The 72089-nt window shown below is 42.2% G+C and overlaps 1 protein-coding gene across 1 annotated transcript; it reads left to right on the top strand.

Moving 5' to 3' along the window:
* Nucleotides 1-6278: 6278 nt before the first annotated feature.
* On the top strand, nt 6279-36758 carry LOC124717338. The gene is made up of 3 exons (XM_047244168.1): nt 6279-6518; nt 24752-25053; nt 36003-36758. Exons 1-3 carry the CDS (start codon nt 6300-6302, stop codon nt 36115-36117), a joined length of 636 nt encoding a protein of 211 aa, XP_047100124.1. The 5' UTR covers nt 6279-6299; the 3' UTR covers nt 36118-36758.
* The last annotated feature ends 35331 nt before the right edge of the window (nt 36759-72089 follow it).

Genomic DNA, 72089 nt, shown 5'->3' on the forward strand with positions numbered 1-72089 from the left:
TCGTGCAGCCACAGGAGGTCTTGTTACGACTCAAACTGTGCCCAGTAGGTTGCATGATGTGCAACTTCACTTCCGACGTCCATTGTGAGATCCATCTTTGCAACCACGACATCATGCAGCGCGGTACAGATGGGCCCAACAACATGCCGAGCGGACCGCTCAGGATTGGCATCACGTTCTCTTCACCGATGAGTGTCGCATTTGCCTTCAACCAAACAATCGTTGGAGACGTGTTTGGAGGCTACCCGGTCAGGCAGAACGCCTTAGACACACTGTCCATCGAGTGCAGCAAGGTGGAGGTTCCCTGCTGTGTTGTGGTGGCATTATGTGGGGCCGACCTACGCCGCTGGTGGTCACAGAAGGCGCCGTAACGGCTGTACGATACGTGAATGCCATACTCCGACCGATAGTGCAACCATATTGGCAGCATATCGGCGAGGCATTCATCTTCAAAGGACGACAATTCGCGCCCCCATCGTGCACATCTTGTGAATGACTTCCTTCAGGATAACGACATCGCTCGACTAGAGTGGCCAGCATCTTCTCCAGATATGAACCCTATCCAACACGCCTGGGACAGACTGAAAAGGGCTGTTTATGGACGACGTGACCCGCGAACCGCTCTGAGAGATCTACTCTGAATCGCCATTGAGGAGTGGGACAATCTGAACCAACAGTGCCTCGATGAACTTGTGGATAGTATGCCACCACGAATACAGGCATGCATCAATGCAAGAGAACGTGCTACTGGGTATTAGAGGAACCGGTGTGTACGGCAGTCTGGACCACCACATCTGACGGTCTCGCTGTATGGTGGTACAACATGCAACAGGTTCTGGAATTCTCGGAACCGAGGTGATGCAAAACATTTTTTATGTGTGTAGAAGGTGGAGAGTAGTGGACCAGTGACGGTACAATGGTTTGCTCTGGAGAGTCCATTGACTTCGAACGTGGACTGGTCATTGGATCTCACCTGAGTAACAGATCCTTCAGGGACATTTCAATCCTTCTACAGCTGCCTAATTCGGCCATTAGTGACGTGATTGACAAATGGAAGTGTGAGGCAACAACTGTCGCTAAACTGAGACCAGGCACACCACAGATACTGACGGAGAGGGACCATCGATTGTTGGGGACGGTGGCTGTTAAAATTCGCGTGAAATCAGGGGAAGGAATCACTTGTGAGTTCCAGAGTGCTGTCAGGAGGTCAACTAGCACAGCAACTGTGCGTAATGAGTTGGAAGGTATGCGGCTGAGTGGTCGAGCTTATCTTCGTAACCCGTGCTTTTCTGCAGTCAGTGCTGAGTGACGCTTGAAGCGGTGTAGAGGGTGATGCCATGGGCGGTGGACGACTGAACAAGAGTGATTTTTGGTTATGAGTCGCGGTATGCTCCGTGGCTATTCGATGGAAAGGTGAGGGTTTGGCCACTGGCAACAGAACTCTACCAGCCACTATGTGCAATGCCAGCAGTGGAGGACAGAGGATATGCTGTTACAGTTGTTGTTGTTGTAGTGGTCTTCAGTCCAGAGACTGGTTTGATGCAGCTCTCGGTGCTACTCTATCCTGTGCAAGCTTCTTCATCTCCAAGTACCTACTGCAGCCTACATCCTTCTGTTTAGTGTATTCATCTCTTGGTCTCCCTCTACGATTTTTACCCTCCACGCTTGCCCTCCAATACTAAATTGGTGATCCCTTGATGCCTCAGAACATGTCCTACCAACCGATCCCTTCTTCTAGTCAAGTTGTGCCACAAACTTCTCTTCACCCCAATTCTATTCAATACCTCCTCAGTAGTTATGTGTTCTACCACACCTAATCTTCAGCATTCTTCTGTAGCACCACATTTCAAAAGCTTCTATTCTCTTCTTGACCAAACTAGTTATTGTCCATGTTTCACTTCCATACATGGCTACACTCCATACAAATACTTTCAGAAATGACTTCCTGACACTTAAATCTATACTCGATGTTAAGAAATTTCTCTTCAGAAACGCTTTCCTTGCCATTGCCAGTATACATTTTATATCTCCTCTACTCCGACCATCATCAGTTATTTTGCTCCCCAAATACCAAATTTCATTTACTACTTTAAGCGTCAGGTTTCCTAATCTAATACCCTCAGCATCACCCGACTTAATTCGACTACATTCAATTATCCTCGTTTTGCTTTTCTTGGTGTTCATCTTATAACCTCCTTTCAAGACATTATCCATTCCGTTCAACTGCTCTTCCAAGTCCTTTGCTGTCTCTGACAGAATTACAATGTCATCGGCGAACCTCAAAGTTTTTATTTCTTCTCCATGGATTTTAATACCTACTCCGAATTTTTCTTTTGTTTCCTTTACTGCTTGCTCAATATACAGATTGAATAGCATCGGGGAGAGGCTACAACCCTGTCTTACTCCCTTCACAACCACTGCTTCCCTTTCGTGCCCCTCGACTCTTATAACTGCCATCTGCTTCCTGTACAAATTGTAAATAGCCTTTCGCTCCCTGTATTTTACCCCTGCCACCTTTAGAATTTGAAAGAGAGTATTCCAGTCAACATTGTCAAAAGCTTTCTCTAAGTCTACAAATGCTAGAAACGTGGGTTTGCCTTTCCCTAATCTAGCTTATAAGCCGTAGGGTCAGTATTGCCTCATGTGTTCCAATATTTCTACGGACTCCAAACTGATCTTCCCCGAGGTCGGCTTCTACCAGTTTTTCCATTCGTCTGTAAATAATTCGCGTTAGTATTTTGCAGCCGTGACTTAATAAACTGATAGGTCGGTAATTTTCACATCTGTCAACACGTGCTTTCTTTGGGATTGGAATTATTATATTCTTCTTGAGGTCTGAGGGTATTTCGCCTGTTTCATACATCTTGTTCACGAGATGGTAGAGTTTTGTCAGGACTGGTTCTCCCAAGGTTGTCAGTTGCTCTAATGGAATGTTATCTACTCCTGGGGCCTTGATTCGACTCAGGTCTCTCAGTGAACTCTTCACGCAGAACATATCTCCCATTTCATCTACATCCTCCTCCATTTCCATAATATTGTCCTCAAGTACATCGCCATTGTATAGACCCTCTATGTACTCCTTCCACCTTTTTGCTTTCTCTTCTGTTACAGCACGGGAGTATTTTTCATAACTTCGGTGTGGTCCCCTTATCGCGCTCAACAAAACACAGGACATGAACAAATTTGACAGAATTATGTACTGTGTACAGTAGAGGACGAGTTTGGAGACGATGACTGTTTATATGAGCATGACAACGCACACTGTCTTGAAGTAGCTCTGTGAGGCAATGGTTTGGTCCAATAGCATTCCTGAAGTTGATTGGCTTGCCCGGAGTCCCAACCTGAACCCTGGTTAGTCTGCTTAGTTACATGAACTGACATTGTACACTCTGCTTGATGATGGTCTGTGACCAAACTGGTTTTACAATAAAGAATTTTTTGGTCAGCACCTCTTGCCAGTGTATTTAGATGCAGTCGTAATTTCAGAGAGTTTTGTGATTGTGTCACCCAGTGAACCTGAATACAATGGTAGCTGACAGAGTTTCACATCCAGTAAAGGGCGTGGTCGGTATTCTATCAACCTCTCCTTCTGTAGGATGTCACCACAGTTGAGGCCTTCGTTTGGTGCCACCACTTCGAGCCAGGGCACCAGAAAAAGAGTATGCCGAAAGAAAGAAATGGAAGGAAGTTTACAGTTTAACGTCCTACCGACAGCACTGTCATTAGAGGTGGAACACAAGTTTGCATTTACGGAAGGATGGGGAAGGAAATCAGCTGTGCCCTTTTCAAAGAAACCATCCCGGAATTTGCCGCGAGTGATCTCAGGAAACCACGGAAAACGTTAAATCTGGATGGTCAGACGCGGATTTGAAACGTCGTCCTCCATAATGTGAGTCAATTACGCTAGCCACGGTGCCTCCTCTCTCAGTATCTTTGTATAGCACTTTCATCTTTCGCCTTACATTCTTTGCTTGGCAGTAGCTTGCCATCTGAGATCTTAATATTCGTATATTCATACTGGTTTTATCTGAAAAAACACTGCCGGCCAGGGTGGCTGAGTGGTTCTATGCGCTACATTCTGGAACTGCGCGACCGCTATGGTCGCAGGTTCGAATCCAGCCTCGGGCATGGATGTGTGTGATATCCTTAGGTTGGTTAAGTATAAGTAATTCTAAGTTCTAGGGGACTGATGACCTCAGAAGTTGTCCCATAGTGCACAGAGCCATTTGAACCATTTTTTTAAAAAAAACACTAAATCTCCTTCTTGAATATTATGTGAAAAGTCAATTGAAAACACTGGAAATAATATTGGACCTAAGACTAAACCTTGTGGAAAACCACAAATGATACTTGTCTGAGAATAAACTTTCCCAGGCTTACATTTTGAGTGTTCAGTGCATAAGGGAATCAAATCGCAATTTTAGGAAAACCACAAATGATACTTGTCTGAGAATAAACTTTCCCAGGCTTACATTTTGAGTGTTCAGTGCATAAGGGAATCAAATCACAATAAAGGCCATTCCCTTTTCAGAAGACCCATCACAGCACTAGCCTGGAGGAATTTAGGAAAATCATGGTAAACGTATTTCTGGATGGTTGGACAGGGGCTTGAAACATCATCATCCCGAATGTGAGTCCAGTGTATTAAGGGGCTGTGGCTCCATTCTCGGAATCTTAGTCTGGTACTTCTAGCTTCCAACTTTGCATCCTTCCCATCTGAACTCTTATTGATCATACATTCAAATTTGTGTTATCTGAAAAAATTAATTCTTTTTGTTGAATATTAGATGAAAAGCCAGTTGAAAACACTGGATTTAATATTGGACCTAAGACTAACCTTGTGGAAGACCACAAATTATACACTACTGGCCATTAAAATTGCTACACCACGAAGATGACGTGCTACAGACGCGAAATTTAACCAACAGGAAGAAGATGCCGTGATATGCAAATGATTAGATTTTCAGAGCAGTCGCACAAGGCTGGCGCCGGTGGCGACAACTACAACGTGCTGACATGAGGAAAGTTTCCAACCGATTTCTCATACACAAACAGCAGTTGACAGGCGTTGCCTGGTGAAACGTTGCTGTGATGCCTGGTGTAAGGAGGAGAAATGCGTCCCATCACATTTCCGACTTTGATAAAGGTCGGATTGTAGCCTATCCCGATTGCGGTTTATCGTATCGCGACATTGCTGCTCGCGTTGGTCGACATCCAATGACTGTTAGCAGAATATGGAATCGGTGGGTTCAGGAGGGTAATACGGAACGCCGTGCTCGATCCCAACGGTCTCGTATCACTAGCAGTTGAGAGGCCTCTTATCCGCATGGCTGTAACGGATCATGCAGCCACGCCTCGATCCCTGAGTCAACACATGGGGACGTTTGCAAGACAACAACCAACTGCACGAACAGTTCGACGACGTTTGCAGCAGCATGGAATATCAGCTCGGAGACCGTGGCTGCGGTTACCCTTGATGCTGCATCACAGGCAGGAGCGCCTGCGATGGTGTATTCAACGACGAACCTGGGTGCACGAATGGCAAAACGTCATTTTTTCGGATAAATCCAGGTTCTGTTTACAGCATCGTGATGGTCGCATCCGTGTTTGGCGACATCGTGGTGAACGCACATTGGAAGCGTGTATTCGTCATCGCCATACTGGCGTATCACCCGGCGTGATGGTATGCACGACCACATGCAGGTACTGTACGGGCCTTTGTGGACACAGGAAATGTTGGACTGCTGCCCTGGCCAGCACATTCCCCAGATGTCTCAGCAATTGAAAACGTCTGGTCAATGGTGGCCGAGCAACTGGCTCGTCACTATACGCCAGTCACTACTCTTGATGAACTGTGGTATCGTGTTGAAGCTGCGTGGGCAGCTGTACCTGTACACCCCATCAAAGCTCTGTTTGACTGAATGCCCAGGCGCATCAAGGCCGTTATTAGGGGCAGAGGTGGTTGTTCTGGGTACTGATTTCTCAGGATCTATGCACCCAAAGTGCGTGAAAATGTAATCACATGTCAGTTCTAGTATGATATATTTGTCCAATGAATACCCGTTTATCATCTCCATTTCTTCTTGGTGTAGCAATTTTAATGGCCAGTAGTGTATCTAGCTCAGAGTAAATTTTTCCATGTTTACAATTTTTTTGAAATCCGTGGCACTCCTTTCATTAATTATGACCTGAGCAACATGCTGGATTCAGCTGTTTACCAAGCAGATATGAGGGTGGTGTGTGACAGTTTGTCAACGTGTGCAGTTCGAGTGACCCGGCGCACGGCCCTCGTGCCGGCTATGTTCCCGCTGCTGCTGCTGCTGCTGGCGGCGTCGACGTCTGCGTCCGAGAGGCAGGCGCGGCGCTTGCCAAACGAAGACGCGTGGGCGGCAGGCGGGCACGTGGACAACCACGTGTCTGCTGAGGAGGAGGCGCGCCCCAAGGAGGAGGCGAGGGAGGCGGCGGCGCTGGCAGACGTGGCCAGGAGCATCGTGGCCCGAACCGCCTCCACCAGCCAGGTCAGTCTGGGACGAGGCCAGTGTCTTAGGTTTTATCAATCTGCTACTGCTGCTTCGGTGCTAGAAGTCAGCTTTCAATCTAAAATCAATCATTGAACTCACAGAAACACTTACACTTACAAGGGAACCTCCCCATCGCACCCCCCTCAGATTTAGTTATAAGTTGGCACAGTGGATAGGCCTTGAAAAACTGAACGCAGATCAATCGAGAAAACAGGAAGAAGTTGTGTGGAACTATGAAAAAAATAAGCAAAATATACAAACTGTGTAGTCCATGGACAAGATAAGCAACATCTAGGGTAATGTGAGCTCAGGAGCGGCGTGGTCCCGTAGTTAGCGTGAGCAGCTGCGGAACGAGAGGTCCTTGGTTTGAGTCTTCCCTCGACGGAAAATTTGATTTTTTATTTTCAGTTTATGTGACAACTCCTATGTTTTCATCACTTTTTTGGGAGTGATTATCACATCCACAAGAAAACCTAAATCGGGCAAGGTAGAAGAATCTTTTTACAGATTCGCCAAGTGTACAAGTTAGGTGGGTCGACAACATATTGCTGTCATGTGACGCACATGCCGTCACCAGTGTCGTATAGAATACATCAGACGTGTTTTCCTGTGGAGGTATCGGTTGACCTATGACCTTGCGATCAAATGTTTTCGGTTCCCATTGGAGAGGCACGTCCTTTCGTCTACTAATCGCACGGTTTTGCGGTGCGGTCGCAAAATACAGACACTAAACTCATTTCAGTGAACAGAGACGTCAATGAACGAACGGACAGATCATAACTTTGCGAAAATAAAGAAAGTAAAATTTTCACTCAAGGGAAGACGTGAACCAAGGACATCTCGTTCCGCAGCTGTTCACGCTAACCACAAGACCACGGCGCTCCTGAACTCCCAATGTCCTTGACGTTGCCTGTCTTCCGCATGGACTTCTCAGTTTATATATTTTCCTAATTTTTTTCATTGTTCCACACAACTTCTTCCTGTTTTCTCGATTGATCTGTGTTCAGTTTTTCAAGGCCTATCCACTGTGCCAACTTATAACTAAATCAGGCATTTCGTAGAGACGTTTGCCATGGGTGGACAAGCATTGTGCTGTTGTAAAATGGCACCAGTATTATCTCTCATGACAGGTCACCTTTGAGGATGCAGAATGTTCATGACATACCATTATGCTGTCAGAGTTCCCTCAGTTAACACTGGTCATCACCTGTAATCATTCCTCATTATTAGTCTCCATTTGCCCGAATGGTCAAATGGTTCAGTATCAGGTTTGAGTGGTGTTACAGTTGCCTGATGTAGGACTGCACCAGAATGGGAGGGCAAGCATACTTTTCATCAAGGCTCCAGTCGACCACATTTAATGGCCGAAATGGACCGCCGCCATGTTGTGCACCAAACACATTGTTGTTACCCCTTCAGATTCGCACCTGCTGTACTAGAACTGGCAGTGGAGCCCCGCAACATTCTGTATGCTGCATCTCCATGTGTTTCACAGCGATCAGCCAGAAACTGACTCTGTTTATGCCCTTTATGTACCCTACTTGGCTTAGTAACAATATCAAACACAAGCAAACTAATGCTCTCTGGTTGCTATTCTGTCTGTGGCAGAGAGCTGCAACTCTAAATCATTTGTGTTTCGTACCTCTGATGGTGTATACACGTAAAAAGGTACATTGGTATCTGACCGCGTCCCTCCTGAGTGTCGTCTGACGGATTTCCTCTGATGTTCAGACCGATGTTGGGACGGTGAGTGTTGCAGTGTGCAGCTGCGCTGGGCCCAAACACTGCGCATCACATCTTTCATGTGATTCCCAGTGTCGACAGAAAGCATTGGTTTGTTTCCCGTTACAAACGAAATTATTTTTAAAGGGGAATATTTTATGTGCCCATTCGATAGAGCGGTCCCAAATTAGCCTAGTGCGATATTCGCGTGACGTATTAACAGTGACAGTGAAACAAGAAGAATGACCAGTACTCCACCAGCGAGTCAGCAGCGCTGTCGCATCACAACAGCAGACAGATGGACGTGGGCGGTGCTGGCTCTCTTGAGCGCTGCTTATTCTTCGACTTCTACTGTCCCTGTTAATACGTGGCGTGTTTTTTTTTAAGTAAGTACCGTTTTGAAATTAAAAAAAGACGTGCTAAGATATCTCAATAATTTTATTTTTACATGAAAGCCTGTACCTTAATCTACTTTTCTACATAATTTCCGTCAATATTGAGGCACTTGTCATAAAGTTGTACCAGTTTTTGAATACCCTCCTCATAGAAGTCTACTGCCTGACTTGTCAACCACTGCGTCATCACTGTTTTGACTTCGTCATCGTCTTGAAGACGCTGACCGCTCAGGTGTTTCTTCAAGAGCAGGAACAGATGGTAGTCACTGGGCGCAAGATCGGGGCTGTACGGAGGATGATCTAGAGTTTCCCATCGAAAAGATGTGATGAGATCTTTGGTCTGATTCGCCACATGCGGACGTGCATCGTCTTGCAGCAAAACGATGCCCTTGCTTAACTTCCATGGACTGTTGCTTTGATTCTGGTGTGACGTAGGCCACCCATGTTTCATCGCCCGTAAGAATTTGGCTTAAGAAATCATCACCGTCGTTGTGGTTCCGCTCGAGAAAAGTCAATGCACTGTCTAAACGTTTGGTTTTGTGCACATCCGTCAACATTTTCGATACCCAACGTACGCACAATTTTCGTTAATTCAAGCGCTCGCTCACAATGCCATACAAAACACTACGAGAAACGTTAGGAAAGTCATCCCGCAAGGAGGAAATGGTAAAGCGTCTGTTTTCTGTCACCTTATTATCCACTTCCTGCACCAAACTTTCATTAACGACTGAAGGACGCCCACTCCGTTGTTCTTCATGCACATTTGTGCGGCCATCTTTAAATGCTCTCACACACTTTCTTACTATTCCATCACTCGTAATGTTTCCTCCGTAAACTGCACAGATCTCACGATGAATATCGATCGCTTTTAGGCCTTTAGCACTAAGAAATCTTATTACAGCCCGTACTTCACAGTCGGCGGGACTCACGATTATCGGAGGCATCTTAAACACTCGGCACACAACGTAAACAAGGAAGAATCACACTGTAATGGCGTCAGTGCGTAGATTAAGGTACAGGCTTTCATGTAAAAATAAAATTATTGAGATATCTTAGCACGTCTTTTTTTAATTTCAAAACGGTACTTACTTAATAAACACGCCTCGTACATAACGATAACGCGAATATCGCACTAGACTGCTCTGTCGAATGCGCACGCAAAATATTCACCTTTAAAAATCAATTTGTTCGTAACAAGAAATAAATAGATGCTTTCCACCGACAATGGGCGTCAGGCCGCCACATTAAGGGCGTCCGTACCAGTACTTGTTTGGGCTGACTCCAGCTACATATTACAAAACCTAAACTGTAAAATATCTGCCAAAACGCCAGAGAAAATGAGCCTAACGACTCTTAGGAGGGACACCCTGTATATGGCTCAACCACACTATGCTCACTAATATTGCAACACCAGGACCGACAGTAAATAAGGAAGTTTCCAGAATGAGATTTTCACTCTGCTGCGTATTGCGCGCTGATATGAAACTTCCTGCAGATTAAAACTGTGTGCCGGACCGAGACTCGAACTCGCGACCTTTGCCTTTCGCGGGCAAGTGCTCTACCAACTGAGCTACCCAAGCACGACTCACGCCCGGTCCTCACAGCTTTACTTCCGCCAGTACATCGCCTCCTACATTCCAAACTTTACAGAAGCTCTCCTGCGAACGGAACAGAAGTGCTAGTCCTGCAAGGTTCGCAGGAGAACTTCTGTAAAGTTTGGGAGGTAGGAGACGATGTACTGGCGGAAGTAAAGCTGTGAGGACGGGGCGTGAGTCGTGCTTGGGTAGCTCAGTTTGTAGAGCACTAGCCCGCGAAAGGCAAAGGTCGCGAGTTCGAGTGTCGGTCCGGAACACAGTTTTAATCTGCCAGGGAGTTTCAGTAAATAAGGAAAACTTAATTTTGTGCATATAGAACAGAGCAGGAAGGACCTGTTCTTAAATTGGCAGTTAATTTTGGGGTACACAGGGTGCGAGTTTAGTCCATGGATATGCCACCTCCGGCAGCAACAACGATTGTTATACAGTTGGGAATCGGGTCGAGCCGAGCTTGGGTGAAAGACAAGGGTAACTCAGTGCGTGACATTTCAGTTCTGTGCCAGTGTTCAGCAGTCGTTGTGGCTGGTGAGTGGTGGAATGCCAGTCTCTCGGCAAACCACCAACAGTTGTTTTCAGTGTGTAAGAGGCCTCGAAAACACGCTCGCCAGGGCAGCAGTTGAACACCTTCTGATTAGAGGTAAGTCAAGGGGAAAATGCGCTCTCGTTCATACAAAACGTCAGGTAACTCTCGAATACTGGGCATAGCCACCGGCCGTGACATCTCAGAAACGTAACGGTTGCTTTCCACATTAGAAGCTATGACAGTAATAGACAGTGGTGCTGCGTACCCCTTTACTATTATAACCTGACGGAACTACAGTGGTGTGGCCACAACTGTGGGTTCTTTGATTGCTCTGGGAGATGTCTCATTGGAACTACAACATCTAGTTCACTTTCTTATGTGAATGATAAAAACATTTACTTAACTTGATATAATCCTTTGCCACAAAAGTGCTTCATAATTTACATCTGTCACTGATTATTGAACCATCATTTCATGCACTAATTAACAAACTGTTCTCTTTGTAATGGGTACTTTGGAGTTCTAGGCGCTACGGTCTGGAGCGCAGCGACCGCTACGGTCGCAGGTTCGAATCCTGCCTCGGGCATGGATGTGTGTGATGTCCTTAGGTTAGTCAGGTTTAATTAGTTCTAAGTTCTAGGCGACTGATGACCTCAGAACTTAAGTCACATAGTGCTCAGAGCCATTTTGAACTTTGGAGTTCTATTTAATGTTGTTTTGGTGTGTAAGTGTTGTTGTAAAACATATGAAAATGTAGCAGCAAGAATAACAGTATTATTTGAAAGAAAGAAATAAACTCTGATAATTCTTATTTATGTGCTGCTGAGCCCGACTACGAGTTTCAATAATTCCATACTTGACATTAAAATGATATATTAGTTGTTTGATGCATACCAAAAAACTAATATATCACACCACCACCTCTACCCATAACAACACTGGTGTCGTAAATATTTCTATTTAAAGTTACTGATCAATTAGTTTTGGAATAATTAATCTTATGCACTAGCCATAAAAATATTTCATTATGTAAAGTCTAAGATTGTTCTACTGTACGTTATCTTCACTTTTACAATAGAAAAATAATGAATTCCTGTGGCTTCTTGTCCTCGAAGTTACAACATTGTAATATCGATCGAAAGAATTAGTGTCTGATTATTTTTGCAGTTTAAAATTGCCGCTCCATACGCTCACGTAATGGCGACAAACAAAGCACAGTCTGGACTGTTGCGGGCACAAAACTTAAAACATTCATAGTTGGTTATTTAGTTATAAATAAAAGTCGGTACAGTAGAATTCCATTTAGTAAATTTTACGTTATATTTTTCCTTTGACCACTTATGACCTTTTACAATATTTAAAAGAACAGACCTCAGTTTATCTTCGATCTCATACGCTTCATACAACATAGAGAAGAAGAACATAAGAAGGAAGAATTACACAGACAATACAAAGCCAATACACTCTCTCAGTGGTATTACCTTTTGTTATGTGGTTATTATTTGCAAGAAACTGGTTATAAAATAATAAAACATTGTTGTTGTTTCACAATATAATAATAAATCTTTTCTCAGTTAAAAGTCATTTGTGGAAAAACATTAGTTAATTCATAAGTCTCGAGCACTGTCCCGTACACTGGCGACACAAAATATTCGCTCTGAATAACTCCTCCGTACTACTCGATGATGTTAACTGCTTCACCCTGAGGTCACGAACTGGGACAGAGCGCTTCCAGGCTCGGCTCTACATTGACCTCAGTGGGAGAGCACTGCTCTGCTGAGAGAGGGGCCGTGTCCTCTTCAGCCTCACCCATTCGTCATTGCGGATTGCAGCGAGATATCACTAATCTCTGTGATACCGATGTGTGTTGCCGAATGTGCTGTGGCACCACGATCTTTGGCTGATATTAGATGTACCGTCACGCCAGCCTCTTCACCTCTTCAAGAAGGCACGTCGAACAGATGTGCATAACTATAGACCTATATCTCTAACGTCGATCAGTTGTAGAATTTTGGAACACGTATTATGTTCGAGTATAATGACTTTTCTGGAGACTAGAAATCTACTCTGTAGGAATCGGCAGGGGTTTCGAAAAAGACGATCGTGTGAAACCCAGCTCGCGGTATTCGTCCACGAGACTCAGAGGGCCATAGACACGGGTTCACAGGTAGATGCCGTGTTTCTTGACTTCCGCAAGGCTTTCGATACAGTTCCCCACAGTCGTTTAATGAACAAAGTAAGAGCATGTGGACTATCAGACCAATTGTGTGATTGGATTGAGGTGTTCCTAGATAACAGAACGCAGCATGTCATTCTCAATGGAGAGAAGTCTTCCGAAGTAAGAGTGATTTCAGGTGTGCCGCAGGAGAGTGTCGTAGGACAGTTGCTATTCACAGTATACACAAATGACCTTGTGGATAACATCGGAAGTTCACTGAGGCTTTTTGCGGATGATGCTGTAGTATATCGAGAGGTTGTAACAATGGAAAATTGTACTGAGATGCAGGAGGATCTGCAACGAATTGACGCATGGTGCAGGAAGTGGCAATTGATTCTGAATGTAGACAAGTATAATGTGTTGCGAATGCATAGAAAGAAAGATCCCTCTCATTTCGCTACAATATAGCAGGTCAGCAACTGGAAGCAGTTAATTCCATAAAGTATCTGGAAGTACGCATTAGGAGTGATTTAAAATGGAATGATCATATAAATTTGATGGTCGGTAAAGCAGATGCCACACTGAGATTCATTGGAAGAATCCTAAGGAAATGCAATCCGAAAACGAAGGAAGTAGGTTACAGTACGCTTGTTTGCCCACTGCTTGAATACTGCTCAACAGTGTGGGATCCGTACCAGATAGGGTTGATAGAAGAGAGAGAGAAGATCCAACGGAGAGCAGCGCGCTTCGTTACAGGATCATTTAGTAATCGCGAAAGTGTTACGGAGATGATAGATAAACTCTAGTGGAAGACTCTGCAGGAGAGACGCTCAGTAGCTCGGTACGGGCTTTTGTTGAAGTTTCGAGAACATACCTTCGCCGAGGAGTCAAGCAGTATATTGCTCCCTCCTACGTATATATCGCGAAGAGACCGTGAGGATAAAATCAGAGAGATTAGAGCCCACACGGAGGCATACCGACAATCCTTCTTTCCACGAACAATACGAGACTGGAATAGAAGGGAGAACCGATAGAGGTACTCAAGGTACCCTCCGCCACACACCGTCAGGTGGCTTGCGGAGTATGGATGTAGACGTAGATGTAGATGAGAATGACGGTTGCAACTTTGCAAAGTTCGTTCTGTTCAGAGCCTCCATACACAGTAACGTACGTCGTGATGCTCCAGCCGCAGCCATGAACCCTCAGAAAACACGACTCCTGTGTCCAGTGCTGCTGTCGCATCAAGGAACGCCGCGACACAGGTCGTCATGCCGCAGTCTGTGGTTCTCCAGAAGTCGTCCATGGCGATAATTGTGTCGCTTCAAGCAGGCGAATTCCGTGACTTAAGGCACGTTAGATAGCTCTACTATCCTGCTCGGCCAAGCAAACAATGTAAATAGATGTGCAAAACTTAAGGACGAAAGTAACTTTCACATGATGTCTCACTGCCAAATAACAGAGCTCAATGGAACTTGGCCATACATAGGAAGAGCTGCTACAGTATAGTACTCAAGGTAACTGAAAGAAATACGGAATGAAACGAATGATGACGTCAAACAAGATGGTGGATTTTGGTTCGAAGTTTGAATTTTCCCCCAGAAAAATGGCGCAAAGTTCAAATTCCAGCAGGATAATGCACCACACCCCGGTTATATCTACTAAACAAAGAAGATGGCGGAAGGAAAGGACTTGTCTTTATTATTTAACCGATTTCAAGCAGATGTGTTCGCCACTGACCAGCGGATAATTAAACCTATAAGACAAACTCAAACAATATGTTCGATTCGGTATCCACCTTACTGTCCTTCAACGCTGGAAGGACAGTAACTCCGCCCTCGCTCACTTTTCCTCAGTGATACTTTTCGTCTTTGAATGCTATAATGCGATCTGGAGGACATTTATAAAAAATGCTCGGTTTCCTCTGTGTTGAATATGTTGCGTAGGCCGTTGCCACTCAAAAGTTGTGTTAGTTCGTCAAACCATTCAACACAAAGGAAATTGTCCACGCTGACCCTCCCTACGCAGATTTTTTTAAGGTGGCGGAATGACAATTTTTAAAATTTGAGAGCCTCCTCTCACTTGCCGGAATTCTTTCAGTCCACAGAGACTGCGCAAAAGACTTGGATTTTTCCTGCGCCATGAAGCCACTCCCGGGAACATTTGTCCTCTACACTGATTTATTCACTTTAGCAAGCACTTCTCAAGACGGGGAAATTCTCCGTGGCCTGACCTTTTCCTTTTTGTACCTGTCTTCCGATCGAACGATCTTTACTTTTTAAAATCATCGACAATGTAGATTGTAAAATAGCGAAAGGTTTTCGAGCATCTTTTTCCGAAATTCGACACTGCACAGCTTCAATACTACTACTACTACTACTACTACTACTACTAGGTGATGAGGCCCAGTGGACTCCACTGTATTCTGTCCATTGCTGCTATCCGCCATTGGTCCACATCTATTGACACTTGGTTTAAATCTTCATGGAGTCCATCCCTGCAACGCTTCTTGGGTCTCCCTGTCGGTCTCTTTCCTGTAGGTGTGAAGTCCAGGAGTTTCCGAGGCCATCTGTGATCCTCCATCCGGGCCACATGGCCGGCCCACTGCATTCGTTTGGCTTTGACAGTTCCTGCTATGTTGGGCTGCTGGTATAGTTCCTCAAGCTCTCGGTTGTATCTGATCCTCCATTCCCCTGTATCTGCATGCAGAACCGGACCGAAGATCTTCCGAAGCACTTTTCTCTCAAAAACAAGCAGCTTATGGAAGTCCTGTTTGCGGATACTCCATGCACAGCTTCAGTAACAACCCTTTTTTTGCTAACTGAAAGACACTTGTTCCCTCAAGTACTCATGGCGCTTCACAGATTCTAGAAACACGGATTGACTGTAAAACAGTATGAAAGCAGACTGTAGGCAGAATGGGATATAGGTCGTAGAAACAAATGACTGATGGTCTTAGGTCGTACTGCGAATCACAGCAGTAGCGGGTCTTCAGCAGGAATCACAGAAGTGGGAGCCGTGACTTCAAATTATAAAGTGTTGGCCCTTGTCACTACAACTTCGTTACTGTGGGAGCCAAAAAACTCGATTTTTTTTAATTTATGAATTATTTTTCAATGGACCGGACAAAAGTTTCAAATTATTGATAACTGAAATCACTTCAACGTACAAGAGCTTTTTTTTTTAATCGAAAACAGCAATGTTCAGATGGAAACCACGCCAACCACAGCTTGAGACATCTACAGGACACTAACGATCGGGCGATTTAGCAAGTCTATTGAGAGGAGGCATTCACATATCATTTGGCATGCGGTATGGCGAGCGATGCACCATGTTTCCTTAGACACAGAGACACGCGAAATGTCTTACCTAATGGTTAGTGGTTAAAATGTGACCCAGTCCAAACTCCACGCTATTCATTTGACGGATTCACCATTATGACATCAATGCCAAACTCTGGACGTTGATGAACATCACCTCAAATGTGGACCCTCAGTAGAAGTGTGGAGTCTGCGCACACAAATGATCGCTTTCTTTCTTGGCGTGGGACAACACGACGCTGGACCAGGGATTGTGTTCTTCCGAATTGGGATGTACAATCCACATACTAAAACGAGTGCAGTAAAGTTGCTTCGAGGCCGAGACAGTGCCCCAATTGTTCAGTGATGGCCCGAGGAAAGTACTGGACTTTTGAACCTTCTTACAGAAAGGACGTTTGAAGATCGTGTGTAGTCTGAAATACCGACAGTTTCCTCTAGGTTCTTACGGAGTATGTTTGAAGACATATCTCCCCCCACACTCACCCCCACACCTACCCCCACCCCTAGATTTCCCAGTTAGCTGGAATGTACAAGGTACGAATGGGTGATAAGAATCGATGAATGCCATATACATACGAGAAGACATACCCAGATGAAAAAGCAGCAGTGGGATTGCAAATCAAATTCTTCATTAAGTTGTCAATTTGTTTCATTATTTTATGCAAGGATAGTTTTAAGTTTATATATCTTTCAAGTAATACAGAAATATTATATTATTTGTGGTATGACAATGAAATGGTTGTCACTGACATTAAAATTTACTTTGCTGTTATATGTGTAACAGGATTTGATTTAATTTTTTAGTGTGACGTGTGAAAGATCTCTATTAAAGTCTGAAACATAAAAAAGGACAAAGTAACTAACTGTTCTGTGGAGCTCGACTCAAAGGTGTGCTGATTTGAATCCAGGTGCTGGATGAAATTTTTACTACTGGCATTTGGACAGCAAGGGAAGGAGTGATGGTGTTACAAAGTTCCAGTCTTTGCTCCAGTGTCCTGGATTAAACTGCAAACTTCCCGCAGCGTATCCTGAAGAGAGGGCAAGTGACACTTGACGGTGATCCGTCCGTCGGATTGGGACCTGCAGCGCGCCAGCCCCATTTTTCCTATTCATGTACCGGAACATGGTTTCAACCTCTCCTCTCTCTCGTCATCAAACAACTCAAACTTAACCTTTCATAATACACGCATCCATCGCAGTGAGCTACGCTCTACAAATACACGTAGGACACGACTCTCACGTATCCACACTCAAAGGAGCCTGTGTGCGTTCAGAACGAACACCCTACGTCACACGCAGCTGAACTAGTAGACTTTGGGGCCTCAAGTATCTTTATGCTGATGGTCTTTGCTGTACTCGTATCTTCGTCAATTTCGGAGACGCCATTTTGACTTGTATATTATGACGATCTACTGTTTCAAAGGCACCAGTGCCTACTAGCATGCTATTTCAAGGGAACGGCGTATTGAACATTTATCACAAACACGTCAACCTTATAATTAAACGTCAGTTAATGATACATCAACAATATAAGCCTTCAAGAGAGCCTATGATAGTCAGCCGGCACAAAAGACGAATGACACGTCTTCGCTCAGTGTAGTAGATAAAGACGTGGATTACAGAGACGTAGAAAGTGGGTGCTAATATTTGTTGGTTTTTTTTATTGTCTTAGTGTTTTTAACACATTTTGGGACCTTCTTATGGATGTAACACAAGTAAATTCTGCAGTACTCGATTTTATTTACGTTTCCCTCTGAGCAGGAAACAAAGGATGAAATAAGTATTTGGCTGTTCATTTCCGAATATGTGGCGACTTCCTAGTGTGTGGTGAGGCAGGAATCTAGGAGGAGAGCTTAAATTCCTGCGAGTGAAATGAGCAGCAACAGAACTCATATTTATCCTTGTCATGGCGCCCCCAATGCTGTCGAAAATACGAGTACAGCAAGGACGATCAGCGGAAATACACTCCACTTTTTGAGAGGAATGCATCAGGCCCGATGGGATACCTCAATCGGCAAATCCGTGCGACATCGTTGTGCAACGCAGCTAGTTCTTTATTCGCACGAAGTAATGGCCGCTATCGACAGGGGATCTCAAGCTGATTCCGTATTTCTAGAATTCCGGAAAGCTTTTGACACCGTTCCTCACAAGCGACTTCTAATCAAGCTGCGGGCCTATCGTCTCAGTTGTGCGACTGGATTCGTGATTTCCTGTCAGGAAGGTCGCAGTTCGTAGTAATCGACGGCAAATCATCGAGTAAAACTGAAGTGATATCAGATGTTCCCCAGGGAAGCATCCTGGGACCTCTGCTGTTCCTGATCTATATAAATGACCTGGGTGACAATCTGAGCAGTTCTCTTAGGTTGTTCGCAGATGATGCTGTAATTTACCGTCTAGTAAGGTCATCCGAAGACCAGTATCAGTTGCAAAGCGATTTAGGAAAGAGTGCTGTATGGTGTGGCAGGTGGCAGTTGACGCTAAATAACGAAAAGTGTGAGGTGATCCACATGAGATCCAAAAGAAATCCGTTGGAATTCGATTACTCGATAAATAGTACAATTCTCAAGGCTGTCAATTCAACTAAGTACCTGGGTGTTAAAATTACGAACAACTTCAGTCGAAAAGACCACATAGATAATATTGTGGGGAAGGCGAGCCAAAGGTTGCGTTTCATTTGCAGGACACTTAGAAGATGCAACAAGTCCACTAAAGATACAGCTTACACTACACTCGTTCGTCCACTGTTAGAATATTGCTGTGCGGTGTGGGATCCTTACCAGGTGGGATTGACGGAGGACATCGAAAGGGCGCAAAAAAGGGCAGCTCGTTTTTTATTATCACGTAATAGGGGAGAGAGTGTGGCAGATATGATACGCGAGTTGGGATGGAAGTCATTAAAGCAAAGACGTTTTTCGTCGCGGCGAGATCTATTTACGAAATTTCAGTCACCAACTTTCTCTTCCGAATGCAAAAATATTTTGTTGAGCCCAACCTACATAGGTAGGAATGATCATCAAAATAAAATAAGAGAAATCAGAGCTCGAACAGAAAGGTTTAGGTGTTCGTTTTTCCCGCGCCCTGTTCGGGAGTGGAATGGTAGAGAGATCGTATGATTGTGGTTCGATGAACCCTCTGCCAAGCACTTAAATGTGAATTGCAGAGTAATCATGTAGATGTAGATGTGGGAGGAGTGGTTACCACTGAGCGACAATAAGTTGCAGTCATTGAAAACAACCATCCAGCCGTGGTGTCACTCAGGCAGGATGAAGTGAACCTCGTGCACCACCGAACTGGTCACTGCCCCTCACACATGACCACATGCTCTGGCAATAGCCACCCCCCCCCTCCCCCAAGCTACAATGTCTGTGGTGTGCTAAGCAGTGATGCAACATTTCAACTGAGAACACTTTCCATTGTGACTAGTCATTTCCCCACGTCTTCACCCACATACGCAAGTGAGACATACATTGAATACACCTCCTCCTCCACCTCTCTGTATGCACATCTTCCTCCCTCTGTCTGTCCATCTCCTCCTCGCCACTCTCTCTGTCTCTTCATCTCCTGCTCCCTCTCTCTTTGTCCATTTCCTCCACACCCCCATGTCTTCCGCTCCACTTCCTCTAACTATATCCTTCTACCCCTCACTCTGTCCATCCCCTCCTCTATCCATCTCAACCTGTCCCTAGCTATCCTGATCACCATGTGTAGCCACTCGTTTTTCCAATGTGATATATTGCACTCTGATCCAAGAAAAACACTTCCCACCTTGAAGGAAGAGTCGTAAAGACATCGAGCTTGGTCCACAAGCATGACGCTATTTTGCATGTCATTATCACTCAATGATTTAGAAACGAAGATTTAAAGCCTTTAACTTCAATCATTCTTCATGTGTTTTTGTAATGTCGATTATGGCACTGTCAAGTTCCTGTGACCAGTTGCTAATGGAATTTTTTGGCGGAACTTCGACAGACGCAACAGCCTCCACAAACGTTTCCAGTCACGTTAGTAGTGGTCCTAAGTGGGAATTACGTTTTATGCAACCAGGTACAAAGAGCTATTCCTTCCACCGTGAAAGTGCTCGTTTTGGTGAGGGAAGTTCCTGAAACCTTAGAGCGAAATCATGCTGAATATCTTTCATTGTTTTTCATGTATGGGGTCGTTCATGAGCCCAAGTGCTCATAATGATCCGTTCCACTACGGTGTAAGTGGATTCACCAGCCGTGAACATGTATAAAAAACAACAATTCGGCACCATCTATATAATGCACAGAGGGTAACAGGACGTTATGATCACTCGGCGTATTTATAAATAGAAGGGGCGTTCAGTAAGTGATGCAACACTCTTATTTCTGAAAACAGGTTTGTTTTATTCAGGATTCCAATACGCCATATTATTCTCCTTTCTTTTGGCTACAAAACCCTATTTTTCATCAAAATCCTTGTTCGACGGGACAGCCTTACGACGTCTCACTGGGGCAGCTGTTTGCCTGCACGGTACCACTCTACTGGTCGACGTCAGAGCCAATGTCTTGCTCCATCAATAACCTCCCCGTCTTCCACGTACTGCTTGCCGTGGAGTGCATCCTTCATTGGTCCAAACAGATGTAGGTCGGAAGGTGCGACATACAGTCCGTAAGGCTGATAAGAGTGAACAGACGTATGAAGTTTGTGAGCCCCTCTCAGGTGCGCAGACTTGCGTGAGGTCTTCCGTTGTCACGGAGAAGGAAAAGATCGATTGCATTTTCGTGGCGACGAACAAGCTGTAGTCCGTACTTTAAATTCTTGAGGGCAGCACAATACACTTCACAGTTGATGGGTGCACCGTGAGGGATGAAATCAAACAGTATAACACCTTTAGTCACGGCTGGAAAATACTAACGCGAGTTGTTTACAAACGAATGGAAAAACTGGTAGAAGCCGACCTCAGGGAAGATCAGTTTGGATTCCGTAGAAACGTTGGAACACGTGAGGCAATACTGACCCTGCGGCTTAAACAAAGGCAAACCTACGTTCCTAGCATTTGTAGACTTAGAGAAAGCTTTTGACAATGTTGACTGGAATACTCTCTTTCAAATTCTGAAGGTGGCAGGAGTAAAATACAGGGAGCGAAGGCTATTTACAATTTGTACAGAAACCAGACGGCGGTTATAAGAGTCGAGGGACATGAAAGGGAAGCAGTGGTTGCGAAGGGAGTGAGACAGGGCTGTAGCCTCTCCCCGATGTTATTCAATCTGTATATTGAGCAAGCAGTAAAGGAAACAAAAGAAAAATTCGGAGTAGGAATTAAAATGCATGGAGAAGAAATAAAAACTTTAAGGTTTGCTGATGACACTGCAATTCTATCAGAGACAGCAAAGGACTTGGAAGAGCAGTTGAACGGAATGGACAGTGTCTTGAAAGAAGATGAACATCAACAAAAGCAAAACGAGGATAATGGGAGTAGTCGAATTAAATCGGGTAAAATAGTAAATGAGTTTTGCTATTTGGGGAGCAAAATAACTGATTATGGTCGAAGTAGAGAGGATATAAAATGCAGACTGGCAATGGTGAGGAAAGCGTTTCTGAAGAAGAGAGATTTGTTAACATCGAGTATAGATTTAAGTGTCAGGAAGTCGTTTCTGAAAGTGTTTGTATGCAGTGTAGCCATGTATGGAAGTGAAACATGGACCATCAATAGTGTAGACAAAAAGATAATAGAAGCTTTCGAAATGTGGTGCTACAGAATAATATTGAAGATTAGATGGGTAGATCAGGTAACTAATGAGGAGATACTGAATGGAATTGGGGAGACGAGGAATTTGTGGCCCTACTTGACCAGAAGAAGGGATCGGTTGGTAGGACACATTCTGAGGCATCAAGGGATCACCAATTTAGTATTGGAGGGCAGCGTGGAGGGTAAAAATCGTAGAGGGAGACCAAGAGATGAATACACTAAGCAGATTGGGAAGGATGTAGGCTGCAGTAAGTACTGAGAGATGAAGAAACTTGCACAGGATAGAGTAGCGTGGAGAGCTGCATCAGTCACTGGACTGAAGACCACAACAGCAACAAAAGCCCATTTAGAGCACCAGGAGACGGTTGCCGTGACTTCACTGGCTGAGGGTGCGGCTTTGAATTTTTTCTTCGGAGGGGAGGTGGTGTGGCGCCAATCTGGGATCGCCATTTTATCTCCGGTCGGAAGTGATCAACCCATGTTTAATTGGCTGCGATGATGTTCGACAAAAACTGTCACAGCGAGACTCATAACACGCAAGCAATTTCGCACAAATGGTACTTCGTTGCTTTTTATGTTCTCTCGCTGAGAATCCAGTACACACCTTTGTGTACTCCAACTGGTGAACGAGTGTGTCAGGGCTACCAACAGAGACGTCCAGTTGTACAACGAGTTGTTTGACTGTGACCCGTCGATTCACCTCGAATGAGAGTGTCCGCACGTTCCAAAATTCAAAAATGGTTGTATTGGCTCGAAGCACTATTGGACTTAACATCTGAGGTCATCAGTCCCCTAGAACTTAGAACTACTTAAACCTAACTAACCTAAGGACATCACGGAGATCCATGCCCGTGGTAGGATTCGAACCTGCGACCGTAGCAGCAGCGGGTTTCTGGACTGAAGCGCCTAGAACCGCTCGGCCACAGGTTCCAAAACTGCGGGAGTCACAGGTGTGTGCATCCGGCCAGTATGGCAGAGACTGGTCAGGATTCAGCGACCTCCTCGCTAGGATGACCCAAACTCCTCGCCGAACTACTCATCGTGCTTTCCCTCACTGTCAGGTCTCCGTAGACATTCTGCAAGCACTTGCGATTACGCGCGGTGCCCTGGTTTTCCGGCAAAAGAAACTCAATGCCATCTCTCCGCCTGGAACGCAACACCATTGCAGACGCCATTTTGAAGGCTACTTTGAGCCCCGCCACCTTTCGCAAGTTCATGAAACTATAGGAGCCGAAGCGGCAATAATCCACGACGTCGCACACGACATTCCGCACATTTTTCAACCAAAACTGCCCGAGAAAGAAAAGTGTTGCATTACCTACTGAACAGCCCTCGTAATACACTACTGGTCATTAAAATTGTTACACTAAGAAGAAATGCAGATGATAAACGGGTAATCATTGGACAAATATACTAAAACTGACATGTGATTACATTTTCAATTTAGGTGCATAGATTGTGAGAAATCAGTACCCACAACAACCACCTCTGACCGTAATAAGGGCCTTGATACACATGGGCATTGAGTCAAACAGAGCTCGGATAGTGCGTACAGGTACAGCTGACCATGCAGCTTCAACACGATACCACAGTTGATCAAGAGTAGTGACTGGCGTATTGTGACGAGCCAGTTGCTCGGCCACCATTGACCAGATGTTTTGAACTGGTGAGAGATCTGCAGAATGTGCTACCAGGGCAGCAGTCGAACATTTTCTGTATCCAGAAAGGCCCGTACAGGACCTGCAACATGCGGTCGTGCATTATCCTGTTGACATGTAGGGTTTCGCAGGGATCGAATGGAGGGTAGAGCCACGGGTCGTAACACATCTGAAATGAAGCGTCCACTGTTCAAAGTTCCGCCAATGCGAACAAGAGGTGACCGAGAGGTGTAACCAATGGCACACCATACCATCACAACGGGTGATACGCCAGTATGGCGATGACGAATACACCCTTCCAATGTGCGTTCACCGCGATGTCGTCTAACACGGATGCGACCATCACGATGCTGTAAACAGAACCTAGGTTCATCCGAAAAAATGACGTTTTACCATTCGTGCACCCACGTTCGTCGTCGAGTACACCATCGCAGGCGCTCCTGTCTGTGATGCAGCGTCTAGGGTAACCGCAGCCGTGGTCTCCGAGCTGCTAGTCCATGCTGCTGCAAACGTCGTCGAACTGTTCCTGCAGATGGTTGTCGTCTTGCAAACGTACCCATCTGTTTACTCAGGGTTCGAGACGTGGCAGCACGATCCGTTACAGCCATGCGGATCATCTCGACTGCTAGTGATACGATGCTGTTGGGATCCAGCACGAAGTACCGTATTACCCTCCTGAACCCACCGATTCCATATTCTGCTAACAGTCATTGGATCTCGACCAACGCGAGCAGCAATGTCGCGATACGATAAACCGCAATGGCGATAGGCTACAATCCGACCTCTATCAAAGTCGGAAACGTGATGGTACGCATTTCTCCTCCTTACACGGGGTATCACAAGAACGTTTCACCAGGCAACGCCGGTCAACTGGTGTTTGTGTACGAGAAATCGGTTGGAAACTTTCCTCACGTCGGCACGTTGTAGGTGTCGCCACTGGCGCCAACCTTGTGTGAATGCTGTGAAAAGCTAATCATTTGCATGTCACGGCATCTTCTTCCTGTCGGTTAAATTTCGCTACTGTAGCGCGTCATCTTTGTGGTGTAGCAATTTTAACGGCCAGTAGTGTATTTTTGGAGGGACTCGCTGCCCTGCGATCCCCACGCGGCCACTGTCTGCGAGAGGTGACGGTGGCGGCTCGGTGCGCAGGTGCTGAGCCTCAACCTGACCAACCTGCTGATCCTGCTGGTGCTGAAGGCGCTGCTCTTCGGCGCGGGCATCTTCTCGTTCGGGCTGCTGGGCAAGCACCACTACGGGCGCGCGGCCACCGCCCCCGACGGAGGCGTCACGGAGGCGGAGCTGGCGCTGGCGCTGGCCTTCCTGTCCGGGGAGGCGGCCCCCGGGGGCGGACACGAGTGCCTGCAGCGCGCCGCCTGCCTCGCCCCCAGCACCGCCTCCAGATACGCCGTCGCCGCCTCCGCCGCGCTCGCCGCCGTCAAGGCCTTCCCCGGGTACTCTCTTCTTGTTCTTATTTGTTTTGCTTTAGGCAGCACTTACCGCACAGCCAGCAACAGTAATAACTGTACAGACTTACATAAAAGTTTTTCAGTTAAAGTGACAGAGCAGGCTTAGTTTTAAATACATTAAGGAGACAAAAGTCATGGGGTGCCTCCAAATACAGGGCGAGTCAAAAGTCCTTGGACACCTTCATAAGTTGGAAGATTAAAGGGAAAATTGAAATGTGGTGATGGGAACATAGGTTTGATGTAGGGCCGCAACTTTTGGAGTGAATGTCATTCATGGCTGCCATCTAGAAATCCGCCATTTTGGCTTAGAGTCATTATTTTTAATGGGAAGGGGAGTGTATGACACATCAAATAACACTCTCTTGAGCTCTGGAATTTAGTGGCGTAATCTGTCTATCTTGTACAGTTTAGAGGTTATTAATGTTCAAAGTTACCTTGATACCGACTCATGTCTTGGGATGGACAACACGTAGAACATGTGTTGTAGCAGTCGGTATGAAGATAATTTCCCAACTTTGAACATTAATAACCACTAAACTGTACAAGATAGACAAAAACAAATTACACCACTAAATTCCAGAGCTCAAGCGAGTGTTATTTGATGCGTCATACACCTCCGTTCCAATTTTTAAAAAAATGACTCTAATCCAAAATGGCGAATTTCAAGATGGCGGCCAAGGATGACATTCACTCCAGAAGTTGCGGCCCCACGCCAAACCTATGTTCCCATCATCACATTTCAATTTCCCCTTTAATCTTCGAACTTATGAAGGTGTCCAAGGTCTTTTCACTCGCCCTGTATATTGTGAGACCTCCTTTCTCCCGACGTAGTACAGTAACTCGACGTGGCGTGGACTTAACAAGTCGTTGGAAGTCCCCTGCAGAAACACTGAGCCATGCTATCTCTATAGCCGCCCATAGCTGCGAAAGTGTTAGAGATGCAGGATTTTGTGCACGAACTGACCTCTCGATTATATCTCATAGATGTGTTATGTATGGGCAGACCATTTGCTCGAATTGCCCAGAATATTCTTCAAACCAATCACAAATAATAGTGGCCCAGACAAATGGCGCATTGTCATCCATAAAAATTTCATCGTTGTTGTGAACGTGAAGTCCATGAACGCCTGCAAATGGTCTCGAACTAGACGAACACAACCATTTCCAGTTAATGACCGGTTCATTTGGACCAGAGGACCCAGTCCATTCCATGCAAACGCAGCCCACACCATTATGGAGCCACCACCAGCTGGCAAAGTGCCTCGTTGACAACCTAAGTCCCAGACTTCGTGGGGTCTGCGCCACATTCGAAACTTACCATCAGCTCTTACCAACTGAAACCAGGACTCATCTGACCAGGCCACAGTTTACCAGGTTTTCCAGTCGTCTAGGGTCCAACCACCGTGGTTGGCTAGGAGAAGCGCTGCGGGCGATGTAGTGCTGTCAGCAAAGGCACCAGCGTCGGTCGTTCGCTGTACTGTGCTAAAGGATACGTTCGTCCCACGTCACAATTTGATTTCTGCTGTTATTTCACCCAATATTCATTGTCTGTTAGTATTGACAACTCTACCCAAACTCTGCAGATTTCGGTCGTTAGGTGAAGGCCGTCGGCCACTGCGTTGTCGATGGTGAGAGGTAATGACTGAAATATTGAATTCCCTAACAATCTCCAAAATGGTATATCCTATGCGTCACCATTACGCGTTCGAAGTCTCATTAATTCCCGTCGCGCTGCCATAATCACCTGTGTTCAAACGACAGCTCCACCAATGCAATGCCCTCTCATACCTTGTGTACGCAATACTACCGCCATCTGTATATGTGCATACCCCTATCCCATGACAAAAGTGTAAGGGGTAGTCAAGTGAAAACCGAACACCCACCCTAAGACGGCGCGTGACCGCACAGTTGTTGCGTTTCGAGACTGTCACAGCTGCGGTAGGGGAACACCATAGTGCCACGTCACAGGTGCACACGCCTGTTGCATTATCACCTTCGTTGTTGGCGGATTGGTCTGGTGGATTCGTCTAGCTGTCATACACTGAAGCGCCAAAGAAACTGGTATAGGTATGTGTATTCAGAGATATGTAAACAGGCAGAACATGGCACTGCGGTTGGCAACACCAATATAAGACAACAAGCGTCTCGCGCAGTTGTTAGATCCGTTACGGCTTCTACACTGGCAAGTTATCAAGATTTAAGCCAGTTTGAACGTGGTGTTATAGTCGGCGCACGAGCTATGGGACACAGCATCCCCGAGGTAGCGGTGAAGTGGGGATTTCCCCGTACGACCATTTCACTGGTGTACCGTGAATATCAGGAATCCGGTAAAACATCAAATCTCCGACATCGCTGCGGCCGGAAAAAGATCCTGCACCAACGGGATCGACGACAACTGAAGAAAACCGTTCAACGTGACAGAAGTGTGCAACCCTTACGCAAATTGCTGCAGATTTCAATGGTGGGCCATAAACGTGTGTCAGCGTGCGAACCATTCAACGAAACATCATCAATATGAGCTTCCGGAGCTCAAGGCCTACTCGTGTACCCTTGATGACTGCACGACACAAAGCTTTATGCCTCGCCTGAGCCCGTCAACACCGACATTGGACTGTTGATGACTGGAAACATGGCGTCTGGTCGGACGAGTCTCATTTCAAATTGTATCGAGAGAATGGACGTGTACGGGTATGGAGACAGCATCATGAGTCCATGGACCCTGCATGTCAGCAGGGGACTGTTCAAACTGGTGGAGGCTCTGTAATGGTGTGGAGCGTGTACAGTTGGAGCGATATAAGACCGCTGATATGTCTACATACGACTCTGACAGGCGACATGTATGTAAGCATCCTGTCTGATCACCTGCATCCATTCAAGTCCATTGTGTATTCCGACGGACTTGGGCAATTCCAGCAGGACAGTGCGACACCCCAGACGTCCAGAATTGCTACAGAGTGGCTCCAGGAACATTCTTCTCAGTTTAAACACTTCCGCTGGCCACCAGACTCCCCAGACATGAACATTATTGAGCACAGCTGGGGTGGCCTGCAATGTGCTGTTCAGAAGAGATCTCCACCTCTCGTACTCTTACGGATTTATTGACAAACCTGCACGATTCATGGTGTCAGTTCCCTCCAGCGCTACTTCAGACATTAGTCGAGTCCATGCGACTTCGTGTTGCGGCACTTCTGCGTGCCCCTACACGATATTAGGCAGGTGTGCCGGTTTCTTTGGCTCTTCAGTGTAGTGTCGTACGTCTAACACCTGCCATTCCTCTAGTCTTCAGACAGCAGTATAGCAGACGTAGCTTTCATTCCTCACCCGCTCATTACACGGACTCCGGCGATCACATGGACGCAAGTTCCTCGAGCGTAGAACACAATCGGACAAATGCTATGCTTCAGCGATTTGGTTGGTAAGCACTGCGCCATCCTCTGGTACAGCCCGGATCTTTCACATCTTTGGCGACCTGAAGGAAAACACGCGTGGACGTCAGGTTCGGTCGGACGAGGGGGTGTGAGAACGGGTGCCGTTGTGGCTCCGTCAATCGCCGACAGCGTTCTACGGGAACAGGACTTGATCGTCTCGTCTCCCAGTGAGACAAATATCTTGACACGTGTGGTGATTACCCTCGAATGGAACCATTCCATGAGCCCTCTGTGGCGATTGTTCCGTTTTCATTTGACTGCCCCTCATAAATAGTACAAAATGCTGAGGCGCTTACGTTACATCTATATCAATACTCTGCAGACCACCTAACGGTTTGTGGCGGAGGGTACTTCTGATACCACTAAGTGATTCCCCCCCCCCCCCCCTCCCCTTCCTGTTCCATTCGCGAATGGCGCGTGGGAAGAGTGATTGTCTGGTAAGCCTCTGTATTGGCCCTAATTTCTTGAGTTTTCTCGTCGTCGTCATTAAGCGAGATATACGACGGTCACTCCAAAAGAAATGCACACTATTTTTTTAAAAAAATCCATCTTTTATTCTACATGTATGAAAGTTTTACAGTGTGTAGATACATCCTTTAGGAACAATATTTTCATTTCTCCAGATAATTTCTATCCCTCTCATCTGCCTTACGTCATCTTGGAACCAGCGCCTGTATACCCGCACAGTAAAATTCTGGACCAACCTGTTAGAGCCACTGTTTGACAGCGTGCACAAGGGAGTCATCATCTTCAAACCTTGTTCTACGAAGAGAGTCTTCCAGTTTCCCAAAAAGATGATGGTCATATGGAGCCAGGTCAGGACTGTAAGGCGGGTGTTTTAATGTTGTCCATCCGAGTTTTGTGATCGTGTCCACGTTTTTTTGACTTACATGTGGCCGTGCATTGTCGTGCAACAGCAAGATATCCTGGTTTTGCCGGTGTGGTCGAACACGACTCAGTCGAGCTTGAAGTTTCTTCAGTATCGTCACATAACATCAGAATTTATGGTGGTTCCACTTGGCATGATGTCCACAAGCAAAAGTCCTTCGGAATCGAAAAAAACCGTAGGCATAATTTTTCGAGCAGAAGGTGTGGTTTTGAATTTTTTTTCTTAGATGAATTTGCATGATGCCACCCCATTGATTGCCTCTTCGTCTCTAGTGGAAAATGATGGAGTCATATTTCATCGCCTGTCACAATTCTTCCAAGAAGTTCATCTCCACCATTCTCGCACTGTTCGAAAAGTTCGCTGCATACTGTGTTTCTTGTTTCTTTGTGAGCCACTGTCAACATCCTGGAAACCCACCTGGCACAAATCTTTTTTAACACCAACACTTTCAGTATTCTGCAAACACTTCCTTCCCCTATCGCAACGTAGCATGACAATGCGTACATTGTGATGCGTCTGTCAGCAGTCGCCAATTCGTTAACTCTCTGCACATCGTCTGGAGTGTGTGCAGTACGAGGCGTGCCTCTCTGTCATTCACAACGCCTCTCTTGCAAGGTCTGCCACTGGTGTTCGTTGACCATCCGGGTAACGCCGTCGCGTCGACTAAGCGATTCCGTCACGAAACGTGCCGCTCTTCATTGGATCTTCTCTCTTTCTTCTATCATTCCTACCTGGTAAGGATCCCAGGTAGATGAACAATACTCAAGAACCGGCCGAACAAGCGTCTTGTAAGCCACTATTTTTAGCGGATGAGTTACATTTGCTTAAGATTCTTCCTATAAATCTCAGTCTGGCATCCGCTTTTCCTACCATTTGATGTAGGTGGTCATTCCACTTAAAGTCGCTCCGGATGGATGCTCCTACAAAATTTACAGCAGTTAATGTTCCCAGCAATTTGTCTTCGATAGCGTAGTTGTACAGTAGTGGATTTCTTCTCTTATGTACACGCAGTATGGTACATTCATTGACGTTCAAGGTGTCCTGCCAGATCCTGCACCATTCGCCAATCCACTGTAGATTATTTTGCAAACCTTTACTGTTCTCTGTCGTTGCTACTCGTTGCAAAGAACGGTATGATGTGCGATTAGTCTTGAAGACCATCCTACGCTTTCTACTACATCATTTATGCACATTGTAAACAGTAGCAGTCGTGTCACATTTCTTTGCTTTACCCCCGAAATTATCTTTACATCTATCGATGTTGTGCCGTTAAGAGCGATGTGTTGTGTGTTTTGAGTTCTAGCACAAGAAAGTCTTGAATTCAGTCGAAAATTTCTTTCGATGCTCTATAAACTCGTATTTTTTTCAACTAAATGGCAGTGTGGGGCAGTGTCAGATTCCTTCCAGAAGTCGGGAGACACGGCATCAAGCGGAGCGCGGATGTCTACAATGCAATGCTGTGGATCTCATGGAGGCACAGAGCGAGCTGAGTTTCGCAAGATCTCTGTTAGCGGAATCGATGTTGATTTTTATAGAGGAGGTCTTTGCGGAATTGATGTCGTTTTTTATAGAGGAGGTTTTGTTCTCCAAAGACGTTATAACACCTGAACGTAAAAGACGTCCCATAATTTTCTAACGGATTGAAGTCAACAATGTGGGCTTGTAATTATGTGCATCCGCCCTTCTTGAAAACGGGAGTGACCTGCGCTTTTTTTTTTCAGTTGCTAGGTACTCTTCGTTCCTCCACTCCTTACTGTGGTTCCACATGGGGTATTCTATTCAAGATAGTTTGAGGGTATGTGCACACATAAAAGTTCTCAGTTTTAAAAGTAGACAAGGAAACAGCTGCAAAATACTAACGCGAATACTTTACAGACGAATGGAAGAACTGGCAGAAGCTCAACTCGGAGAAGATCAGTTTGGATTCCGTAGAAATGTTGGAACACGTGAGGCAATACTAACCCTACGATTTATCTTAGAAGAAAGATTAAGGAAAGGCGAACCTATGTATCTAGCATGTAGACTTAGAGAAAGCTTTTGACAATGTTGACTGGAATACTCTCTTTCAAATTCTGAAGGTGGCAGGGGTAAAATACACGGAGCGAAAGGCTATTTACAATTTGTACAGAAAGCAGATGGCAGTTATACGAGTCGAGGGACGTGAAAGGGAAGCAGTGGTTGGGAAGGGAGTGAGACACGGTTGTAGCCTCTCCCCGATGTTATTCAATCTGTAAATTGAGATAGCAGTAAAAGAAACAAAAGAAAAATTAGGAGTAGGTATTAAAATCCATGGAGAAGAAATAAAAACGTTGAGGTTCGCCGATGACATTGTAATTCTGTCAGAGACACCAAAGGACTTGGAAGAACAGTTGAACGGAATGGACATTGTCTTCCAAGGAAGATATAAGATGAACGTCAACAAAAGCAAAACGAGGATAATGGGATGTAGTCGAATTAAGTCGGGTGATGCTGAGGGAACTAGATTAGGAAGTGAGACACTTAAAGCAGTAAATGAGTTTTGCTTTTTGGGGAGCAAAATAACTGATGATGGTCGAAGTAGAGAGGATATAAAATGTAGACTGGCAATGGCAAGGAAAGCGTTTCTGAAGAAGAGAAATTTGTTAACAGCGAGTATAGATTTAAGTGTCAGGAAGTCGTTTCTGAAAGATTATTTGTATGGAGTGTAGCCATGTATGGAAGTGAAACATGGACGATAAATAGTTTGGACAAGAAGAGAATAGAAGCTTTCGAAATGTGGTGCTACAGAAGAATGCTGAAGATTAGATGGGTAGATCACGTAACTAATGAGGAGGTACTGAATGGAATTGGGGAGACGAGGAATTTGTGGCCCAACTTGACCAGAAGAAGGGATCAGTTAGCAGGACACATTCTGAGCCATCAAGGGATCACCAATTTATTATTGGAGGGCAGCGTGGAGGGTAAAAATCCTAGGACACCAAGAGATGAATACACTAAGCAGATTCAGAAGGATGTAGGCTGCAGTTGGTACTGGGAGATGAAGAAGCTTGCACAGGATTGAGTAGCATGGAGAGCTGCATCAAACCAGTCTCAGGACTGAAGACCACAATAAGAACAACAACCACCACATGGATACAGTCGATACAGGGTGTCCCAGAGGAACACTGTGACAGGAATATGACAGGGACGATCACTCAAGGCAAAAGGGTTTGGTAAACATTGGCTTTAAAATGAATAGCTTAGAAACTATGTGCACTTGTTCAGCAGAAGATATTTGTTTCACAGTAGTGAAGATGAAGAAGTGCTCATAAGGCACGCACTTTTGAGCCCACATTAACTGGATATTTTTTCTTGTTTTGGTCCATACTACCTCCTCCAAAAATATAGAAAGCCAGCTGTAGACCATACTTCTTTCACAGTACCAAATGAAAAAGTGCTAACAGCACTATATAGGTAATATACGGCAACAAAATTTTTTGCTCGTTTGCCCAATAACGTAAAATGTCTGACAGGTAGCAAAGCAAGTTTTAAATCTAACTTGAAATCATTTCCCCTTGACAACTCCTTTTATTCCACTGACGAATTTCTACTTAAAAACTGGTAACTAGCTCTTCATCCAGACCGTGAATGCCCAAGGGATGTCTACCAGCTGCCGTGTCATCCTCTGCCTTGCAGATGCTGTACAGGGGGGCAGGTGGTCAGCACACCACCCTCCCATCCATTTTCCAGACTTACCACATTGCTGAGCTGCTCCTACCAGCCAAGCAGCTCCTTAATGGGCATCACGAGGCTCAGTGGATCCTGTATTAAAAACTGCTAGCAAGTTAAAAAATGCTCCTTGTTTTTAGGTGTAATTGCATGAGTAGGACTAAAAATAATGTGTTCATTAATGTTAATACAACTGGTGGCACATTAAAACTGTGTGTCAGACCGAGACTAAAACTCAGTAGACGTTAGAGCACTTGCCCGAGTTCGAGTCTCGATCCGACACACAGTTTTTTAATCTGCCAGGAAGTTTCGTATCAGCGCACACACTGCTACAGAGTGAAAATTTCATACTTAATACTAATCACGTATACATATCATGTAAACTGACTCATTCTATATCATTTTGATAAAGCAGTCATTCAAATGATCTACGGAACACGTAACTAACCAACTAACTAACTAACTAACTAAGCTTGGCAGCCACTCGGTGCTATTCGAAAGGAGTAGGCTGTGTGCTAGCTCTAGGTTTCCTCTCTCCCTCCCTTCATCCATAACAACACAAATTCAGAACTTCACTGTACACTCACTCATCACATCATCCACACAACAGAGATACACACTTCTCACTCCATAACCAACGTTAGCCCACCTCAACTGGGACCTCGTCATGAACGGCAGTGCAGGATTCCTGCATCTGCTCCCCTACAGTATATATATATGTTCAGTCTCTTGAGATATTCCGTGGCTTCCTTTACCCAGTTGCTTTTCACTGTATTAATCATTACTACATTAAAAAACTTACTGATCTGACTGTCTTCATTCATCCCGTGTACATCTCCTGATGTTATTTGTAATCATTTCTGTTTGTTGACACAGACCATTTGTCAGTCTCTTTAGCCAGGTCCCCTCTTCTCAGTTGGTCTTTAGATTTTTCCAGGACTTTCCTCTCTTGATTCTCTATCTTCTTCATCTTTGTTCTTCCCTCGATTGGTATTGTTTCTGAGATGTATCAGGCCTCTTGTGACACTGTTGTATTATAGTGCCTCAGTTTAACAGTGATGAAGACACTTCTTTTCTTGTAGGGATTCCACATGAGTCTGTACGTATTCTCTAGTTTAGTGATCCTTTCTTCATTCGATGTCAAGTTCAGTCCTGTTTTCTGTGTAATCTCTCTGAAGTATTTCAATTTTTCTACTTGTGTTATCTTTCCATACCTAATTACCAGTGTCTCTCTGTTGAGGATTGTGTCCATGTATTATGCTTTTTCATGTGAAAGCTGTACTCCTGTTTTGGCTGCAATTTTGTGTAGTGTCTCCAAAGCTTCTTTGATTTCTTTTCTGTTATTTATTATGATGACCATATCATCAGCACAGGCCTGACTTCTGTGTTGGCAGTTCTTCCCTTGTGTCTCTTCATCTTTCCCCTCTTCACTCCTGAGCCCTATGTCCTGTTTATTTTCTCTGCAACTGGATTAAATAGAATGGGTGACAGGCCATCTCGCTTTCTCACTCCTGTCTCGATTTTGAATGATTCTGAGATCTCTCCCAAGAATTTAACTTTGGATGTTGTATGTGTTCAAATTAACTGCATTAGCTTTCTGGTCTTTTTATCTTCCTTCATTTCTTCCCGCGTGTTGCGGAGTGTTCCCTGTCTATGGTGACATAGGCCTTCTTGAAGTCAAGGACTGTTATTGTTGTGTTCCTGGACTTTGACATTGTTAATATGTTCTCAGGCACCAGATCTGTTCACTGCATGATTGTTGGATGCATGATGTGCAAATACATTGAAATGCAGTGTCACATTTATCCACGCTATTACAACAGAATGTAGGCAAAAGCGGTGAACAGATTTCACCTTGAGGGAGGGGAGGATGGATCTTGCAGTAGCCTTAAAAATACCTTTGGGAATGGTAAACTCATCACAAAAATAACCTATATAACAGTCTTGTTCATTCTCAATGAAAATAGGAGAAGTACCATACTGTACTAGTTCTGATCTGTCACTGGCTGGATGAAGGGCATTGGAAGGGAAGGAAGGAAATTGGTACTTGATGTTATAACTTTACAGTTTACATGCCTCAGGAAAAAAAGTACCATTGCTAAAAATAATAAAAAAATATTTATGAAGTATTTAAAATATCAGCATCAGTAGCAACTGGAAAGGTACCAACACGCAATAATTTATGTCATTAAAAATCATCTAACTGCGAGATCACTTGCTTAAAAGGTACATTTTATGAGCTGTTTTGAAGCATACAATTTTTTGTCTTCCCTTAATGTTGTCACATAATGTGTCGCAAAGCTCTATCTCTGCTTTTAATGGTCCAGTTTGCTTAGTATGTTAGTTTTCTGTATCCAGTTACAGATTTTGTCTGGTACTTTATGTGTGAGCATCCTGGCTTGTATGAAAATCTGGCCTCTATTCTCTCAATTTTTCTTCCCAAATAATGTAATCTCCAAGAAATACAAGTTAGACAGTATAAGGACTTACAGTTTTTAAACAATAGTTTGTGTGAGTTGGTGTGAGATATATTTTCAAGGGTCACAATAATCCTTCTTTATGTTTTAAGGCACCTTATGCTTGCATGAGACTTTTCCCAAAAAGAATTCCATATCTTAAGAATGAGTCCACCTGTGCACAATGCACATTTCTGTGTAATCTTTGGTTGTGAACCCTGCCAAAATTTTGATAAAATAACATGTGGTACAAAATTTATTGGTTACATAGTTCACATGTTCACCTCATTTTAAGTAATCTTAAACCCAAGGCCCAAGAAATTCAGTGAAATTCACTATTTCTGGTTTCTTTATAAATGGAGTTTTTTCTGCAGTTTGTTTTCTCTGTGTTTATTATAAGGCTATTTTAGAAGAGCATTAATTCTGTAAATTACAGTTAAATTAAATTGTGTCACTGAGTACCTTCTGTTCCAGTGTAATGGGATACAACCCTCGCTATGAAGAAATTGTATCTGGAATGAGGACAGCAGTGGAGTTCGGCAAGTCAGGAGGATTGTGCGTGGAACGCTACAAGTGTTCTGACAAGTAGCACCCTCCACCAGCAGATCTCAGGAGAGCAAGACTTTCAGTGAAAGCAGCTGCTGTCTCTGTGATGGTGGCTTGGCAGGTTGTCGCCTGTGTTTCTCAACCTGTGCCACACACTTTCTGGAGTCTATTATAGCTTTCACACAAGACTACACCAAAAGGTGATGTGTGCAGACACTAAACAAATATGTACTCAGTTCAACTGAATATTTTCATATTATACTATTGATTCATCACTGTTGTTCCACATCCATTTATTTGAGAAAGAGAGTAGCATGAAGTTTACACATCATAGTAGTGAATCACATGTAATAAAAATATTATTAACTCTCAAAAAAATGGAACATATTTAGAAAATTACAGATCTCATTAGACTTTTAAAAGATGCAGGATGCTATTCTTGTAATTTGAAATAGCTGTTTGAACTATACGTAAAATGAGAGCAAAGCGACCACTCACCTATAATGGACTGATGTGTGGAACATTGGAACATATAACAGGACTCAATTACATGTTTCTATGCTCCTCACATCAGTCTGTTACAGGTAAGTGATTGCCTTTCCCTTATTTTATAAATTTTGTCATCCAGAATTTTCCATTATTGTTATAAATAGTTTTTGGGGAATTTATTGTATGCATTTTGTACTGAACAAGTTAAAAATAAATATACTCGTAAGAATCACCACGGAGTGTGTCTTTTCACAAAAAACACAGACAGATAATTAAAAGGGAGAGATAGAAGTGCAAAAAATAAGAAATACAGATATACGCCACTGCCAACACATTTGGAATGAGAGAAACAGCAATTGTTTCGAAATTTAAATTTATCTAGTGCTTGATCACCTCAAAGAATAAATTTAAATACAAGTTAGGATTAATTCAGCTGCTCAAACTTCTAGACATTTCCTTTGGAATGAATTAATCTGTGCAACAAAAATTATAACTGTAAGTCTTCTTTGATAACTCTTACTTTTTAGAATAGAGTCTCATTTCTAAAATATATTTATTCAGCAACAACACACACATAAAAAAAGTGCAATATAGATGAAACCAACAATCAAAGTAACAAGATGGAATCATCACCTTGTTCATAAGACATTTCTTTTCAAAATAGCGTCCTTCCCTGTAAGAAACCTCTGCCCTAATATCACATCAGCAACCACGTGTGGATAGAAGTGTGGGAGTGGGTGGTGTTCATGACTACCCCCTCTCTCCTCCAGTGAAGCAAATCACTGATGCAAACAAATTATTATGATATATTAAAATATTTTATCTATCTAATTTTTATTATTATTAAAATCTAAGGCATCTGTAGAATGTTAAATGTTGGAGAGATGGTAAGTTATGTTTGGGGGTGATATTCTCCCTCACAAGACCACTCCCACCATTCCCACACGTACAATACCACTGACAGTGAATCTCGATGGTGTCGACTCTTCCTGTTTGCAGGAAGTGAATGACATAACATGGTCCACAAGTGGCAAGAGACACAGTTAACACCATCCACTTCATTCAGTTGCTCCTTACACACTGAGAAACACAACAAAGAGCTGACACACAATGTTACCTTTAAAACTCCTTTTCCAACTATACATATTTCATGAAACTACAAGCATTTGTTTATTTTTTAATAGCTAATTGGAGGTTAATTTATGAATAGCCCTTGTACAGTCAAGGTTGGAAGAGGCCTCATACATGGACAATACAAACTGCAGGTACTCCAGCACTGCAGTAATGTGCTGGAAAATCCATTGAGAGGACTGAAAGCTTAGTTATAAATCATTTTGTTTGTCATGGGTGTGAGGCTGGTTCTCCACCAATCCTCTGCACATCATACATTAAACACAAGCCTGAAAATACCTGTAATGCCCCATATTGGACAGTCAGTCATCAATTGCAAACTGTGGTAAACTCCACCGTGGACACATCACAGTTATGGTGTATTGTTTATCAAGGTATCACCACAAATGTAGGTGTGACGGGCAGTTATTTGTTAGGAAACACAAGCAGTTTACAAACTGTGCCTCATGCACAGCACTTTTTGAGTTTTTATATATTAAATATATTCGCAGTTGCGAATATGGAAAACCTTCAGCTGTAGAATGAATGCCGAGAATGAAAATTTGTGCTGGACTGGGACACAAACCCGGATTTCCCGCTTATCATGAATGGTCGCCTTACATTTGGCTGTCCATGCATGACTCAAGGCCAGGTCCAAACTTCCATATGTCATCAGCCATATGTCTACAACCTGCACTTGTACATCCATTATGTATGATCCTATAGCCAAATGGTAAGTGGCAAATCTGGGTTCGAGTCCTGGTCTAGCACAATTTTTCATAGCTAATGGTTGTCGGCATTCACAATTGTGAATGCATTTAATGTATTTCATAACAGCTGTAGTTGCCACAGTGCCTCTCATTCACACATGCATCCATGTCCAAAGGAACACTGCATCGTAATTCCGAATGTCAGAGGCACTGCAATATTGTATTTATCCACCAACACCCAGCAAGCAACTTACAAATAAAACATCTCACCTGTACAGGAATATACATAATGGATATACAAGTACAGCTTGATGACATACGGCTGTTTGCATCTGGCTGTGAGTCGTGCACCAGTAGCCAAGTGGTAAAGTGACCACTCACGATAAGCAGGAAATCCTTGTCCAGCACAAGTTTTTAGTGTCATTATTCCATTCTACAGCTAATGGTTGTCTGTATTCACAATTGCAAATACATTTAACGTGTTTCATAATGGGTGTAGTCAGAGCAGTGCCTGTTCCTTCGAACATGCATGTGTGTCCGAAGGTATATTGTATCATAATTTGGAATAACAAGGGCACTGCAATATTGTATTTTGAGTTTTTGTATCATGCTGTAAAATCCTTCAACCAACAAGAACTTTCTTGGGCCTTTCATAAAGTCAAGCTTGAACAATTAGAAAGATGGGGTATAAATGGTGAAGGGCACAGCTGATTGTTTTAATATCTATTAAACTGCAAACAGAAGCACTCACTTCAGTATGGGTCAGACATTCAGAATGAAATCAGAAATTGTATTTTCTTTTCACATGAGTTATGAAAAAAATGTTACTCAGAGCCTGTCTAAATTACTCATTCTGATTTATATGGTTGACCTCATTGAAAAAATGAGCCCCAAAAAATTTGTTCTGTTTGCTTACCATGCTAGTTTATTACTCTTTGCAATTAGCACAGGAAGGTTGGCATTAACACTTACACACTATTTGAAGACGCAGAGTGGTTCAACATGAACTAACTGTAAATTCTGAAGAAACTGTGTGTGTCAATGTTATCTTAACTCATCGATTTCACCAAAACTATACCCAAACAAGATTAAAATATAAAATTGTAGAAAAGTCAGTGTTATAAAATTTTTGGATATATGGGTTAAGCAGGACTAGAAATCGGATATACATGAAAGTAACTTGTCAAAGAAACTTCCAGCAGCTCAACCAGATCCTATGGTCTAAGGACATTAAAAGCTACAACAAGTAAACAAACAGTGGTGTAGTCAAACTATGCATAGTTACATTTACTGCTTTGCAACAAAGTAATTTCCTGGGAAATTGCTACTCAGAATAGAACACAAAAAAGCACTGGGGATAATGTGTGGCCTTAAAAATGGAACCTTGTATTATTTTTATTGTTTGTTGTTTTCATGGTCTTCAGTCTGAAGACTGGTTTGATACAGCTCTTCAGATCAGTCTCTCCTGTGCAAGCCTCTTTCTTTCTGCTTCACTACTACTACTACTACAACAACACACACACACACACACACACACACACACACACACACACACACAAGTTGTGCAATAAATTTATTTTTTTCCAATTCGATTCAGAACCACCACCACCCCATTCAATCTGACATTCTTCTGCAGCACCACATTTCAGAAGCTTCTACCTTGTGTTCTCTTCTTATCTGAACTGTTTAGCATCTGTGTTTCAATTCTGTACAGTGCTATATTTCAGACAAATACCTTCTGGAAAGACTGCCTAGTACTTAAATTTGTATTAGATATTAACAAATTTCTCTCTTTCACAAATGTTTTTCTTGCAATCATCAGTCTGCATTTTATACTCTCTCTTCTTCAGCCATTGTTAATTATTTTGCTGCTCTAACACCAAAACTTATCCATTGGTTTTGTGAGGGCTTAATTTTGGGCAGAATGTGCTGGAAAAGCATTCCAGCACTTCACAGAGAATCTTTTTGAACTCACTGGAACAGGTCGGTACCAGAGATTTTGAAATTGTGATCAGTACGTGTCTGTAACCTTCGTGCCGACTGTCTTTTATGCTGAGCAAAGCAAAATGACAGACAGTGGGTTTTATTGTTTTTTTATTGTAAGAAATTATGTTCTAAATACCTGAATTTTAGAACAGTATTTAGTAAAAAAATGACCTCTCATTGTAGGTTGTAGTTTTCAGAAATTGAATGTTATGCTTTTTATGACTGGGAATGGTGGGAGAGGTGTTCCATGGTTGAAGGGCTGCATTATGGCACCTAAGATTTTAGAAATTAAGCACTGGATTTGGTTTTTCATTTCCTAATTCAGCTGCCTCAGTACTGCCTGATTTAATTCAACTACATTGAGTTATCCTTGTTTTACTGAGCTCGGTGCTATAAATATTTGGTTATACTTGAAATAATCTCATCATCTACAGACTATGTCATAAATAGTGGTGGAGGATGCAAACAATAACAGTTCCGGAGCACAGTCAAATGCGCACCAAATGTTTCCTAGAATGTCATCCTGTGGCATCACAGTATGCAATAACACAACAAATGAAATAAAAGCTGATCTGCAGCCAGTATTTAAGAACAAACTAACAGTACTCCTAACAAAGCACTGCTTTTACTTTTTACAAGAATTTCCAAAAATGAAAAAGTGTATCAATTAACTAAAATTAGAGTGTAAGAAGGCCGACAGCACTTAACTTTGGTGATCTGACGGGAACTGGTGTTACCACTGCAGCGAGGTTGCTGGCCGAAGGTAATGGACAGTAAAATTGTATTGTGATCTGAGGTAGCAACTAAGAAGAGCTCAATGCAATCCCCATCAGTGGCTTCCAACTGCACCGTCTAACTGCTGCTGCTGAAACTGGAAGAAGTGGAGTGAGGTGGCGATGCACACAAGGTTTATGGCCTCAGTAGCCTCGCTTCATTATAGGTCTCATACCAACAGCTGGGAAGGACAGAGGCCAAATTCTATGTGCCAGGACACAGAATTCAGACAATGCCTTCAGTCCACAGGAGTTAATCATCCCACCTCAGTGCCGACCGATGCAAATGTGGTCTTTTTTTTCATATCGCTATGCATCCTTGAGTCCATCTCTGTAGCTGAGCAGTCAGCATAGCTGATTGACATGCTGGGAACCTGAGTTCAGTGCCCAGTACAGCAAGGATGGGAGGAGTGGTATATGGTGCTTTGAGCAACCACCTGTGGAGCTACTCAACTGATTAGTAGTGATGCCAGGATCAAGAAACCTGACAACAACTGGGAGAGCAGTGTGGTGACCACATGCCCCTCTGAACAGCATCTGATGATACCATTTTCAGAGGATGAAACAGTGGTCAGTCAGACCTGATTAGCCCATCAAGACCAGCTATGGAACTTTACCTTAACTTACCTTTTATCTCTCCTTGAAAGCAAGTATTCACCAGAGGTGAGGACACATCGTCAGTAGTACAATAAGACTGCTCGTATTCCATACATGTAAACAATCTGAGAGATAGAGTGAACAGCAATCTGCAAATGTTGGCTAATGAGCTGTAAGGCACAGGACAGTATCATTATTTACTAATTGTAGGAGATGAAGGGTGGCTCGAACAGAATTTCTACTTGCTGTTATGTATGGCAGCCTGATCTAAGTGTTGAAAAATGTTAACTTCATGCATACAAGTAGGAAAAGAGCTCTTGTAATCTTCACATGCCTTATTAGTGATGTACTGCTTGACACAGTTACACAGTTATTATGATTAAATATCTAGGCTTAATATTGCAAAGTGACGTGGAATGGAATGAGCACGTAGCCTCAATTGCAGCGAAGGCCAATTGTTGAATTCGGTTTATTGGGAGAATTCTGGGAAAGTTTAGCTCGTCTATAAAAGATGTTACTACAGAACACTTGTGTGATCCATTCTCAAGTGTTTTGAATCGCCACGAGATCAGGTTAAAGGAAGTCATCAAAGCAATTCACAGGCATGCTGCTACATTTGCTACCAGTAGGTTCGCTCAACATCTGAGTATTTCATAAAATACTGTTGAGAAAGGTTAGAGAACCAGCATTTGCAACAGTTTGCAGAACTATTCTACTTGTAAGGACAGCAGTGGAAGGATAACAGAAATCAGGCTTCATATGGAGGCATACACACAGTCATTTTTTTCTTGCTACATTTGCAAGAGGAATAGGAAGGGGGATAGCTAGCAGTAGTGCAAGGTATCCCCCACTATGTACTATGTGGTGTGTTGTAGAGTGTATGTAGATGTAGTTGTAGAAGAAAGAACCGTTCATATTTCTAGTGGATTTTAATGGCAGTCACCACTCTGAGGAAATAAGTAAATAAGCAAATACAAAAAAGTAAATAATAATGATCATGTCAGAGATCAGATTCTGTAATATCGTTTTCCAGTACATAAGGAATCTGATTACTATTGTCTCATTTCTCTCCGATTTCCTTCTGAGGGAGTAATTTCTATATAAAGTTTTGCCTAGCTTGAAGTATAAACAATAGCAAAAAAAGTTCACCAGCATGTTCATAAAAAAGAAGGACACAGTATTCTGTATGAATATATATGGATTTTTAATTGTTTGGTATGTCTGTGTCTGTTAATGAACTCAAGTTAACACACAAGTACATGTCTCGACCCGTGATGACACTGGCTAGGGTCATTGTGCCCAAAAGGGGATCCTTTAATAATGTACCAGGCGGTTAATATAAAACTGACAGTGTTCCAAGTACTGCAGTGTGGGCTGTTTACAATGCAGGATGCTAAAACATCATAAGTAGGTTCATTAATCTGTGCACTCGTGGGGTATTCTGGGAAAAAAAAAAGTTCCAGTTTCTGCCACCAGCTGAATATATAGCACTGTATGCTGTCAGAATGTTAAATGTTTACTGTTTTGACATTGGTATGCTGTTTTTAACTTGGCAGTGAATGTAGATTTCTTTTGCAAAGTGACTGTTTGTGTAGAGGGTTAAGAAGGTTGAAGTTTTCCATACAAAATGCAGTGGCTATTGAGAAGAAAGAACATGCACTGCTGGTAAATTTGTTTTGCCAGAATGATAGCAATAGCAGCACTGCATTGCAGCAATATTGCCAACAGGAACAGATGTGAAGAGGCACCATGTCTATAAATGGGCTAAAAGAATAACATCAATAAATTCAAAACAACAGGCGAATTAGGCAGTTCATCTGGGAGAAGGAGGTGGCCCATGCCCATGGCATTTGTTGATGAAGCTGCCAGAGTTACAGGGGACTGTGCAGCATCTGCCTCAAATTCTGCAGCCAGTGCTCAAGCTGAGTCATGGGAATTGTCTCTCCCCTGATCAACATTGCAAAAGGTTTTTAGTGTACTTTACAGAATGTTCACCAAATGAAGACCAAAGATAGACTACAGTGCCATGACTCTGCCCTTCATTTTTTGGCACACATGGACATGTGTAAAAGCACAGAACTGTCACATACGGAGTTCTACTCTGCCACATGTTGTACGCCAACATGCACTGCACTGAGATTATGTGACTGTGTGGTGTCGTTTAACAAGCTGCTTCATTCTTACTCCATTTTTCTTCAAGGAGATGACACCTTGTGGGCCTACTGGCTCTGCAGTGACGTCTGTATGTTACAAGGACGTCCTTGCGCAACACACCATCCCGACTTTGCAGGAATGTGACTGTGTCCACACCACTGCTTTCATGCAAGTAGTAGTGACACACCATGTTGCTTGCAGGTGAAAAATTTGCTTTGAGAAACCTTCAGTACCGAACGCATCATCTCTAGGCCATATCTACATGTATGGTATTCCAGATCCCCTTAATTAAATCCATGTGATTTCTGGTTGTGGGAATACCACACCTAAAAGTTCATGTCTATCAGGGATGTATCTGGACTCTTCCTGATCTGAAGTATAGCATACGATGACATATCGTTTTGATTACACTGGATGTACTGGGAGCAATTATCAACCTCGTCATGTTAGAGATGCAGCACGTTACTGAGTTGGGAGAGCATATTGAACATGTGTTGTTACTTGTGACTATCTCCTAATAAATGTACCAGAACCAGCATTTTGATTCCTTTTGTTTGACCATCCTGCCCTTTTTCCTGCACCCACACAACACTATGATTGCTTACAGCACCATATTTTCACCTGGTGGCAGAAGTGGAACTTTCTGCATCCTGCGAAGTATACGGACCACACTGGAGCACTCTTTTATTATGTATTAGATTATTCCCATCACTGGGTAGGTAGTCATAGATTTTAACAGCTAATACCTCACTTCTTCCTGTGACACACAAAGGCTGCATTGTTGACAGTGTAAGTGATCTCTCCTTGGGGAAGATACAAACAGTTGAGAAAGATATATATCCTTTTTCTAGTTTTAATTCAGTGAGCATGGTATGAGAAACTGTTGTGATACTACTAGCATATCCCATTTAAGTCTTCCAGTGTTGCAAGTGTGCCACAGTATGTTAAATGCAGCTGATCGCTATGTACGTGTCAATCGTCAGTGCCTAAGCTTGATCATAAATTAAATAATAATTAAAATGTTTGCCACCACTCCAAAGAAGTAACCCAGATTTGGCAGAAAATAATTGCAATGTATCATTTGTGCAACAGCTCTTTTCTGAGAACCCAGTTTCATTCAAATTGCTATTTTTGTTTGTTTTTTAGTAATGCTTTAAATTGTTTCTGCTTTAATTTAGAGAGAGAGAGAGAGAGAGAGAGAGAGAGAGAGAGAGAGAGAGAGAGAGAGAGAGAGACTCTGTGTGTGTTTTTCAATTTTTCAATAACAGACAGGAGGATTTTACAATGCTGATGGTCATAGAGTTTCAGCTTTTGATTACAGCTTGTCCTCAGAATTTGATAAGCTCTTTCTTCCTATAAGAACATACACTGAGATGATAAAAGTCATGGGAGACCTCCTAATATTGTGTCAGACCACTTTTTGCCAAGCATAGTCCAGCAACTTGACATGACATGGACTCAACAAGTCATTGGAAGGCCCCTCCTGATATACTGAACCATACTGCCTCTATAGCCATCAATAATTGCGAAAGTGTTCCAATGCAGGTTTTTGTGCACAAATTTACCTCTCAACTACGTCCCAAAATGTTCAATGGGATTCATGTCGAGCAGTCTCACTGACCAAGTCATTCCCTCGGATTGTCCGCAGTGTTCTTCAAACCAATCACAAACAGTTGTAGCCCAGTGACATGGCGCATTGCCATCCATAAAAATTCCATTGTTGTTAAGGAACGTGAAGTCCGTGAATGGCTCCAGACTGACTCCAAGTAGCTGAACACAACCATTTCGTGTTAATGATCAGTTCAGTTGGACCAGAGGACCGAGCATGTAAACATAGCCCACACCATTATGGAGCCACTACCAGTTTGCACAGTGCCTTGATGATAACTTCTTGGAGACTATTTGCAGCCATTCATGGCTTCATATTCCTAAACAACAATGGAATTTTTTTGGATGACAATATGGCATTGCACTGGGCAACAATTATTTTTGGTTGGTTTCAACAACATTCCAGACAATTTGAGTGAAGGATTTGGTCATGCAGATCACCCGACATGAATCCCATTGAACATTTTCGGGACATAATCTTCAGGGGCTTCCAATGACTTGTTGAGTCCGTGCCACATCGAACTACTGCACTACACCGACCGAAAGGAGGTCCGACACAATATTAGGAGGTATCCCATGACTTTTGCCACTTCAGTGTACGTTAATCCTGGGAGTTATCCAACCTTTGTCCCTACTTCTGTATGTTTCTTTTACGGAAAACAAGTTCCAAAGTGCTGTAAAAATATGTTTAAGAAAGACTTAAATTTTTCACCTGCATTATTTTATAAATCTGTTTCCAACTTCCTTCCATCCAGTAATTTCTCTCTAAACAACTTGAAGTCATTGATAGTGAGATACTTTTCTTTTATAATCTCAGCCCAATTGGTTAACTTTTTATTTTTAAATTTGGCCATTATGTACAGATAAAGCAATTCCTATTGTCTCCACCTTTAAACAACTAAAGGTAGTTAGGTTTAAAATTGTCCCGTTGGATCTAATGCAAATCTGACATCAGTAGCCCTAGGTATCCTCAGTCATTATCATATGACAGAAAACCTATATCAAAATTTTCCCAAACAATGACTTTATAGCTATGTACATACTCCGAAAAACTCTACAAAATGCTAAGGTTTCTTCTATTCCAATCAGGTACGATTGCTTAAATCTGTCTGTCTCTCCTGTGATTTTTCCAGTCTCATCTTCGCAAACCTTCCAGAAGCAGTATGTCCCTAGATTCTTCATTCAATATCAGTTCTCGACATTTTATAAGGGGGCTCTTGCAAGATAATTTGCATATATCTGGAAGAGTCAGGGAATCTAGGTTTGTCAACATTTCTGTGGCTCTCTCCCAAGAGTCAAAAAAACCTGTGACTACTCATGCTCCCCTTCTTAATACACATTCAATAACCCCTATTAGTTCTATCTGGTATGGGTCCCACACAGTTCAGCAGTGTTCTAAGATGGGTCACACGAATGATTTGTAAGCAGCCTCCATTGCAGACTGACTGAATTTTCCCAGTATCCTACCAATATACCAGAATATAACACCTGCCTTACCTATGACTGAACTTCTGTGAATGTTCAGTTCCAAAGCCCAGAAATCGTAACACCCAGGTATTTGTATGGCTTGACTGATTCTAATACTGAATCAGTGATGTAGTCATAGTATACTTTTTTTCATTTAATGAAGCATATAATTTTACATTTCTGTACATTTAAATCAAGTTGCCATACTCTGTCCCATTCTGAAATCTTATCAATATTCCACTGAATAAATGTTCAGCTTTTTTCACACAGCACTTTATTACTCTCCAGTTAAGTGTCATTAACTGTATCCAGCTGCAGTTTGAAGCTGAAGATATTTCTTGCTGGTGAACTGTAAAGTACTAGTGTGTTTTGATTCACTGTTGTGGCACAGCATTGAGAGAGACACCAGTCAGAAGGTCCTAGGACTTAATTCCATTTTATTTTACACATACAGCCACTTACCACATTCTTCTTGCTGGTTGTAATAGTTCTGATTACTGACACAAGATGCTAACTGATGCAGAATTATTATTGTTGTTTGGACTAGTGATACACAGCTTACTATACACACTAGTCGGCAAAAAAATGTGAAGCATCCACAAGGGGAAGAGAAAACAAAATGAGATTTCATGGGTTGAGACAGTACGTGATTACAAACTCAAGTTAAATATATGTATCTCACAGTGTGAGCCCACTAATCAGTATAGAGTTGCATCCTTTCTGGCTTAGATACGTACACTGATTCAGTTGGGAATAACTTCACAGAGCTGTTGTATCCTCTGTTAAAGCAAGCTGGTCCAAAACTATTGTAATAGGTCTTCAGTATCCTGGATACTAACACTGGGATGGTCCCACACATGTTCTGTTGGGGACAGATCTGGAGATTTTGCTGGTCACAAGAGTACTTCAAAATCCCATAGACAGTTCATAAAGATATGTGCTATGTGTGGACAACCATTATCCTGTTGAGAAATTGTGCCACGATACTGTCACATGAAAGGTGACAATACTTAGAGCTCCTGCAGGCAAAATTTGGGTTTTCTTAAAACAATTTGAATCAGTTTTGTTAAAAGTATATTTAAAGGCTAAGCAGTTAGTCATTCTGGTTGACTTTAATGTGAGCTTCCTTATGGACAACACCAATAGAAGAGAACTAGAACATCTCTTACAAACCTTTAATCTAACTCCAGTAGTTGAATTTCCTACCCGAGTGACAGATACCAGTGCAAGCCTTACTGACATCATCTTTACTGAGAAGTTTAGAAGGAGTCACAGTACTGTAAGTCAAATTCTCAATGGTCTGACTGACCATGATGGGCAGTGGCTTACTGTTAATAACATATGTTTGAGCATTAAATGTAAACCACTTTTTAGGTCTTTCAGGACAATCAATGTGGACACATTAGAAAATTTCAATAAGCTCTTGCAGCAGATTGACTGGAACCCAGTTTATAAAGAAAGAAATGTTAATATTAAATTCATCCTATTCACAGATGAATTCGTATCCCTTTTATGAAGCAGTATTTCACAAAAAAAAAACTGTAAAAATGAATCCTCGGGCTTGCAAAATGAAACCCTGGATTACAAAAGGGATAAAAATTTCATGTAAGACAAAAAGAGGGTTATATACATCACAAAGACATTCTGATGAGCCTGCTGGAAAAGAAAATTATAGATCATATTGTAAAATACTGAAAAGAGTTATAAAGTGCTCTAAAACATTACTTATTAAATCTGAAATAGACAACTCAAACAATAAAATAAAAACCATCTGGAGTGCTGTCAAAAGGGAGCTGGAGAAAAAATATGATAGTGTTTCTAAGATAGAAACAAGACATTGTGGTAGTTTGATTAAAGAAACTGATGCAGCTGCAAGTGTCCTTAATGAGCACTTTCTAACAGCCTCCAAGAAAACAGGTTGTAAGGGTTCGGTCAGTGAGGTTAAAAACCTTCTGAAAGAATCTGGGTTGCACAAAGTAAGTCAAATGAATATACCCACAGTTACTGTCAGTAAGGTGAAGAGGATCATCACTAAAATGCAAACCAAAAATTCATCTGGCTTTGATACTATTTCCTCTAATTCTCCTAATGCCATTTGTGTAATACTTTGCATATGTTTAATTAATCCCTTCAACAAGGTATCATCCCAGCAAAATAAAGTATGCAGACATGAAACCACTATCCAAGGAAGGGGATAAAACCGATGTTTCTATCTACTGCCTGATTTCCCTTTTAACAAGTTTCTCTGAAGTTCTCCAGAAACTTATACATAAGAGAACTGTGGAGCACCTGAACATGCACAAGGCTCTTAGCCATTGTCAATCGGGTTCCAAGCAGGCCCGTCAACTAATTATCCTAAATTTTCTTTTGCCAATGATGTTTTAGAAGCATTGAACAATAGATTAGCTTCAGTTGGTATATTTTGTGGTTTAACTGAGGTCTTCGACTGTGTGAACCATGAAATCCTCCTTTCAAAAGCTGTCTACTATGGTTTCAGTGACACAATGAGAATGTGGTTTCGATCATACCTAACCCACAGATTGCAGAGGGTATTGCTTAAACATGGAGATGGCACAATAGTCTCATCTAACAGTGACACTGCAACATGTGCCAACTTTCTGTTCACTGATCTCTATAAATGGTTTACCTGTCATGGCCTGACTTAAAAAAAAAACAACTGTAATGATCAAGATATACATAAAGTATATTCTTCTTAATTGTTAGGCCTCCACATCGACAGTAAATGAAATTGGCTGTGCCATATTCTGTACTTGAGAAAAAGACTTAATTCAGCAACTTATGCTCTACGTATTACAGCAGCGACTCCAAATACTGATGCTGTTGAGTCTGCTCATTTTGGCTATTTTCATTGATTGTTATCATATGATATAATGTTTTGGGGAAATCAACCAATGGCAAATAAAGTATTTGTCACTCAGAAAAGAACAACCCAAATGCTAAGTGGAGTGAGTAGAAATCATTCATGCAGAAATATTTTTAAAACACACAAAATATTAATAGCGCACTCACAATATATCCTATCCCTTATGTCCCTTTTAGTTAAGAACCTACCCATGCACAAAACCAACAGTGACTATCATGACTAGGACACAAGATCAAAACACAACTTGCGTGTGGATAGAAAAAAATTAAGCCAAGTTCAAAAAGGTGTACATTACTCAAGCAAAAAGATGTTTAATGCACTTCCTGTGGACACAAAAAACCTTACTAGTGTAATACCACAATTTAAAGGTAAATTAAGAGAATATCTTCTGGAACACTCTTTTTACTCTCTTGATGAGTTCTTTGACATAAACACTTCTATATTGGAAATCGGATATGGCACATTGACTTGTAATATTTGCCCGCTTCGTACCTGAACCTGATGGCCCATGTTGAAATAATAATGTACTTCACTTCTATAAAAGTTATAACTTAATATGGAATAATTGTAATTTATTATTGTATTGTTGTATACCTCTGTTTTAAATTAGGAAGTGTCTAAGCTTGTAATTGTTAACATATTTTGTTCCTTTACACATATTGCAATTTGCATCTATGAGGCATAGAAGTAGGCTATTGTCCTCACATATAATTATGACTCTTTCCACATCCATACAGTTCTCTTGCATACTGGATCTGTGGAACACAAATAAATAAATAAATGCAACATGTGAAAACTGGACATCTGTGACATACTGTTGCACCAGTCATGACTGGAAGTTCTGTCCTATGACTCCCCACCCTATGACACCAGGATTAACATCAATGGGCCTCTTCAAAATACTGGAAAAATGGAATCACTCCCCAGGTCACCACCATACCTGCCAATGATGGTCATTCAGGCTAGTGCAGAACTGTGTTTATCATCTAACACAGTGTGAAGCCATTCATCAGCAGTCCATGCTTTCTATCTAAATACCTGTCCAAATAGTGCCATTTTTGTTGTGGCATTAATAGCAGCTTATGCAGCTGCCACTCTCTGACCAGTGGTGTGGAATAACAGAATGTTGCATGGAGCCCATTACTTGTTCTTAGATGGCAGACACAGATGTGAACGGGTTACGGTGTGCGTGGTGTGTAATACAGCAATCCTTTTTTTTGGTGGGAACTTTGATGGCGAGTATACCTGCCCTCACATTCCTCCAACTTTAATATTGGGCCAGTCACCTCCGAATGCCCCAAAAATGTGGATACTGCACAATTTAACTGTCCAGCAAAGTGGAGTCCAACAATGAGGGCCTTTTCAAACTCTGTCATGTGCTGATAACGCTGCCTCATATTAGTATGTGCCAGCTGTGTGTTCTTCACAATGATTACTCAACCTCTGTCACTATTTATGCCCCTTATGTATCTTACATTAAACATGAACAACAATAGTGTACTCCATAGGCTGTTCTGCCTGTCACAGATAATTCCAATTCTGATCATTTACGTACCATCAAATGGTGTGTACATGTACAAAGTTACACAGACACCTGACTGTGTCTTCTAGGTGCGTAATTTTTTTGTCTGGCAGTGTATTATGCAAGATGTTGGTATCTAATGACAGTGCAAACATGCTAGCGCATTAAATTGGGTATTTCAGAATGACTGTGTTGAAAAGAAAATTCAGGTGAGAAAAATATAAAATTGCAAATAGACATAACGGCTGACCAGGACTTACTTTCCGGAGGCAAAATTCCAATACAGCCGACAGACACCATGTAAGCATGAGCACTAATTCTCGCTTGTGGATCTATCAGTTTCTTCCCCAGAGAGGAAAGTGGGACGGGTTGAGAAAAGCTAGAAAGATGGAGCATGGTCATTCTAACGTCAGGGGACATACCTATGGTCTGTTTACAGAATGTATAGCACCAGAACAGTACAGAGTAAAAACATAAAATAATGAAGTATTCTGCTCATATTAGAGTTGCATAAAAGAAATACGCACATCAAACAATGGAAAATCTGAGGTGGAATAACAACAGTATAAACTAGGATAGATTGCTACTCACCAAATAGAGGAGGCGTCGAGTGGCAGACTCTAACTCCCTATAAATGTACTTTTAAATGTGCCTGTCTGAAGCTCAATGTCTTTTCTTTGTGACAAATAACAACCTACCCTAATCCGTATGTATACCAACAATAGTATTTCCTGGATGGGATAACACATAAAATAAAGGCAACTGCTGATCTGTAGCTGACTGATGTGTGGTGGATACAAACACCTAACAGAAAACAGTATTTACATTGGCTTTCGAGCTCTTGCTCTCTCTTTAGTATTAGTATGTGCTATCACACAGAGAATCTTACACGATGCTTCCACTGTCAGTCACACCATGGCCACAATGTGTGGTTTTGTGTGTGAATATTCGTACTTCTACTAAAGAAAGAGCAAGACCTCAAAAGCTAGTGTAAATACTGTTTTCTGTTACATGCTTCTGTGCACCACACATCAGTCTGCTATAGGTGAGTAGTTGCCTTTCCTTTATTTTAATAATTCAACTGTAGGCATTGAGGCATGAATTGTGTAAGCCAGAGGATACGAATCCCAGTGTAAAGATTTATGACCAAAAATAACAGTTCTGGTAGTCCAACAGAGAATGAATTAAAACTAAAAAACCAAAACTCTAATTTATTTATTAATTAATTAATTATTTTGTGTTCAGTAGATCAAGATAGCAAGTGAATTGCAAGAATGTGGAATATGCCACACTGTTCAGACTTTACATGTAACTTACATGATGATAAAAGATCCAATGTAAATAAAAGATAGCAACTGACAAACATATACTTAATTAATGGTAAATGGCATTTCACAGTGGAAGGATGAGTAACATATACAGGGAAAAAACTGTGCTAAATACATGAATACAACAATACAAAAGCCAAATTTTTGCTTATCTGTGACAGTACCCAGAGTAATATAGGAGTGGTAAAAGTTCAAACTTGACGTGTACTTAAGAAAACAAAATAAACGAATACTGTGATACACACATTGTAGTTTTCACTGTTCTTGAGTGGTGATCTACAGTCATGTTTAAAAATGAAATGAATTAAAATTATTTCTAAATCAATTATAAGTTTAATAGTGACAAAAAAGACGAAAAATACGAGGGTCACTCCTAAAGAAATGCACACTATTTTTTTTTTTTTTAATTCATCTTTTATTCTACATGTTTGAAAGTTTTACAGTGCGTAGATACTTCCTTTAGGAACAATATTTTCATTTCTCCACATAATTTCCACCCCTCTCAACTGCCATACGCCATCTTGGAACCAGTGTGTGTATACCCTCATGGTAAAATTCTGGTCCAACCTGTTGGAGCCACTGTTTGGCAGCGTGCACAAGGGAGTCAAACCTTGTTCCACGAAGAGAGTCTTTCAGTTTCCCAAAGAGATGATAGTCACATGGAGCCAGATCAGGACTGTACGGCAGGTGTTTCAGTGTTGTCATTCCAAGTTTTGTGATCGCTTCCATGGTTTTTTGACTGACATGCGGCCGTGCAGTGTCATGCAACAGCAAAACATCCTGCTTTTCCCGATGTGGTCGAATATGAGTCAGTCGAACCTGAAGTTTCTTCAGTGTCGTCACATATGCATCACAATTTATGGTGGTTCCACTTGGCATGATGTCCACAAGCAAGAGTCCTTCGGAATCAAAAACCACCATAGCCATAACTTTTCCAGCAGAAGGTGTGGTTTTGATTTTTTTTTTTTTTTTCTTAGGTGAATTTGCATGATGCCACTCCATTGATTGCCTCTTCATCTCTCGTGAAAAGTGATGGAGCCACGTTTCATCACCTGTCACAATTCCTCCAAGAAATTCATCTCCACTATTCTCATACTGTTCCAAAAGTTCGCTGCATACCTTTTTTCTTGTTTCTTTGTGAGCCACTGTCAAAATCCTAGGAACCCACCTGGCACAAAGCTTTTTTAATGCCAACACTTTCAGTATTCTGCAAACACTTCCTTTCCCTATCCCAACGTAGCATGACAATTCTTTCACTGTAATGCATCTGTCAGCAGTCACCTATTCGTTAACTCTCTGCACATTGTCTGGAGTGTGTGCAGTATGAGGCCTGCCGCTGCGAGGACAATCCTCAATATTTCCGTGCCCGCTTTCATCACGTAACCTGCTTGCCCACTGACTAATCATACTGCGATCGACAGCAGCATCTCCATACACCTTTTTCAACCTCTTGTGGATGTTTCCCACTGTCTCGTTTTCATAGCACAGGAATTCTGTGACAGCACGTTGCTTCTGACAAACGTCAAGTGTAGCAGCCATCTTGAAGACATGCTGTGACAGCACCACTCACGAGAACAGGTTGAACTAAGTTTGAAAACAAGCGGGAAGTGTGTATCTACACACTGTAAAACTTTCACACATGCAGAATGAAAACTGTATTTTTACAAATATAGTGTGCATTTCTTTTGGAGTGACCCTCGTATGATGCAGACATTATAATTAACACTGTCTTAAATGGTGCATCAGAGTCACATTTAAATTCAATATCCTGATGTAAAATTAATTAAAATTAGTTCTAAAACAACTGTAAGTTCAGCAGCGATATTCATCTTATCTCAGAAATTCATAAAGCATATAAAAAAAATTTCTCCATCAGGTACTCTTTGAGAATTTGGGCAATCATTTGTGAAGACAGTTAATATGTGGCGGCAATGCAATAAACAGCTTAATGCTGGAATAATAAACTACTTTTTTTTTTAACCAGATTAAGACTTTTTAATTCAATGTCCCGAGTGTTCATGGTTCATGTGTTCAAACAAAGAAAAAATGTACCATAAATAGTAAAAGAAGCCTTGACATTCCAACAGTAGGTGGAATTTTTGTAGTTGTGTAACATAAAATTAATAATTAAGCTGTTTGCTGTGACCTAACTGTAAGCCTGATCCATTATTTTCCTAGTCTTATTGCCATTGGCGGGGAGGCTTGCAATGCCTCAAAGATACAGATGGCCGTACCACAAGTGCAACCACAACGGAGGGGAGTCTGTTGAAAGGCCAGATAAACATGTGGTTCCTGAAGAGGGGCAGCAGCCTTTTCAGTAGTTGCAGGGGCAACAGTCTGGATGATTGACTGATCTGGCATTGTAACACTGACCAAAACGGCCTTGCTGTGCTGGTACTGCAAATGGCTGAAAGCAAGGGGAAACTACAGCAGTAATTTTTCCCGAGGGCATGCAGCTTTCCTGTATGGTTAAATGATGATGGCATCCTCTTGGCTAAAATATTCCGGAGGTAAAACAGTACCCCATTCGGATCTCCAGGTGGGGACTACTCAAGAGGACGTCGTTATCCGGAGAAAGAAAACTGGATAAGCTACTTATGCAATAAGGGTCATTGCAAATTTTGGTGATAAACATCTTAGTAAATTAGCTTACTACGCCTATTTTCACTCATTGCTTTCATATGGCATCATATTTTGGGGGAATTCATCACTGAGGAATAAAGTATTTATTGCACAAAAGCGTGTAATCAGAATAATAGCTGGAGTCCACCCAAGATCATCCTGCAGACATTTATTTAAGGATCTAAGGATATTCACAGTAGCTTCTCAGTATATATACTCTCTTATGAAATTTGTTATTAACAACCAAACCCAATTCAAAAGTAATAGCAGTGCGCATAAATACAATACTAGGAGAAAGGATGATCTTCACTATTCAAGATTAAATCTAACTTTGGCACAGAAAGAGGTGAATTATACTGGCATTAAAGTCTTTGGTCACTTACCAAATAGTATCAAAAGTCTGACAGATAACCAACAAGTATTTAAGAAGAAATTAAAAGAATTTCTGAATGACAACTCCTTCTACTCCATAGAGGAATTTTTAGATATAAATTAAGAAAAAAAAGAAAAAAATTTAAAAAATAAAAAAAAGAAATAAAGAAAAACAAAAAACACAAAAAAATAAAGTTGTTATATTAACTTAAGTATGTTGTTAAATTAACCTAATTATGTCATGTATTAGAAAATTCGACTCGTTCCACATCATTACGAAATATCGTATTCATGATCCATGGAACTAGTATTAATCTAATCTAATCTAATCTACGGATCGGAGCGTGGAATGTCAGATCCCTTAATCGGGCAGGTAGGCTACAAAATTTAAATAGGGAAATGGATAGCTTAACGTTAGATATAGTGGGAATTAGTGAAGTTCGGTGGCAGTAGGAACAAGACTTTTTGTCAGGTGAATAAAGGGTTATAAATACAAAATCAAATAGGGGTAATGTAGGAGTAGGTTTAATAATGAATTTAAAAAAATAGGAGTGAGGGTAAGCTACTACAAACAGAATAGTGAATGCATTATTCTGGCCAAGATAGACAATAAAGCCCATGCCTACCACAGTAGTAAAAGTTTATATGCCAACTAGCTCCGCAGATGACAAAGAGATTGATGTAACGTATGATGAGATAAAAGAAATTATTCAGATAGTGAAGGGAGACTAAAATTTAATAGTCATGGGTGACTGGAATTTGATAGTAGGAAAAGGAAGAGAAGGAAACATAGTAGGTGAATATGGATTGGGGGTAAGAAATGAAAGAGGAAGCCGCCTGGTAGAACTATGCACAGAGCGTAACTTAATCATATCTAACACTTGGTTCAAGAATCATAAAAGAAGGTTGTATACATGGAGGAAGCCTGGAGATACTGGAAGGTGTCAGATAGATTATATAATGTTAAGACAGAGATTTAGGAACCAGGTTTTAAATTGTAAGACATTTCCAGGGGCAGATGTGGACTCTGACCACAATCTATTGGTTATGAACTGTAGATTAAAACTGAAGAAACTGCAAAAGGTGGGAATTTAAAGAGATGCGACCTGGATAAACTGAAAGAACCTGATGTTGTACAGAGTTTCAGGGAGAGCATAAGGGAACAATTGACAGGAATGGGGGAAAGAAATACAGTAGAAGAAGAATGGGTAGCTCTGAGGGATGAAGTAGTGAAGGCAGCAGAGGATCAAGTATGTAAAAAGACGAGGGCTAGTAGAAATCCTTGGGTAACAGAAGAGATACTGAATTTATTTGATGAAAAGAGAAAATATAAGAATGCAGTAAATGAAGCAGTCAAAAAGGAATACAAATGTCTCAAAAATGAGATTGACAGCAAGTGCAAAATGGCTAAGCAGGGATGACTAGAGGACAAATGCAAGGATGTAGAGGCTTATCTCATGAGGGGTAAGATAGATACTGCCTACAGGAAAATTAAAGAGACCTTTGGAGAAAAGAGAACCACTTGCATGAATATCAAGAGCTCAGATGGAAACCCAGTTCTAAGCAAAGAAGGGAAAGCAGAAAGGTGGAAGAGGTATATAGAGGGTCTATACAAGGGCGATGTTCTTGAGAAAAATATTATGGAAATGGAAGAGGATGTAGATGAAGATGAAATGGGAGATATGATACTGCGTGAAGAGTTTGACAGAGCACTCAAAGACCTGAGTCAAAACAAGGCCCCGGGAGTAGACAACATTCCATTAGAACTACTGACAGCCTTGGGAGAGCCAGTCCTGACAAAACTCTACCATCTGGTGAGCAAGATGTATGAGACAGGCGAAATTCCTTCAGATTTCAAGAAAAATATAATAATTCCAATCCCTAAGAAAGCAGGTGTTGACAGATGTGAAAATTACTGAACTATCAGTTTAATAAGTCACAGCTGCAAAATACTAACGCAAATTCTTTACAGACAAATGGAAAAACTGGTAGTAGCCAACCTCGGGGAAGATCAGTTTGGATTCCGTAGAAATGTTGGAACGCATGAGGCAATACTGGCCCTATGACTTATCTTAGAAGAAAGATTAAGGAAAGGCAAACCTACGTTTCTAGCATTTGTAGACTTAGAGAAAGCTTTTGACAATGTTGACTGGAATACTCTCTTTCAAATTCTAAAGGTGGCAGGAGTAAAATACAGGGTGCGAAAGGCTATTTACAATTTGTACAGAAACCAGATGGCAGTTATAAGAGTCGAGGGACATGAAAGGGAAGCAGTGGTTGGGAAGGGAGAGAGACAGGGTTATAGCCTCTCCCCGATGTTATTCAATCTGTATATTGAGCAAGCAGTAAAGGAAACAAAATAAAAATTTGTAGTAGGTATTACAATCCATAGAGAAGAAATAAAAACTTTGAGGTTTGCCGATGACATTGTAATTCTGTCAGAGACAGCAAAGGTCTTGGAAGAGCAGTTGAACGGAATGGACAGTATCTTGAAAGGAGGATATAAGATGAACATCAACAAAAGGAAAACGTGGATAATGGAATGTAGTCGAATTAAGTCGGGTGATACTGAGGGAATTAGTTTAGGAAATGAGACACTTAAAGTAGTAAAGGAGTTTTGCTATTTGGAGAGCAAAATAACTCATGATGGTCGAAGTAGAGAGGATATAAAATGTAGACTGGCAATGGCAAGGAAAGTGTTTCTCAAGAAGAGAAATTTTTCTAACATCGAGTATTGATTTAAGTGTCAGGAAGTCGTTTCTGAAAGTATTTGTATGGACTGTAGCCATGTATGGAAGTGAAATGTGGACAATAAATAGTTTGGATAAGAAGAGAATAGAAGCTTTCGAAATGTGGTGCTACAGAAGAATGCTGGAGATTATATGGGCAGATCATATAACTAATGAGGAGGTATTGAATAGAATTGGGGAGAAGAGGAGTTTGTGGCACAACTTGACAAGAAGAAGGAACTGGTTGGTAGGACATGTTCTGAGGCATCAGGGGATCACTAATTTAGAATCGGATGGCAGCATGGAGTGTAAAAATCGCAGAGGGAGACCAAGAAATGAATACACTAAGCAGATTCAGATGGATGTAGGTTGCAGTAGGTACTGGGAAATGAAGAAGCTTGCACAGGATAGAGTAGCATGGAGAGCTGCATCAAACCAGTCTCAGGACTGAAGACAACAACAACAACAACAACAACAACAACAACAGCAACAACAACAACTTGTTTTGTTTGTTTCATTTTACCTGTGGCTAGGACAGCACAGCAAATCTGCTTGGTTAGGGAGATATGAAGATAACTGTAAATAGTGGTAGTGGTGATGAAGAGGTCAGTGTACCTGTAAAGATGATCTGCACTAGGGGCATACCTGTTTCCCATCGATATCTTAGCTGTGGAGAGAGAGAGCAAGAGGGGGGAGGGGAGGGAGATCGGATTTTTGGGGTGGAGTGTGTCATATGCTATGAATGATAACTGCCAAAGTGCATTTATTAATGCTTATTTGTGAGTTTTGAAAAAATACCAAAGTTTTGAGCTGGTCAGCAGTGAGATGGACTTATTCATTTAGTTGATCACTCATTCATTTACTCATTTAATGTGAATCCCATGGTGAAGGAGAGACTTTGTGGATTTGGGAAGAGTCAAGTTACATATTAACAGACAGGACTAATGTCTGCTGGCTACTTCAGTAAAGCATACGGACAATGGATAATGAACAGTGCTAATCTATTCATACTGTTAATTGTGGTATCTGCATATACATCAACATACATGGGTTGGCAATTACTTCTAAATCCGTTCGTATAGGATGCCCCAGGACAAACTGTCAATATTCGGGGTCTAGTAAACATGGCCTCTAAAATGTATATCTTAAGTACTTTGGGCACATCTTCATCTATGATACTGTGAAACAGGTCTCTTCTACTGCAAGCTCTTGGTATCCATATTTTGAGAGGTGGCAATAAGAACCAAAACAACAAAAAAGTCTGGTAAACACAACCTATAAATTGCATATCTTAAGTGCTACGAGCACTTACTCATCTTCACTACTGCGAAATACGTATCTTCTATTGAACAAATACTCATAGCTGTTAAGGTATGCTGCCAATTCCTGCTGGGACACCTTGTATATATTTATGTAAATGAAGAGAAAATCAGCTGTATTCAATTAAGTCACTGCTCCTCCTCTTACTAAGATTTGGTTCTTGCTTTTCTCTAATACTTTAAAGCATTGATCTCCCTTTACTCAGACCAAGAGTGCCCGTATTATAGTTTGTAGGTTGGAGGCCTCGACATTGTAGTATGAAGTCTTTTTAATATCTTAAAAGATGAATGTCGACTTCTAAGTAGCCATTACAAAAATCTGCACAAAACCAACTTTTAAATTTCTTGAATGGAATACACCGGACTACACTGTATCTTTTCCTTTCCTGGGAGCAAAGTGACAAAAGGGGGAGGGGTGGTTTGCGGCCCTCCCTTGCTTCCAGGTATGGGTGCCCTGGACAAAGATCCATATTTGTTGCTTATATAAGGTCAAAGTCAAGATCAGTTTAATACAAGCATTTGAGTTGTATGAAATTTACGTCCCTAAGTCCAAACAATATGATAAATTGTGGGAATGGTGTATGAACACCTGCACAGATAGTCAAGTGCGCTTCGAAACATGAGGATGCATACCAGCCTCGAATCGAATCAGGCTCACAGATTAATGATGGAGGCCAGTATGCCAGCCAGGCTAGATGATGATTTTAAGTGGTTTTCAAATCCATTTAGGTAAACACAGGCCAGTTTCCACACCGCACCTTTACACAATGAACAAGCACTTTGCAACACATTGTCACATTGGCCCATGTAACAACATTATATGTAGACAGAAGGTGTACACAGGTCCCTCACTGGGGCAGAGCAGGCTTCAAACTGCCTTTGGGAGTGGCAGCCACATCATAATCTCTGTCTATAAAAGGCAACGTCCTGACTGACTTATCATTGCCCAACCCAAACTGCTAAGATTAGAAATGTGAAATTTGGAGAAGGTGTGGATCTTATACTGTAGGCATCGTTTAAGAAGGGATTTTTCAAAATTCCATCCCTAAGGGGGTGAAATAGGTAATGAAGGGTTTCTCTGAAAAAATAACTATTACAGCAATTTTGAAGCTAGACGCACAAAAATTGGGAATGTAGGGTTTCTTTGAAAAAGTTGCTATTAAGGCAATTTTGAAGCTAAACATAAAAAAATTGGTATTTTGTTTCTCAGTCAGAAATAAGAAAATATTTGTTTCAACATTTTTGTAAATTTAACTCTACAGGGGTGAAATAAAGTGTGAAAGATTTTTTCTGAAAACGTATCATTCTTAAAGAACTACTAAAGTATTTTTAAAGCTACATCTATGAACAATGGTATTTGATTTCATGGTTGCAAATAAGAAAAAGACATGTTTCAGTGGTTTCGGAACTTGAATCCCTAAGGGGGTGAAGTAGGGGATGAGACTTTTTATGAATATATTTTATTATGAAAGTATTTTTGACGCTAAATGTATGATAATTTAAGTCTGACATCTCATATAAAAATGTTTAAAGAAAAAGAGTTTCACTGTTTTGGAAATTCAACCCCCAGGAGGGTGAAACAAGAAATGAAATTTTTATGGAAATATTTCACTGTGCAAGCATTTCTTAAGCTAAATCCACGAAAATTTATATTTGGCTTCCCTGCTAGAAATAAATCATACATGTATCACTGTTTCTAGATATTCAACACCTAAAGGGGTGAAATAGGGTGCAAAATGTTTTATGAAAGTATTTCATTGTGAAAGCTTTCTGAAAGCTAAATCTTTACAGTTAGAGGTGAAAAAACACATGATTCACTGTTTTCAGAAATTCAACCCCTAAGGGGGTGAAATAGGGTCAGACTGACTCACTGGATCATCTCCACCCAGCCCAAATTGCTAAGGATAGAAACTTGAGGTTTGGAGAGGGCCTTGTACTGTAGGTGTCATATAAGAAGGAATTATCCACAATTCCACTCCTAAGGGATGGAAATAGGCGATGAAAAGCTTTTTGAAAGTATGTCACTATCAAGGGAATTTTGAAGCTACAACTACAAAAACTGGTACTTGGTTTCTCAACCAGAAAATAAAAAAGACATGTTTCAGCATTTTTTGGAAATTCAACCACTAGGTAGGTAAAACAGTGGGTTTCAAATATAAATTATTTCTAAATAAAGTAAAGGATTTTGAAGGCTACATCTATGACAACTGGTATTTGACTTATCAACTAGAAATTTAAAAAATGCACGTTTCAGTGTTTCTGGAATTTTAGTCCCTAGGGGAATACAATAGGGGATGAAAATTTTTAAGAAAATATTTCATTACATTAAAAAATTTTTAAACTAAATTTATCAAAATTGGTATTTCACTTCTCAGTTAGATGTAAAGAAATATTTGTTAGGAGGTGTAAGTTGCGAAGGAAATATCTTCACAAAAATGCAAAAGGCATGAATAACAAAAACTTTCGACTCCAGCTACCAAAATCACCTTTTGATGAGAAGTACATTCAGAAAAGATCACGCTTATATTGTGTTGCAATTTGTGAGCAACATAAAAATTCAATTAAATAAAACTAAAAAAAAAATCTCTGCAGGCCATACAGTCTAAATGAGTGAAACATCGGGTGCTCAGCTGGGTATGGTTGATTCACTGCAAAATGGAAGAAGTTCCATGCCAGTCCTGACCCAGCACTGGCTGGATAAAAGACACTGGACGAGAAAGAGGTCACTAATGAAGTACTCTTTTACATTGTTTTTGAATTTCTGGGAATTTTCAATTTCCAGTCTGATGTGACCTGTTAGACATGTGTGCCGGAATATAAAATTCCATTCTGGACAGTAGATAGAGATATACACTCTACACTGAAATTAAATAATGGAAAATCCAGGAAGAACTGGAACAATATTGTGAAAAGGGAAGTTGCTACTCACCAGATAGCAGAGATGCTGAGTCATAGATAGGCACAACAGGAAGAATGCCACTTATAAAGCTTTCGACCAGTAAGGCCATGTGTGCATGTGTGTCTGTGTGTGTAGTCTATTTTTGGCGAAGACCTTACTGGCCAAAAGCTTTATTTGTGACAGTCTTTTTGTTGTGCTTATCTGCAACACAGTGTCTCCGCTACATGGTGCGTAGCAACTTTCCTTTTCACAATATTGTTACAACCTATACTGAAATTATTTATACTTCTAATATTGTGACAATGAATTGCAGAATTATGTTCATCCTAAATTCACTCTTGTTATTAACAACAAGTAACACTAGGGAATATACTGCGTATTGATATGTACACGTCAGAATCCCTGAACCCTTGAACAAGCTCCTGTAAGACATTTGTTCATCAGTTTCTCACAATGTTCTTACTTCATTTAATGTATCAAAGGAAAATTCACTTGAGAAAACTGGCAATTAGAAGATCAAATTGCTGTCTAGCACTTACCCTCAAGAGGTGAAATGTGTAGTACTGCCAAAAGACACATATAAAAGTAAAAGAGGCACACTACCTAGCTTTTGGAAATAATGGTTACTTTGTCAGGCAGGTGAAAGTGTTAGGGCTGGAAAATTAAAAAGGAGGGGTAGATCACCGTTAACAGAGGTACGAACCTCCATTTATTTATTTGTTTATTTATTAATTTATTTATGTATTATCCAGCAAAGAGCTTTCAAACAGTGTAAGGGATCATTCACAGTTACATAGGTACAGAATACAGACTGTATTGATCAATATATAAATGCATGGTTACATATTTACGAAGAGAAAAACACTTCTCAGTTACTCATATGGTACATAAGCTAAACTTATTTACACTATTCATAGTTGCTATATACAAATTCTTAACAGTAATATGGACAAAAGCTGTTTGTTAACAAATAAATTAATAGATCACTTGCCTTTCTGTTAATAAATTCATTAACTGTGTAGCAAACTTTTTCTTTCAGCAAGAATTGTATTAATTGTCGATTGCCTCATCCCACTTCATAATTTGTCAGTAAAAGATTTTCCTATTCATAGAAAGAATTCTCTGTATGTAGTTTGTCTAAGCCAGTGAGTATTCAAAGAGTTCCTGTTCCTGATTCTATAAGGATGGCTATGTGATACTGTATCAACCTCATCCCAATTAATCTTAGTGCAGATAAGGGTGTCAAATAAGTATGGACACAGGACAGCCAACATTTTGTTTTCATTTAAGTACATTTTGCGTAAAGTCCTGATATTCGGACCGCACATGCATTGTTGTTGTTGTTGTCGTCTTCAGTCCTGAGACTGGTTTGATGCAGCTCTCCATGCTACTCTATCCTGTACAAGCTTCTTCATCTCCCAGTACCTACTGCAACCTACATCCTTCTGAATCTGCTTAGTGTATTCATCTCTTGGTCTCCCTCTACTATTTTTACCCTCCACGCTGCCCTCCAATACTAAATTGGTGATCCCTTGATGCCTCAGAACATGCCCTACCAACTGATCCCTTCTTCTGGTCAAGTTGTGCCACAAACTTCTCTTCTCCCCAATCCTATTCAATACTTCCTCATTAGTTATGTGATCTACCCATCTAATCTTCAGCATTCTTCTGTAGCACCACATTTCAAAAGCTTCTATTCTTTTCTTGTCTAAACTATTTATCGTCCATGTTTCACTTCCATACATGGCTACACTCCATACAAATACTTTCAGAAACGACTTCCTGACACTTAAATCTATACTCGATGTTAACAAATTTCTCTTCTTCAGAAACACTTTCCTTGCCATTGCCAGTCTACATTTTATATCCTCTCTACTTCGACCATCATGAGTTATTTTGCTCTTCAAATAGCAAAACTCCTTTACTACTTTAAGTGTCTCATTTCCTAAACTAATTCCCTCAGTATCACCTGACTTAATTTGACTACATTCCATTATCCTCATTTTGCTTTTGTTGATGTTCATCTTATATCCTCCTTTCAAGACACTATCCATTCCGTTCAACTGCTCTACCAAGACCTTTGCTGTCTCTGACAGAATTATAATGTCATCGACGAACCTCAACGTTTTTATTTCTCCTCCATGGACTTTAATACCTACTCTGAACTTTTCTTTTGTTTCCTTTACTGCTTGCTCAATATACAGATTGAATAACATCTGGGAGAGGCTACAACCCTGTCTCTCTCCCTTCCCAACCACTGCTTCCCTTTCATGTCCCTCGCCTCTTATAACTGCCATCTGGTTTCAGTACAAATTGTAAATAGCCTTTCGCTCCCTGTGTTTTACCCCTGCCACCTATAGAATTTGAAAGAGAGTATTCCAGTCAACATTGTCAAAAGCTTTCTCTAAGTCCACAAATGCTAGAAACGTAGGGTTGCCTTTCCTTAATCTATTTTCTAAGATAAGTCATAGGGTCAGTATTGCCTCACATGTTCCAGCATTTCTACGGAATCCAAACTGATCTTCGCCAAAGTCGGCTTCTACCAGTTTTTCCATTCGTTTGTAAAGAATTCGCGTTAGTATTTTGCAGCTGTGACTTATTAAACTGATAGTTCGGTAATTTTCACATCTGTCAACACCTGCTTTCTTTGGGATTGGAATTATTATATTCTTCTTGAAGTCTGAGGGTATTTTGCCTGTCTCATACATCTTGCTCACCAGATGGTAGAGTTTCGTCAGGACTGGCTCTCCCAAGGCCGTCAGTAGTTCCAATGGAATGTTGTCTACTCCTGGGGCCTTGTTTCGACTCAGGTATTTCAGGGCTCTGTCAGACTCTTCACGCAGTATCGTATCTCCCATTTCATCTTCATCTACATCCTCTTCCATTTCCATACTATTGTCCTCAAGTGAATTGCCCTTGTATAGACCATCTATACACTACTTCCACCTTTGTGCTTTCCCTTCTTTGCTTAGAACTGGATTTCCATCTGAGCTCTTGATATTCATACAAGTGGCTCTCTTTTCTCTATAGGTCTCTTTAATTTTCCTGTAGGCAGTATCTATCTTACCCCTCATGAGATAAGCCTCTGCATCCTTACATTTGTCCTCTAGTCATCCCTGCTTAGCCATTTTGCACTTGCTGTCAATATCATTTTTGAGGCGTTTGTATTCCTTTTTGCCTGCTTCATTTACTGCGTTTTTATATTTTCTCCTTTCATCAATTAAATTCAACATTTCTTCTGTTACCCAAGGATTTCTACTAGCCTTCATCTTCTTACCTACTTGAGCCTCTGCTGCCTTCGCTACTTCATCCCTCAGAGCTACCCATTCTTCTTCTACTGTATTTCTTTCCCCCACTCCTGTCAATTGTTCCCTTATGCTCTCCCTGAAACTCTGTACAACCTCTGGTTTAGTCAGTTTATCCAGGTCCCATCTCCTTAGATTCCCACCTTTTTGCAGTTTCTTCAGTTTTAATCTACAGTTCTTAACCAATAGATTGTGGTCAGAGTCCACATCCGCCCCTGGAAATGTCTTACAATTTAAAACCTGGTTCCTAAATCTCTGTCTTACCATTATATAATCTACCTGATACCTTCTATTTTCAGCAGATTTAATCCACATCATTATATAATAGTTTGACTACACGGGGAAAAGACACTCCTTCAGGCCTGCACTAACACGGTGACTGTCATAGAAAGTTCTACTGTCACCTCCGCAAAGAGTTGCTAATTCATGCTGAGGAGTTCATAGGATGCAGGCCTGTGATATTGAGCACACAGCTGGGTAGCTTTACCCTCTAATAAAGGCCCATCAGGAGATAGTAACATCATACGTTATCAGTAACATGCCAGGCAGTCTGCACTGAGAGGGGGGCAGTAACTCGTGTGACTGCCCAGCTAACCCACGGGCAGCTCTGAGACACATCCTCTGCAGTTCCATCATAGAGGTGACTTAAGAAGATGCCAGTCCAGTCTGTTTGTAGCATTCTGTTTGGTGCATTTAAAGCCTTACTAGTTAGCCTCTGTTGTTATTGTAACCAAGTAACCTATCTGTCTCATGGAATTGTTTGAACCGTAATTGGACTTGCTGAATTCAAGTTAAGTGAACCAGAGTTACATACATATTATGTGTGCTTCTCATTATTTCTGCTCTCTGTCTTAGCACCCACCTATTCCCCGGCATTCGTCCCTGGGACGACCCAACAATAATAGTGAATAGAAATATCAAAGAAATAGTGGGTTAAGGGCAGAGGGGATAAAAGTGCCCTGGCAAGTGCTATGGGGAAATATCCTCTGCAACAATCAGGATCAGTAGTAAGGGCCCAACAGACTCACTTGCTACCTGCGACAGATTGTGAGAGGGTAGGTAGGTTTTGTGAGACCTTAAATTTGCCCGGCGAATTGAATGTTCAAATAACTTACAGGTTTACTGCCGATATTTCGACAGGAGCACACCCTGCCATTCTCAGGGCACAACTGCTAGGAGGAAGCAATGTGCAAGGTGTAACATTACAGCAGCTGAGGCGGCTGCTTTAAGTTCACTCAGAATGGATCCTGATATTGTTATTTTACCTGCGGACAAGGGAAATGCCACAGTTTTGTCGAACAAGCACGATTACATTCGAAAGATGCAGTGTCTACTTTCTGATTCGGTGTATTACAAAATCGGTGCTGACCCTACTAAGAGTGTTGAGAGAAAGACTAATAACCTCCTGAAGAAAAGTTCTTTGTCACAGGAGACTATCAAGAGTCTTAATTCTTACTGTGCTGTACCACCTAGATTATATGGCCTCCCTAAGGTCCATAAAGAGGCTGTCCAGTTGAGGCCTATTGTTTCTAATATTGGTGCTCTGACATATGGTGTAGCTAAACATCTTGCTAGTTTGTTGAGCCCACTAGTAGGTAGGTGTGAACACCACATTAAGAACTCTGCAGATTTCTTACGTCGATTGCAGGGATAGCATTTGAATGACTCTGATATTTTAGTCAGTTTTGATGTAGTTTCTCTTTTCACTCGCGTTCCTCTCTCTGACTCATTGCAGCTAATTGAGGTTAAGTTTGGTGTCGAGTTAACAAATTTGTTTCGACGTATGCTGACTTCCACTTACTTTTTAGTCAATGGTCAGTACTATGAACAGACTGATGGAGTTGCAATGGGAAGCCCATTGTCACCTATTTTGGCCAATTTGTTTATGGAGGACTTTGAGCAACGTGCATTGGGGTCAGCGACCTTGAAACCTGTGTGTTTTTTCAGATATGTAGACGATACTTTTGTTGTTTGGCCTCATGTTAGTGAGAATTTAAACTGGTTTTTGGAATACCTGAATTCTATCCACCCGAATATTCAGTTCACTATGGAGGGGGAAAAGAATGGATGCCTTCCCTTCCTTGATGTGTTGATATGTTGGGACATTCTGTTTATAGGAAGCGAGCTGATAGTTGTCACCATCCAGCTCAGCGTGAAGGAGTACTTCGTACCTTGGTTCACAGAGCCCATGTTATCTCAGTCCCTGTAAGTTTGGCAGCTGAGCTATCACATCTCGAAGTCACCTTTAGTCAGAATGGTTACAGTGAGAGGCAGATCAAACAAGCATTGCGCTATCAGCCTTCTGTGCAACAGATGAGTGACGATAGCAATGGCCTTTTTGCCTTACACAGGAAGCATTTCCAATAGGATTGGCCGTATTTTGCGGAAATATGATGTGAAATGTGTTTCTTGACCACCTTCTAAGATTAAGGCCCTGTTGGTGTCCGTAAAATGTGATCTCGGTTTGCGTAAGGCTGGTGTCTATCGTATTCCTTGCAGTTGTGGCATGTCATATATTGGTCAGACAATCAGGACTATGGAAGACCGATGTGTTGAACACAAGTGTCACACATGCTTACAACAGCCGAGCAAATCCGCTATTGCAGAACATTGCCTTGACACTGGTCATTCTACGGAATACAACAACACGGAGATTCTGGCTTGCACGTCCAGCTATTGGGATAGTGTCATTAAGGAAGCTGTTGAAATCAAACTATCAAGCAACCTTATAAACAGAGATGGTGGATTTTGTTTAAATGCTGCTTAGAATCTGGCTCTGTCTCTCATCAAAAACCAGAGGGACAGAATTAGTGCTACCTCACCTCTCGATTAATAGTCACTATTGAGATTTTTTATGTCGGTTATCTTCGGTTGTGTGTTGACTCTACAGTTACTTGTCCTGTGTGTGGTATCTTCTTTGTCTTTCCTCTGTGAACCAAGGCATTAAATTCCCTCGCACATTGCTTCCTCCTTGCAGTTGTGCCTCGAGAACGGCAGGGTGCACTCCTGTCGAAATATCGGCGGTTGTCGACGACGTCACCCGGTAGCAGACCCATAAGTTATTTGAACAGGTAGGTTTCGTTAGTAGCGGGTACCGTCGCAGCTCCAAACCAGTGTCAGTACCATCTCTTTGTTGTACAGAGGTCAGTCCAAATTGGTGTGGCAGTGCCTTGCACTGCTGTGGGATCCTCTCTGCTGTGCTCTGTCAGTGATGGCTGGGTGCAGCAGCAGACACAGGTTAGTGGCAGCCTCTTTCCTGGTGTTGTCTCCCTACAACTGCATTACCAGCCACAGTCAGCAGTCACCTACCCCCCCTCCCTCACTGTCTACTAGGTCAAGCAGCATGTAACAGGGAAGCTGAGCTTCAGTGTCTGCACGGATGTCTAGCTGCTAGTTCTTCTAGCACGGTGTCTTCTGCATGTGGAGGTCAGGTACTGTAGGCGACTGTACAGGCACCGTAGGCGGCAGTGGAAAGCCTGGCACTTCCAGCCCTCTTTATCTCATTAGCTTCTCAAGTCTGGCTTCTGCCTCTGCCAGGTGGGGCTAGTCAGTCCCCGGTGCCACTGAACCCACAGGTCAGGTGACTGCTGTAGCAGGCAGGCATCCTCAACTCAGGGACCACCACAGTGGCTTTTTGCATCTCTGCAGCCACTGAAGGAGTGTTTGTCCACACAGTGGTACCTTCATCTGTCTACATCTCTGTGGTAGGGGTAGCAGTAGGAACAGGCTCATCTCTTATGTCGACACGGAGGATGTGGACGAGAACCGCACACGGCTGTCACAGGCGGTAGCATGCCTCCTCCATCTCTGCAGCCAGAGTGGCCCTGAGAGCAGCTGTCCTCGCTGCCACAACAGCTATGAAGGGTACTTTTGCCTCGCTACCAATGTCGCACAGTTTGGTGCACGTGTCTTTAGTCCTCTGCTGACTCTCATCAGGATCAGGCAATGTTTCCTGCCCTCCTGCTTGCAGCTGGTGTGGTTTCCACACCTCCCTCTCCCCCCCTTCCCCTCCCCCCCTCCCCATCCACCCGTGATTGTGGTACATTCTGGTCGATCACAGGTAGGGGGTACTGCTAACAATCATTTGTTTTGCTGCACCAGCTTAAGGTCTGTCGATCAGCGAAAGCTTCAGAGGTGTGACATTATTGCTCGTGTCAGCATCTCGCTATTGCTCTGCCTGCAGTCTGAGAAAGCCAGGCAGCTTTCCCTGTTAGCAACACAGTGGGTACACATCGGCATATCTACTGTTTCTCTATCACAATTTCAACTGTCATTCTCACCAGAGTGTCTCATACACCTCACGGTGTTACATCAGTACTTAGCAGCACGCAACCGAAGCACTGGGTCTTTGGGTCTGAGTCGGGAGGAAGAGCTCCCACCTTCACGGGGAGGTCTGGGAGCTTCCATAGCTCCCTTCTTTTTTGGTGCTTCTATGATGTGGTTTGTAAAAACGCCCTTCAATGTCTCAAAGTCAGTCATGTTTACTACCTGTAACTCAATCGTCGCATCTGAGTAGAGACTTGATGGTGAAATTGAGCTTGCAGCAGTTTGACATCTTGTCGTACAGCTCGGTCTATCCTATGATTCTGCAGTGGACGTAGAAAGGAGGGTCCACCGTACAAATGTGCCCAGTCTAACACGCTGCTTCCCGAGCGGGATGGTGTGCCGGCCCCCGGCACAAATCCGCCCGGCGGATTAGTGTCGCAGTCCGGTGTGTCGGCCAGCCTGTGGATGGTTTTTAACGCAGTTTTCCATCTACCTCAGTGAATGTGGGCTGGTTCCCCTTATTCCACCTCAGTTACAATGTGTCAGAGATTGCTGTGCAAACACCATTTGCACATAGATGTACACCATAATTATTCTACCACGCAAACATCTGGTATGAGACGTTCCTGAGGGGGGTGCACTAGGGGCCAAAGCGCACAATAACCCTGGGTTTGGTGAGGGGTGGCAGTGGGTGGGTGGACTGCTGTGGAGTTGTGAACCACTGAGAGCTACGGCAGGACGAAGGCTCTCCATCGTTTTTAGGTCCTCGGTTTAACATACACATACATACCATACAAATGTCATCATCTTTTGTCCTGGAGCAACCAGCAGATTCACTTAACAATACTACTGATGGCCCATTCACCAAGTCGACTTTCTGTCCAGCTTGTCTTCCTTTGCCCCCGCTGCAGCACGAAATGATGACAGATTTTTCTGATGACTATTGTACTTAATTCGTGATCCCCTGCAGCGCAGGCATTACTTCAGTGTTCTCCTCGAGTCTCGGCAGTGGAGCATAACAGTAGTGACGTGCTCGCTACAGCTACTCAGACTGAACTACCGGGGAAAAAGGCTCAATCTGCAAGGCATACTAGTATTACCCATCTTACGGATTGTAGGCAGAATTAGGAAGTAAATCACTATAGTTATTTGGTATGAAAAAACATTTACCACAGGCACGCATTTCAGGAGACGTGCTCACATCACCTGGCAGTCAGTTTCAACCCATAATGCACCAGGTTCCTTTATTATTGCCTTCCTCTGACCTTTTATGAATTGTCAAATGTGTGTCTATATAGTGGGGGTGAGTTCTAGTCTTGTGTTTATGTTTTTATGGAAGACAGGAACAGAGAGGGTGAAACCTGATGCTGGCACATAGCCTGCTCCTCTCAAATAGCACCAAGGGGTCTGCCAAACTTAATGTCCACATCTGGCAGGCGGTTTACCACCAACAGTGTCACTTGTCCTCACTTCAGGTGATACTGCGGAAAGATCGGAATCTAATCTTAGATATTGGCACAAAGGCTGGCAATTAGGAGCTCTACACCACCGTCCCCTCCTCCCCTTTGTTGAAAAGGCAAAGGGAAAACAGCTGACAGTGTGTGATGAACCTAGCAGTCCCCATCCGAGAACTGGCCGAGCCCAATATTACTCAGCTTTGGTAATCTGATGAGAACTGGGGTGTTCGATGAGCCGAGCTGCTGGTCATTAGATAAGCTGTCTGTGTGAAGACTGCAGTTCAGTTTGGTGTCAAGATGTATACTCAGTGAACTGATATAATCTTTCCCATGATACTCATTTCTTGCAACGTTTATGAAGAAACCTATACTCTTAGTTTTGCTGGTAGATCAACCAATGTGACATGCATTTTTTTTT

The sequence above is a fragment of the Schistocerca piceifrons genome, chromosome 9 (assembly GCF_021461385.2).
Source record: "Schistocerca piceifrons isolate TAMUIC-IGC-003096 chromosome 9, iqSchPice1.1, whole genome shotgun sequence".
Classification (NCBI taxonomy): Eukaryota; Metazoa; Arthropoda; class Insecta; order Orthoptera; family Acrididae; genus Schistocerca; species Schistocerca piceifrons.

Coding starts and splice junctions, on each gene's coding strand:
- LOC124717338 (XM_047244168.1), top strand. CDS start 6,300: ATGTTCCCGCTGCTGCTGCTGCTGCTGGCGGCGTCGACGTCTGCGTCC. Junction 6,519..24,751: donor GAACCGCCTCCACCAGCCAG/GTCAGTCTGGGA, acceptor CTCGGTGCGCAG/GTGCTGAGCCTCAACCTGAC. Junction 25,054..36,002: donor GCCGTCAAGGCCTTCCCCGG/GTACTCTCTTCT, acceptor CTTCTGTTCCAG/TGTAATGGGATACAACCCTC.